We start from the raw sequence: 72,089 nt of genomic DNA, 5'->3' as shown, positions 1-72,089 counted from the left end.
AAAGCAGCATTCACAAAATTACAAATCTGATAAACATTTGTCAGAGACACTATTCCTCACACCAAGTGATCTTGTCAATTTGTCATTTCAACTTTCTTAGGTAAAAAGCTAACACAATTATTTTTACAAAATTTAGTCTTATAGTCTTCACAAAATTTTGTTGCAATTACTTAGATTTTGAATCCTATGTGATGGTGGGTAGGATCAAGAGGCTTAATGTTTCCTGATAAATAAAAACAGTATATTTTGGGGGGTTTTATCATGCTGGTAATACAAAAACTACATTTATTTGCAGGTACAAAACTCAATATAACATTGCATCTTAGGAACATAATTTCATAATGCTTTGATGCTTTTTCTTTTAAATCTAATTTTAATCTTACATAATTCTTAATTATTACATAGAGCTTTACATTCTCACTTTCCAGAGACTGTACTAACTTCCCATTTATTTCTGGAGGTAAACCTGCACAATTGTTTTCCTCTGTAGCTAATGTGGCTCAGGACCTGTCTTTCCCATGTCCACCTGTCTCGAGGCCATGTCTGCATCATGTCAGCAGGGGTTTCTAAACTTTCCTGTGGTAGCTGCAAAAAGTGAAAGCTTGGAGTCATAGCAAGATGGTGGGATTTCTAAGGCTGTGTTTATTTGGTTCAGCACAAGGCCGTGCAAACAAGGCTTTTTCAACTTTCGCAACAGAACTGTCTGTCTTCCCTGACCCTGTGGTTGTCATGATTTGGGAATCTCTGCCACCAGGAACTGTTCCCTAATGCAGACTTGGCAGTAGCCATTCCGATTAGGTAAGAAGATTCAATGACATTTGGATTTGTATGTAAATTCAGCTGATAACAATGGGCTCAAAAATGTGCAGATACTTAATATTTGATTAACTATTGTTTAATAATTAATAAATGTTTTCATAATTGATCAGGGGAGATGATCTGAGCAAAAAAAAAAAAAGATCTCTGAACAACAGCTGAACAACAGTGGCAACTGGGCAATGTCCCTTGACTGTAGTCAGTGTTAGGGCCTATGACAGTGCTTGAATGTGTGCTTATTCTCTTTATTTGTTTTCTTTTGTGTTTCTTAAAAGGCTTTCCATGAATATGAAATAAGCTTCCTTTGTATCAATCAGAAAACGTTTTTAAAAATGAGTTGACAGAGCTCAGAGCTCCTCAGAGACTGAACTATTTTGACTTCAGAGATACTAGTAATGAAGCTTGAAATTCAAATACTGCATTAAAATATTGTGGAGTCTCCCACCTTTCCTAGGTTTGCTTCATCTCTGTTTTACACAGCAGCTTTCTCTGCTATGAATCCAAGTTTCTTTTCAAGCAAGGCTTTGTTTCTGTAAGCTGCTATTATGGTCTGACAAGCCAAGGGAAGCTGTCAGATATTTTACTTTGATCCAGATCCAAACAGAGGAAGCCTTCAGTACAAACATATCATTATAATTTCCTTGCTGCCCTTTGTCAGTGGTGGGTACATATGCTAGTGGAACTAAACAAACAGAATCTCATCTAGTTTTCTCTGGTTTTTTTTTTGTTTGTGGGGTTTTTTGTATTGGTTTTTTTGTTGTGGTTTTTTTGTTTTGTGGGTTTTTTTTTTGGTTTTGGGGTTTTTGTTTATTTTTTAATTTTTTTTACAATAATAGGTGAGACTGAAGTATCTATTTACTGTTTTAGTCATAAAATTGCAATTGTTAGAATATTTTGCATGTTGGACCTGATGATGAGTCTTCTAAAAGTCAAATATTACTGTTTCAATTTTCTCAGACTTGCCCAAGTTTTTAGAATATATTTGCAGTTGTATATTCAACTGTGATTGATTTCTGGGCTAAAGACCAGGCACATTTCATTCCAATTCCTCCATGCTTTCTGTTTAGTTTTTATCTTGTGTCTCTACTGTCCAGTTGTATGCTGAATCCAGATTTTACAAGGAATTATATTCTGGGTCTTACGATAGTTTAATGTACACATAGTTCAATATATCTTTGTTATTTAACAGGTCCTGTTATATTGTAATTTTTTCCTCAAAGATCATAATAAAAATAAAATTAATAGAAGCAACAGTCAGCACTGATAACTTTGCAAATTATGGACAAATCAATTTTTGAAATCAAGCAATGTTATTTGGTATTTTTCATTCCACTACATTGTCTCTTAGGTGTTATAACCTGCTTTTTAAAATATATATCTACACTAGGTTAAGAAAAAAAATTTAGGAAAAACCAAGCAAAAAACCAGAAATGCACAAAAAGCTGGTTGAAAAAAACATTACTTTTGATTTTTAGTTAAACACAGAGACAAGAAATGCAGTTTCATATTTGCTTCTGCAGTCTCCATTAAGTCTGTATTTGCATCTCCTCTTAGGTACTCTAGTAATTCACATGTTCTAATAAAAAATATCCTACAAAATGTTGTCAATTGAAAGTTCCTAATGTGCTTGCAACCAAGGGGCTTTTTCAGCCAGTGTAAAGAATATAACATCCAGCATTTCAGAATTTCAAGTGCTTCCCATGCAGCCAGAGTTGGAGTGATCCAAGTGTTGCATCGTCAGCTGACATAAACCCACAGGAATCTTCCCCATCTGTCTTTTCCCTACAGAAAGGAAAATCTCTGTTAAGGAAGAAGTACTGTGCAAAGAGTCAAATGGCCTGTTCTACATCTGCTAATAAACCTCCCCAGAGAGACAGGTTACTACTGCTCCTATCACACAGGAAGGAATGGTGAAGGAATGTCTGCCCTAACAAAATCCCTCTGAGTCACTCAGAGCAGCCTTCTGCTGCTTCTGCCTCCTGGAAGGCAGAACCTAAGGGAGTTGTGGCACTTACAAAACACCTGGCTCTTCCTGAACCTGGGAAACAGTTCTGATGTAAATAATATCCTCTGGTATAAATTTAATTCAAGTTATTAGTTCTTAAGACAGAAAAATATGATCAGAAAAATCTCCATCATATCTTATGAGGATAATGCCTCAGGCTTATAGCACAGGCTTTTATCATACAAGATACATGACTGACTACATTAGTTGACATCCAGATACTGTTACAAAAGGAAAAGATGCTGCTTAAGCCACAGGCACAGAGCTGATTCTTTGACAGCATTGTTCCATACTTCATGGCTCTTCTTAGGATGACATGCTTCTGCAGCTATATTGGTTGGCAAGGTAGCTCTTTCTAAAGTGAGTATCCTTCTTTATTATTTTCATACTAGCCAGAATGTTTGCGATAAATGCAGGTTAGAGAAACGCTATAACACATTTTAACCATTCACATTGCAACAAAAAGCCAAGCAGAACATATTTAGTTGAAAAAAAATCTCATTTGTTTTTAGCTGAAATAGAGTTAATTTTCTGCTTAGTAACTGGTGCTTTGTTTTGGATTCATATGAGAGTAGTGCTGATAACACACTGATGTTTTGGTTGTTACTAAGCAGTGCTTACATTAAATCAAGTTTTTTTCAGTGCCACATGCTGTCAGTGAAGAATTGCACAAGAAGCTGTGATAGAGCATGGCCAGGACAGCTGATCCAAATTGGCCAAAGGAGTATTCCAGGCTACTGAATGTCACGCTCAGTGTATAAAATGGGGCAGATGATCAAGAGCCACTGATGGCTGCTCAGGGACAGGCCAGGCATCAGTCAGTGGGTGGTAAGCAATGGTGTTGTGCATCACTTGGTTTTGGCTTTGTATTTTTTTAACTTGAGTTTTATTTCTCTCCCTCTTTTTGTTATATCAATTTTAATTAGAACTATTTTTAGTAGTAGGAGTAGTACTTCAATTATTAAAATGTTCTTATCTCAAGCCCTGGATTTTGCATTTCTCAGATTCTGCTCACCATTCCACCAGTGAATGAGTGCATGTCCGTGTGGTACTTAATTGCCAATTGGAGTTGAATCATGGTGTAGGGAAACTCCTTACTGTATCAAATCAAATAGATACACTGAATTTCTCACAAGAAGTCTTTAGATTTAGACAGTGTTGTTGTGGGTTTCTTCCTAACCAAAGGATTTCTCCCTGACCAAAGGAGTTGTCTCTAGCTTCAATTAAGATCTAAGCACTATCACAACAGAATATCTTGTTTGCCCTTAAAGAACTGACTAGACAAATGTTTCCACTGTCATTATTTTAAAGATAGCAATGGAGAATAATTTATTTCCTGGTGGGAAAAAGTGGCATAAAAAATGTGTTTAGGTCCCATTTATGCTAGTTTTTTTAATACATCAGGGTAAATAAAAAATTAAGATTAAAAGTTTTTCACTAACAGTTCCAAATTATTGACAGCAAGGGAATGGAAAAGGTTTGCACTATTCTTTAGCCTATGGTTTACCATCAGTGAATATTTCTAAACTGTGATATGAGCCAAAGTCTCTCATTAGAGAGCTGAAGGCGCGTAGTTTTCCTTTGTGAAAGACATCAGCTGCTTTTCTGAGAAAGAAGAGCTCAGACTCTTAAGCTATAGTGCATAAGGGGAAAAGAAATGTGAAAAACATCCAGGAAAACAAAATCTGCCTTTTATATGTTTATCTAATATTTATGCATTTTCCAAAAAGTATTTACAGTAGGAAAAACTGTACTGCCATTTCCTGCAGGATACAATTAAACAAAATAGATAGAAAAGATTAAATATTCAAAATGGAAAGATATACCTAGCTGCAGACAGCTACAGCAGTAGAAATCATTTCAACTGGCAGTGGCTGATGCCAAAAAATGCAAGCTTGCAAGTTAACTTAAATGTCAACATGTTGTATCTTTCTGTGCCACTTCATTAAAAAAAAAGAAAAAGGTATTTTACCAGATGTAAAATTACAAGATTACACTTGTTTTTGCCTTATTATTGGGAAGATGGATATTGAGATTTGCAGTAGCTCCTTCTCTCAAATCACAAATTCCTTGGAGGGTGTAGAGACCCTACGAAATGCACAGAGCCCAGACAATGCTGTCAGCTAATTCTGGGAAGCAGCCAAATCTTTGACATCGGTTCTGCATTAATAGAACTCTGCACTGTGTTGAACATATGCTTCTCAACAGGCAGTATATTACTGTTTACAGCAAAGACATGGTGCAATTATTTGCAGAACTTTACTTTTGCCCAGAAGAAAACATACGATCATTCTGTTGTTATCCAAAAGAATTCTGACGTTCCAGTGCTTTAAAAACCAAGCTGTTTAACTGCCCTACTACAGGGCAGCATAGTACAGATTTAGAATCTTAATTTTAGGTACACATTAAAGCCTCCTGACTTCCTTTATTTATTCCATTTACTGAAGGTTTTCAAATGCTTTCTAGAAACTGGGATCCAAAGTTTCTGAAAGAACTTACCAATGTATTGTAAGGTCTAAGTAACTCTAAACCTGTTAGGCCATTTAGGTAGGCCCCTTAAGCCATTTAAAATATACTAAGTACACAGAAGCAAGATCTATGAGAAGCTTATGGTTCAATTTATAAAGTAGGTTTAATTCACCTTAACAATCAAAATACTAACAATTCTAACTGGCTTTGGTTATGAAATCCATATTCCCAAAGCAGACACCTGACTCCCTAGATTAGATAATATTAGTATGACTTTTCTCCTCAGCAATCTTGTCAAAGAGTTTTATTGTCATTGCAGGTTTGCTTTTGTTTGCTTTCTTGCTTGTAATTATTTCTTAATATTCCCATTACAACCTGTGATAGCTGTACCTGCCTTAGAAACAACTGCAGATATTAAAATACATCACAACACGTTGCCTGCTGTGCACAACCTCTGTGGGGAAGGATTTGGCTTAAATAAATACTTTCTTTTCTTGATGATAGAAGTGCCTCACTTTGTTATGTGTTTGAGGATGTGGTGTGTCACTGAGGATTTAGAAACCTCATTTGGATTCTGGAATCTTGACTTCTTTTAGAAAGAGGTAGAGAGTCCAGCTTTCTTTCAAAATGCTGGACTTTCTTTCAAAAGTGAGAGTTGTCTTTAGAGGATAAGAGCACTCATTCAGAATGTTGTAAACACTAACTGTAGTTGTTTCTTTGTCTAAACAGATATGGATCTGTAGTTGTACCCTCTAGGGAGAGTATCCAATCAGTAAAGAATGGGGCTCTCAAACCTTTTTGTTCAAGGTTTGGGGCAATTTTAAGAAAGAAGGTAAAAGGATGCCTAATTTAGTACTTGAGAAATTTACAGTTGAATAGAGAAACTTCTTTTATTTCCTACATTGATGACTGTTAATAGAGAGGAGCCTCGATACAAATATTTCACTCTTTTTTACAGATAGGAACCAGAGTCTTGCACCAGCTGCTCTTGATTTTCTGTCTCCTTCCAATGCCCAGTACTAGTGCAATTAGCTAAAATTCCTTCTTTACCTTTCCATTCCGAATCACCTCCCATACCTATGCTCCTGCCCACAAAATGAGTGAAAGCTTCTAGGCTTTTTATGATAGACAATGGAGAAGCAGAAACTGACTGTCAGAGGGTTTCAGGACCTCTTATGAATGCACACACTGAATACATGGATTTGTATTGAAGGGAAATGCGCATTACCAGGCTGTTTTTTTCTTAAGAGCAATCTAGGTCATGGCTTCATCTTATTGTAGTTACTGAAAGGTATCAGTAAGAGCATATCATCTTTTATATCTAGAGAAAAAGATGAGCACTGAACTTTAAATTGCCGAGAGTCTAATTTGACGTCTGGTCAAGGAAACCCTTTCTTATCCTGAAACATGAGAACACTACATCAGGAGAACACTTACTTTGATGGTACCATATCAAGTCCAAGAGGGTGGCCATCCCCATTCAAGCTGGGATATCCTGACCAAACCCCTGCTAAGTGGTTACAGAAAATTATTTCAATCAATCAATCGATCAATAAATGAACTCAACTGCAAGGTGATAAATACTCATAAAAAGGTTTCAGCAGCAGCAACCCAAATGCCATTATCACAATCTTGCTGTAGTGACCTATGGAAAGTGACCATGCAGCTTGTATAAAAAGAAACACCAAACATCTGAATTTTCCCAATTTCCCCTCTTTTTTTTTTGTTTTGTTTTCTTTTCTTTTCTTTTTTGCTGTTTTTGGGTTTTTTGGGATTTTTTTTTTGTTTTTTTTTAATTTTTATTGTAGCTACAAGTTAGGTGTCACTTTCTCCACTGGCTCTCCAGTGCTGGTGCGCATTCATTTCTGTACATCTGGACACACTGATTGTTACAATGCTGATTTCATGTTTTAGAAGTTTAAATGCTTGAAATTTTCCAGATATCTGCAAATTTCTCAAAGTCCCTTAAAATACAAAATGTGTTAAATTGTGAAAATATATTGTCTCCTCAGTCCTCTGTGTGCATATAGGAGATCAAGCAATATATAGTATAATAGCAATGTCTAGGTCATGAGGGCACTCAGGTATGGGATTAGATATTGAGTAACTCATCACATTCAAAAATTAGACAATTCTACATATTCAAGATTCCTGTTACTTCAGAAATCTCCATGCAGCAGTATAAACCTTGTTTTCCAGAAGAGTCAGGGTTAGGAGAGTGTTGAGCAAGGATTAACATAATAAAAATCTGGAGTCAAGGGGAATGAGACCTTCAGTCCTAGCATATGTTCTTTGAGGTCTGAGTTCTTTTATCTTCACACAGAGCAATGCCTAAATTTATTTTCAACTTTAGAAGGTGTAATGTTTTAATCTATTTAATCTATTTCTGATCTGTCTGTAGAAATTTCATTTAAAGCTTTTCTTCTCCTAGCCAGTATAGAATAATGATCAGAGTCATTAGAAGTGAAAAAATAATTGACTAGTTCATTTTATAATCTTTCCATTTAAACCTTTCTCTGTAGTATCTGTGTGGGAAATACACATTGATTCAATATGCTTTATTTCAGTCATCTCTGTTTTTAGTAAGATAAATTAGCAGTTGGGAACTCTAGAGAGTCTGACACCTTTATCAGTTTCTAAATAGTTTCAGCAGACTCTAGACCTTGAAGAACTGCTGGTTACTAGAATCATATTAGCTCTTATAAAGCTGTAGTAGTTGAGCTACTTGTCAATGTGTACTTCTAAAAATTAAAAAAAAAAAATTAGCTTCCAATTTCATTTCCAGGTTTCCAGGGCATTTATACCTCAGGTAGCCGGTCTGTGTGTAGACTCCTTTTCTTTGGAGTTCCAGTTCATGTAGGAATAGTTCTGGGAAAAGTTCTGTTTATGGAGAAATCCCGACAGATGCTTTGAACACAGTCCCACAACGTATGGCAGCCTACGTATGAAGTCATCCATCCTTCAGAATTTTAGCATATGTCGTGCTTTTCATGCCATGCACCTTCCTCCCTTATGTCAGGGAAGATATGTAAAACTCCTAAGCTTTAAGGGTTTACACCATTGCCCTTGATGGGGCCATGCACTGTTTCAAACTTTGTGAACTGGACCAAAAAAAATCAAAACCAAAACCAAAAACTCTCTCACTGGGGTAAGAGCACCCCCTGTGAGTCCAGACCACAAGCGATGCAATGAGACTGTGGCTGTCTTCCCCAGGCAGATACAGCTGTCAGCTGAGGAATGAGAACAAGAATTGCTGTGTACCTCTGGATACCGAAGACCTGAAGTCTCCCTCTGGGGTCATAGTTTAGCAGTACTAAAGTAGCTTGCTATTCCTAGGCATGTTCCAATTCCTAGCAGAATTGTGTTGATCCCTTTGTGTGGGATCATATCCCGCAAAATTATTTTCTTTAATTATTTTATTTTCATTAAACTAGATACTACCAAAAAAAAAAATATTGGCCACTTTCTGTTTTTTGTTTTGATTTTTACAGGTGAGGGATGAGGATTCGGCTGAAAATGAATTATAAGATAATAAAAGCATTTCAGTCAGCCTTCATTCTATTTCTTCAACATTGTGGTTTCACATAATTAGGACCATTTTTGCCTGACCTGAAGAGCAGTGGAAATGGCATATTAGGAATAAAGCAAAATACCTTATATTCATGCTGGATTGCATAAGGACAGAAGGTAAGCTTGTAAGAGTGAGTTATTACATATAATCAGGAGATATTTGTGTTTTAGGTCATCTTATATTTCTTAGCTTAAAAATATTTGAAAATACTCTTTTCTGACAAACACGCCTTTATTTTATCCAAACAAAAGCTGCAGAAGCAACAACAACAACAACAACAAAAAACAAACCTTCTTATTAATACACCAATATTGAGAGTTTAAAAGATCATAGCTTAGCTTCCTGTAAGTTAGCTTTCCTAATACTACATTTCATCATTTTGTTCCCTTGAGGTACTTTCCAGGATTCTATTAGAAAAAAATCATTTTTTCAATCAAATTGAATTTTTTTATCCAAATTTATTCTCTAAAGGCTCTTGCATTTTTTAATTTTTTTTTTTTTCCCTTTTGGTCTCAGAAGTCAATTTCTTCAGAAATTTTGGTCAGTAATGCGCAGTAGATGAGATTCATCATTCAGTTTTCCCTTTTCCCTAGGAAAAGAAGGATACCCATTCAGTGTATGGATCACCTCCTGTGGTGTTTTCAGCTTGCTTGCTAGGGCTCTCAACAATTTTATCTGTCAGGAAATGTATACATATGGCTGCAATGTATTTGCTGTATTATCAATGTCTCTCTAAGAAATCAGCTGTAATATCCCATTTGGCAGTTTCAGTCTACTTTGTTTTTGTATGTTCTTAAATTTGAATTGTGTATTAAAATCTAAAGGAGAAAAAATAAGTGTGGATTTTTTTTTAATGTGTATTCCATCGTCCCTCTTGGAGGATGAAACTCATGTACTGTGTGACTGAAAATAAGGCAAGTATAATTTTTTTTACCATCTATTCTTTTGTATTCTCTCTCTTTTACTATTGGGTTTGGGACAAAATTCTCAATATGATATGTGAATGCTTCTATTTTCTATCACTACATTAGTTTTTTCTCTTCTCCCTGCACCCTGAAGAACCTCTTTCATAGAAAGTTCTGATAATTCTTTCCAAGAAGAAAGAATTTTTCAAGGAAGTCACATATGCCCCTTTCTTATTTAATAGATAATTTTTCCTCTGGGCATTACTGTATTTACTTTTTCCATTCATCCAAACTGAGGCAAACAACTAAAAAAGCAAAATATAAACAAAGAAAAAAAAAGAAAACGAGGCAGAAATGCACTAGGTCACATGGAAGAACAATAGTTCTCAAGTGATGATTCATTGACATTTACTCTTGAAATGCAGGCTTACAATTTTAAAGGGGAAAAAGCCCTAAGTCAATCTATTCATTAGGAAAATGTTCTTTTCTTAAAATACTAAATGTATGCTCCAAACAACCAACTAAAAAAAAAAAAAAGAATTTTTTAGAAATCTATGTAATTCTTTAAAAATAAGCTGATTCCTTAGGCTTTATACTTTCAGTATTTTAAAACCTGTTTGCAAAATTCAGCCAACTGGCATTTGTTCTGAGCATGTTAATTGTCTATTGACATTTACATGGGAGACTAGGAGAGTAAAACTCTGCACTGCTCTTTGTACAGCATCTTTCATTTTTGACTAGTTGCCTGAGTATTATTGAGGAGGACAGTCTGTCACAGATTAGTACTGTTCAAGTAAGTAATGTATCTCAACTTCACATTTTTTTAATGAAATATAAATAATTCATTAAAAGAAATCTTTTCTTTTGTCTCTGTTTAGGCTTTTGATCCTTCCTGGAAGAAAGACAAATATTAAAGAACATTTCACTTGGCTGGGGTGACATTAAAATAAAAAAGACTAATACTAAAGAACATTTCACTTGGCTGTGGTGACATTAAAGAGTAAAATAAAAAAGAAAGAATACACAAGATGGTGAAGGGGGAAAAAGAAAAAGAAATAGAAAACAGGAAACTTGAAAAACAATACTCCTTGTAGCTTATTGAGCAGTCTTCAAAAGAACCAGCTGATCCTTCCATCTGCCAGATGAGTCGAACCAGCTAAATTTCAATTATCAGATGGGGTTCTTTGAGGAACCTTGTAACCGCAATAAACGTTTTTACTTGCTTCTACTTCTCATTTTCTCTGAGCATAAGCTGCACGCAAAATAAGTTTGAAAGCTGCTTCATTAGAATTGCAAGGTGGAGTGGAAACATATTTTCAGTATTTTAAGGTTATTCATGTTGAACAGATATATTTTAAAAAAATCACAAAATATGTATGATATTCACCTTTTTTTCCCCCTCCTCCTTCCTCCAAACTCACAAAAGCTTCATCAAACCTTTAGTGGTGCTTTGTAGCATTAAAGGCACTGCTCATGAGCCATCAATAAAGAACCATTACCTACCTGGAGCATTCTAGTCAAAGTTTATTTAATTATTTGTATCTAGAAAGTCCTAGTGACAAGAAGGTGGAAACAAAATCCAGAAGAAATAAATAGAACAATTGGTTGAGATTCATAAAGGATTAAGCATATTTTAAGAAGTTAAAATAGATCAGTAAAACAGAAAATCACCATATGTCAGCATTGATCTAATATTTCTTGGGAACCTTTTAACTGTGGAATATTCATAGGCTTTGCATTCTTTGAATCTTTTTCTCCTTACAGCATGTAAGTATGAACAGAAAGAAGCAGAAGTACTGAAAATCAGAGCCAGCTTCAGAATGGTGTTCAGGCCAAGGTTCTTTGAAGCAAAGAGTAAAGAGAAATGAGAGAAGAAAAGAAAATCTGTTCTATTTAGAAATCCAGGATAAGACTTCAGAGGCTGTGTGGGTTTGCACAGATTCTCTTAAATTTTAGCTTTATAGTGAGGAAGCGAGATGCATTTTGAAGTGTAGACTGAGAAAATTTTGGTGGATGTTGGAAGAGACTAAACAGGCCCAAATATCTGACAATATAGATATGACCTTTTAGGGACTAAGTAGACCGACGCATTCTGAATTAATTTCTGTAATCTGTAGTATATATCATAGATATATATGCAGTAAGTCTTATAACACAAGTTATACTGTAGGTTAAATAATTAAAGATCCATAAAAAGCACAAAAACAAAATGAGAAAGGAGGAGTCAGTATTAATATCACAACCTAAGATAGAGTGAAGAAACCTTGGGTTTTTTCTTACAAAATGTTCTTCTGCTACTGGAAATTTCTTTGTTGGGCATTTTTTAAATTGTGTGTGTGTGTGTGTGTGTGTGTGTGTGTGTGTGTGTGTGTGTTTGTATGAGTGTGTTTAAAGGAAACACAGAATTTCAATACTTTAATTCAAGATAAACCTGAGGAGTAAAGATGCTCAATTTTTGTTTCATACCTGCAGGTATTTTCATAGCAGCGTTTAAAACTGAGTATTTCTTTCTGGCTATTATTGGACTGCAGCAGATGAGAATACAAATATTTTTAAGAGCTGGAAAAATCAATCTGTAACAAAATCTTGAGGGTATTTTGGCAGAATATACTGAAATGAAAATATTAATGAAGAGTAGGAAAGCTAGGTTAAAGGAAAAACAGGATTAAAGATGTCTTTTTTGGTGTAAAATAGTCTAAATTTCATTATAACAATGTATCTATGGTGATATATACCAAACTCATACCTGAATATGAGTCTAAAAATGAATTAGCACAATTTCTTATGTTTTTTTTTTTTTTTTTTTTTTTATTGTGCTTTTCTTCTTCTTCCTCTTCCTAGACTCCAACTGACTAGGAGGTAGTTTTCAAAGAACCTACAGGATAAAACTTCCTGTTCCAGAAAATACACCCCTGGAACATCTTTATTCAGCATAGGAAAAGTCTCAAATTGCTCTGCAAAAGACAGTCATTTATGCTAAGAAATCTAAGCTTATATATGAATTTTCTTTTCCTCTCAAAAGGAATTATTTGGCAATGTGGTAATAACACACCCTTTAACAATATAAATTTAGACAAAGAATGAAAAATAATTAGCGTGATCAATATATGTATTATTCTCACACAAATTATTCTCAAAGTAGTAAGAGTTTGCCTTTACACAGCCTTTTATTAACTCAGAATAGAATAAACCAAAGCAGTTTCTGTTGAAATGCAAGTAGAAATAAAGTGGAAAATTTTCTAAGACAACACAAGAAAGTGCTCCAGCAGATCTGGAAAAAACATAGTAATATTTTATTTTTCTCATACTCAGAAAAAAGGTTGAACCAGAAAACTCTCTTCTGAGATGTGTCCAGTGGTGAAAAGGTCAGTGTTTTCTGTCAATTGAATCAGAAATGATTGCTTAAAACTTTTAGTAAAAAATATTTAATCTAGTTGGCATTTCCTGTAATTCTGTAAGTGCAAACTGTAAGGAAAAGTGTTTTCTTAACTAATGTAGAGCCATATGTAATTGTCTTTTTATGGAGTAGAACATCACACTTTCTGGAAGAAGTGTACAAAGCTACACAGAGGAATCACCACTAAGGTCCAATTAAGTCTTAGTAGAAAATGAGGTTTTTGACAGAAATCTTCTGCAAAAAGGGGCAGTTCTACTACTGTGTTAAATCCACATTTCTGAAACAGCAAGGAACAGAACAACAGCATCAACAAAAGAAGATTTGAGGGAAAAAAATAAATATTAATGTGCTGTTTCAAAAACACTTCACCCTCAGAATCTTGAAAGAATTCTTTTTCTTCAGTGACATTTCATAGTTTGCTGTCTTGTGGCTAATCATGCCATTCATTTAGCCTGAGAATACAAATCTTTTTCTGTAAAATGTACAGATTCCCATGAGAATTCTGAACCCTGGACACGCTTTGGTTTTATTTTGTTAAGCTGTAATTAAAGTGAAAAAAAGGATTTGTTCTCTTTTTATTAGTCCATATTTCTCCTCATCTCCATGCATTTATACTTTTTCTAATCAGGAAGTTATTCAGAAATACTCTCCTTAAGTCAATGATCATTATAGTCTCCATTTCATATGTTTATATGTTATAGTCTCCATTTCATATTTGTTTCTGTGCCATATATTTTTAAGTCAATTTACTATGCTTACAAGGGGCTAAATATTTTTATTAAATAGTACCCAGTTTGAGGCTAATAAGCAAAATGCTAACTGCCCCCTTTTTGTAATGAGTCATAAACAAGGTACACCAGGGACAAGTACACCTCAGGCCTCACAGGCAGTGCTTGCTTACAGTAATGACCACAGAGCAGACATTACTATCATTTTTCTAATTCTCATAACATATTTTTATGATAATATCACCTAGGACAGTGATTCAATACTGGCTATTACTTTCATCATTTCCAGAAGCAAAAAATCACAGTTTAGACAAGCAGGCTCTTCTTATATATCAGTTTAGGACATATGCATGCACATACAATGCACAACTTAGGAAGCAATACATTTTCACAACTTGAAGAAAACATCAAACTTCACAATAAATTTTCATGTGATCGGAAAGTTTCAAGCCTTTGTATTCCTAAACCACGATATCTTGGCTGTCCTAGTTATTAGCTCTGGGTACTGAGACAAAGAAATTATTATGCACCAGCACTGGAAAACCTATGGAGGATGTGGCCTCTAACTCAAAACTACAATTGAAAGGGACAAAAGTATGTAGGAAAGAAAATTGCACAGACAGTTCTTGTCTATTTTTTTCTTAAAACTAGTGTTATAGTTACAGATCTATCCTCTTGAATTTATGTTGGTGGGTCATCTGATCCAACCTGCCTACTCAAGCAGGGTCTTCCTAGACCACATGGTGCAGAATTGCATCCAGATGGTTCTTGGATCTCTCCAGTGAGGGAGACTCCACACCCTCTCTGGGCAACCTGTTGGGCACCCACACAGTGAAGAAGTTCTTCCTCGTGTTCAGGTGGAATTTTGTGGAATTTCCTGTGCCTCTGTTTCTTTCTGTTTCCTCTTGCCCTATTAGCTGGCACCACCAAGAAGAGCCTGGATCCTTCCTCTTGGTGAACCCTCCTTTGGATACTTACACACATACTCATACAGATAGGCGTACAGAGTTTGTATATTTGCACTTACATCGGTTCTGGATTCTCCCTCTCAGGGTTCTGGTAGAACACAAAGAAAGCAAGGTGTGGCTAGGGTTACTAGAAGAAAACCACAACACTTGCAATAGCACTGCCAAGGGGTAAATGGTATAAAAGCCAGACACTTCTTCTGGGGGCAAATGGCATGTAAGATGTGACAAGTCTCCAGCTTATGAGAGAGGTCTGGTCCCTCCCCCAGCAGCATCCCAGACCATTTGTCCTGGAAAGTCACTCCAAACATATATTATTGTTTATATTTCTTATAAAATAATACTATCAAGAAATTGGGTGAAGCTAATTCTTGTAAATAAAAACAAGAAGTGCTTCAGAAAAATCACAGCTACATACAGAGAAAAACAGATTTTGGTTTTAGAAAATTAGTATAATAGTATTTTAAAAGGCAATCAAGAAAAGTAATCCCTTTATGTGTTTGCAAAAAGATGGGTATAAAAAATAAAAATTTTATTTTTATTCTCTAACATCTACTGTATGAAAAAGCAGTGAGCAGACATAGGCAGTAAAGGATTTTTAAAATGAACAGCTAAAGCACTGTAACAGCCAACACAGGCAGTCTTTCCTTAGAAATCCTGACTATAACCAAAATCTTATTCTGAAAGTCCTGAGGCCTATTTCACAAAAAAAAAAAAAAATCATAATACTAGTAAATTAGAATACAAATAATTTTATATAATGCAATACTTGATGTCTGTCCTGTCATATATGCTATTAAAAATGACAGCCATTTAAATATATCGAAATAAATGACAGTAATAGTTTCTTTCCTATTAAAAAGTGTGACTCAAATTCTTTTGAAGACTGCGATTTGCAAAAAAGCTATTTTCTTCTTTGAATAGTAAGTATAGAAACTAAATTAAAAGTTATCTGTTACTGTTGATCTAAATTTCTTGGAAATTTACAGTGAGTTATATATTCAGTCAACTTCAAGAAATATTGAATGATTCTACTTTTGGAAACAGAGTATCTTTCATAACAGGATTTTTGTTTTCCAAAATACTTGGTTATCCAGCTCTAACATTAAAAAAAATGTTTCTGATTCAGTGAATATCTGAGTACAATACAGTGAAATCTGAACAGTGTCATAGCCAAGAAATTACAAGAAAAATGTCTGCAGAAAGTATGCTACTGAGTCTTGTGTGTTTGCACTTGAAATGAAAATAAATATACTATTAAAGTACTAGTGATGCATGTTACTATATGTTTGAACATACATTTGAAGTGTCATACACATATTTGAAATATATTATATATATTGGAAAAGTCAAAACAAAAATGAAATTAAAGATAGTCATGTTTTTCATAGTAGTTGCATTTAAAAATAATTAAGAGTGGCCACATAGCAGTAAGGCACAGACAGTAAGATGCTATAATAAGACACATTAAATATAGCAGTGGAAGAATTTGTTGAAAAAAATTAATTCAGTTTACTTTCCAACTGCATTTGCTTAACAGAGTTTAAGGATGTAATGACTGGTAAAGGTCACAGACACTGTCATGAATCTCTGATTTACAAATTATTTGTGGAAATTTCCATTTCAGGATAAAAATATGAGCACAAATATTTACTCAAGCCAGAAAAATGGGTAAGATTTATACTTAACAGGAAATTATTCTCAAGAGGAAAATTATTGTTATGGCTAAAGAACATTGGATATCAAATTCCTGTTTTCTGGTTCCAAAGTTACAGTCATCTGGGAACTGAATTTCCATTCCATGATTGTAAGAGAATGTTAAGCAACAATAACGTATGAGTATAAAACCAGTTCTCCTTCAGTTACTTTCAGAAACTTCATACATGGTTCTTAAGCAGGAAATTACTCCAAAGCAAAACACATAACTATAACCAATTTTTTTTCATAAACAAGTCTCATACTGTTTGGAAACACAGTGGTGTAGGATCACTGCTTTCAGCAATAAAAAGATTTCAGCCTCATTCCGTAGCTACCAGGGTTTCCAGAGTTGAGACAGACTGTCCACGCAACTGCCTTTGAGGTAAGATTTCAGGCTTAACTGGGCTTCTACTCAAACCAATTTATTTTCTTCAATGTTTTTGCCAATTTTCCTGTTTTTAGAAAGCCACTGTTGACATCATTCAAACACTTTATTTTTATTCATAAACAGAAGCAGGGAAGTTTGTGTACAGAATTTAATTTGACATAAGCAAATAAATTGTGGAAACAGTGACAGAGCCTGAAATATGTAACAGCTGCCCTGCTGCCTAAAATGATTGCAGCAAGCCACTTCTTTATTCAAAAGGAAAAAATAAATATGTGATTGTTCCAAATTTGGAATGTCTATGCTATTTTATGGATTTATTTTAGCTCAGTAAATAAATATATAAGTGAAATGGAATAATATGTAGCAATAATAGTATGATTCTAAAATAGTGAAGTAAAATTGACTAAATAATTTGTGCATTCAGAAAGAAGCATGCCCCAGAGAATTAATTATTGCAGTTGAAACAATCCTATGAGAACAAATTTATTAAATAGATAAAATATGTAACACTTAGACCAATCACCCAGAACATCCTATTTCATGTCAAATTAAAATCTAAAATATTTTATAAACCTAATGCATTTAATAAAACTTTCCATAAATAAAGCACACATATGGAAAACCTATATATATAAAGTTTTGTTTCCCTCTCTATGTATACTTAAAATAGAGATACCATTGTCATCAGATTTCACACCAAAAAAAATCAGGACCTTATAAGAGCTTACTCACCAAAGCATTTTTCACACATAAGAAAGGATATTATAAAATAATACAGGAAGATCATCACTGCCTACATGTGGACCTCCCACACCTGACCAATGCAAGCTACATCTCCAGTGAGGATGCCTAGAGACATAGTTTTGCTGCATATGGCTTTAGAAACATAAAAAACATAATTAACATAATTATACTAATCCCGACCAAAAAAAAAAAAAAAAAAACCCACAAAACTTTTTTGGTGTTTCTAAACAGAATTACCCTCAAATTTTGTACAACGAAGGTGACACATAGGACTGATGCCTGCAGGAAGGTCCGGTAGCTACCAGCAGAGAGATCTTCCTGCAGGAACTATCAAGTTATTTTCAAGGTGGTGTAGGTCTTCTCTGCATTTACCATGAGAAGAGGATATTGCAGATATTTAAACCTTTCATAACATCTAAGTAACATTGAAAGGAAAACAAGATTTTGGAAACATAAAAAAAATCTACTGGATAATAGAGATGATACAAGGTTGCTGTTAAAGCTAACTAATATAGTGATTTTATGCCTATGTCCTTTAATTTAAACTCTTGAAGCAGTTGAACTTTATAAAATCAGTTTAAGTTGTGAACTGTTTTGCTCTGAGGTTCTTTATTTGTTTTGTTGGGTTTTTTCACCCACATTAAGGCTAAGATGAACAAAGAAAGTTTTATATTTCTTTACCAATTCTTATTTTTCTTTTCAAAAGCAACTTATTCTTTTCTCCTAGTGTTTGGGTGAAGCTTTCTGAGGAGTGGAAGACTGACCTCTATACTCCCTTTTCCCTGTGGCCACTTGACATTTCGGATACCTGTTTTCTCAGAGCAATCCATTCCACACCAGCTTTAGTGAGCTTCTCATACTGGAGCTGCTGTAAACAGAGGTCTCCACACCACAGATGCAATAAAGATTCTTCTTTTTTTTTTTTTTTAATTATCTCTTGAAAAATAAAATATTTACCCTTGAAAGCATGTTATTTTGAAACATTTCTGAGAGAGAAAGTGGGTCTTGATATGTTCATACATATACTCCACAAATAACATCACAAAAAATATATATTTCACTACAAATTGCTTAATTCCATTTTGTTCCTCTCTGTAATTTAATCAGTCATATAGTACCTATAACTAATTTCTGGTCTTAATGATATTTATTTAATTATTATGTCTTTGCCTAGACTAATTCTGTTTTCTTCCCTTAGGAATCATTAAGCATCAGGAATACTATATAAAGTACAGAACATTTTTACAACAACTGTGAGTTCATTTGATATCTTTAAAGAATTTTATTCTGTATTCTGTGTGTTTTGAGGTTTTTCACCTTCTTAGAAGACAAAGGTAAGTTGCCATTCACAGAAGGATGGCATGCTGTTAGTAGAGTGTTCAGAACAGAACAACAACTTTGTATGGACTGTGGTACTCAGCAAATGGGCCAGACAGAGCCCCATCCATCCCATTTCAGTGCCTCCAACAGCAGTAGAAAAAAATGCTTAGGAAAATAGCAATATAAACAGACAACACAGAGGATAATTATTTTCTTAGTACAGGTTTCTATACTTCAGAAATAGCCAGTAATTTCCTGAGCTTGCAGCTGAATTCACACTGTTGCAATTGTTATTTATCCAAGTATGTAAAGTGCATGGATTTGCATAATACATTTTTAACCTCTGAAATCCTGTGCAGAGTCAGATATCTAAGTAAATAGAAGCACATGGGAAGACACAGATTTGATCTTTTTTTTCATCTTTATTTCTAGATGCTGTATGCTTGCTTGGAAGCATCACTAATGGATTTCTAGAAGAATTAACACAGGTTTAGATCATAAAATTTCAGAACTTATGCATTTAAATAATTTTTGAAACAAAGTTATATTTAGTGAAAAGTTCAAGTGAAGTATGTAGATTACCAGTATTGCATCTCAAATTAATCTCAAAGTCACATTAGTCTTAAAGCAACAAGGTATTTATGTAATAAACAGTTAACATTTTAGTAAGTGTCTATTTTCAAATGCCATGTTCTAAGGTTAAATTTAATGTTTCAGACCTGTAGGCTAAGATTGCTGCTTCAGGTTAGCAAGGATAGGTGATTACCTTGTAATTTCCATAATGGTCTTTGCTATTCCTGCAAGACAAGTTTATATCTGCATCCACTGAGGAGCATCACCCATGTCTCTCTTTTCAATTTCCCTATTATTGCTCTGGCTTTTTCCTATTGAAAAGAAAGCTTAAATGGGAGTTACAAGACAGACAAAGGCAATTGCTTGGGAGTTAGGCACACTCAGATAACTTAAGGCACTGATGGCAGATTTTGCGCTGCAATTCTTTCCCTCAACTGTACCATAGCTTGGAACGAGATCAATGCTAACTTTTTGTTGTTATTGTTTCCTTTATTCTTTAAGATTTCCTAGAGCTCATTCAATGCTTTTAGGTTTGGGAGATGTTTCTGTCAGTTCAAAGATAATCTCTTATGGAAATGTATTTTGCTTTTATGAGACATGCAACTACCATGCTCTTTGAAAACAGATTTTAGACTACTGCAAGAAGTATTTGAATGCATTGTGCCAGTGGCATTTAAGGTGTTCAGTTCACTGGATTTTATGCTCTTTTTATATGAAAAGGTTATTTTATCTCCAACTCAAAGTGGATTTTTTCTTTTTTATGGTTGTTTTTGTTACCTCTGAAATATTCTGTGATCTGTGGGTAGCAATATTCTATTCAGGACTGGCTAGGAATTTGTTGATACCTGCCATGTACCTGCCTATTTTTGAAGCATTTTAAAGTACATAAATATTAGAGTATTAAAAGCTTGAATTAAGGTATTTTAATCATCATAAAACAGTAACTTTACTTAAAAATTTAAAATAAATTTTAAATATAATATGTTTCAAATAATACTTTTTGTAAACTGGACTAAGCAAGAAAACAAAAACAAAAAAGCAAGCAAAAGCATTGAGTCAAAGCTGTATTGCATCACCATTGCAGAAAACATTATGCTTATGATGATAATGATGATGATGATGATGATGATTAGTTAATCATTATTTATTTTCCTCTTTCAGGAGAAGAATTCCTATACAGTAGTGGTTTTCAGTTCAGTTTTGATAGTTGAAGCTGTAAAATTTTGACACTTTTAGAAAATTGTTTACTTGTTTTTTCTTTCCCTCTTTTCCCTATCATCAAGCAGCAGAAATGACAGGAATTAGAACAAAAATCTTAAAATGGTAGTTTCAGTTTAAGTTAAATAGTTTCTGGTATTTTATAGCCATGGCAGGAGTCAGTTGTTTACCATGTCAGCCAAAATTAGTAAATTACTCTCCCAGCAGAAGTGTTTTGCATTTTATCTGACCTATGTTTCCCATCTTTTCCTAGTATTGGTTTTGTTTTGTTTTGTTTTTAACATGTCCAGCTTATACTAAAAATATATGAAATTTTGTTACTTTGGTATATAGATTTCCTCTTACACCGTCAGTGAATCCAAAGGTCTCCCCCTCCACTGGTCTTGAGAGTGTTAAATGCCTGGTGTGATGGGAATTACTGAATTTCCATGTATCACATTACAGCAACCATAGACAATGTGATAGCCTCAGAAATTAACTGTGTCTATGATATTATTTGCCATACTGGCCTAGAAGTTGCTGTTTGGGGAAAAAAAAATAGATGTTAAGTTACAATACTGAAAAAAAAAGAACCAGTGCAAATCCTTCCCAGGATTTTATGGAGGTCGTGCAACATGCATAGCAGAAGGTAAAGAGGTATTTTATATTACACATAAAAAGATGCATTGACTAGATATTGAACAGGAACTATGAAACTGCAACCATTTGCATATGAAGAGAGTTTTGGGTTGGCCTAAGCAGAGGAAGATAGAATGGAGCTAATTAAGTTCGAATCTGTCCTAGAGGTAGGTCACTGACTCTACCCATTTACTAGTTACTGGAAAGCAGTCATGAAGGAAAACTGAGTGAGTTGAAGAAGGAGTGAAAATATGATCTGTAGAAGACCCAAGCCTCTGACGTTTTGCCCTCAGAGACATACAAAGCAGGTACTTGCCTGCCTGTCTGTAGACATCTGATGTGAACAGAAAGAATTAATGCAACAGGCATGTCCACCAGAGTCAAAAAGAAAAATTTTATGGCCACAGCAAGGATGTCAACTCCTGTTTGGTTTGTTGTCTTTTCGTGGCATCAGCAGAGAGAATGTATTCTTGGGGCAATGTGCCGCTACATTTGTTGCAACCTAAGATGACATGAGCATTTCAGGCATAGACTTGTGTAGTAAACAAGCCTGGAACTAGCTGCCAAAGGAAAAAGTTATGACAAAACACTGAGGAACTAGAAACATAGCTGAAAGGCAAGTGCAGGACAAAGATTTGACCAAGGGTTGAAGAGAAGGAATAAACCTGAAGATATTTAGTCCTTTGTGTAGTCATTGTATACGGTACATTGTTCAGTACATTAAGCTATACATTAAGCAATGCATGTCTTTATGTAGCAAATATTTATACATAACATTGGATTCTGTCCTGTCAGCTTGGTATCAGGTGTTCGTGTCATTCATCCCAGGTCTATGGTCAGAGAAAAAAAAGTAAAAATACAGGTAAAAGTGCCTTTTAGGGAAGGAACTGATTCACCCACTGATAACTGATATAGCTATGAGGAGTTATCAGCAACCAAATTTTCACCATAATTATGTTTGGTTTGAGATAAACTAGTGCATACAGCGTAAGTATGATACACTGCTTCCTGTTATTTAACATTTATCCTACACTATTCCTTGTGGAACTTTTCTGCAGCCCAGGGGCACAGTGGAGTCACCACCCTTGAGGGTGCTTAAGGAAAGACTGGATGTGACACTTAATACCATGGCTCATGGCTGAACTCAATGGTCTCTGAGGTCTTTTTCCAACTTAATTGGTTCTGTGATTCTCTTTTGCTGAAGTTAATGAAGGTATTTCAAAATATCCAATCAAATCAATGTATAACAATTATTTTGAAGGAATCCAAAAATATTTTGAGCTTTAAAGTCTCAGCTGACTTGCATTTCACTGAGTTTAAATGTTTATATTGTGAAAGATTCAAAGTGGCATACAAATCATAAACAAAACTAAGGATTGAGAAAAAACAACTGAAGCATCTTGCATAAAATAAACAACCAGAAATAACAACATAAACTATAAAGAGATACATTAAAAAAATGACATAAAGAAAAAGTCAGAAATTTTTTATTTCTTTTATTCATTTTACTTCATGTCATGTGTCAATTATTGTCATTTTGTAATAGAGTGTTTAATGCTTGAAATGGAGTACACAAGAAGTAGATGTTTCTATTTTTAAATCCTATTTCTATTTGGTCTCAATCAAAAATCACTTCACAAATTGTAAACTTTTTGTCATAACTTTTGTGTCTGTACTAGTAGGTAGAAATATGACTGAAGTTTACGTCGGGCTCAGCCAGGCCAAGAAAAAATTTTCACTCTTAAATTCACAGCAGGATCAGTAGTCAAAGAAATACATAATAATATACTACACTGGCCTTTAACATAAAAACTTTCATTCGTTACAGAAGACACTTCATGGCAGATTTCCTCAATATGCATACTGGGACATTTCCATACTATTTAAACTATAACAGACAACAGGGACACTTTTACATTTAAATGTAAAGTACATTAGAGTTATTTATTGTCAAATTTGACTTATTCTCCTACAGAGAAAAAGTCCAAGGACCATTTAGCTTCCTATAGTATCAAAAAAGTTTCATCTATATTTTCCAGGGCTCCAGACACCCTTTACCTAACAATGAAAGTGTCTCAGCTGGTAAAGTTTTTTCCTAGAAGATGAGGATGAGATACTATGAGATGTTACTATAAGAAATGTTTTTGATAGAGCTTCCTTACAAAGAATCTACTGAGAAATTCATAGGCATAGTGTGAATAGGCTACATCAGTCTGCATCAATAGAACAAAGAAGGCCAAAACTATTCTGCTTGATTTGCTTTGGCATTCAGACATCGTTAATGATATTGACCACCAAAGTAAGTAGTGTCATAAATAAAATCTGAATTTTTTCTCGTTCTCCATTTCAATAAAAATATTGGCTTTAGAGAATGCCATCATTGTCTCTGTTACTAGGGGGAGGATTGATTAATGGTAATGCTGATGAACAGAACCATTAACAGTAGGTAGAATACAATAAAGAAAGACCTTCCTTTTCCATTAAAAAAACAAGTGGGAATTTATACCTACACCAAAATATTTGTGAAATTAAAGGTCTGAAATAATTCATCAGTGTAAAAACAACAAAAAAATACTTCGTGTATCAGCAAAATTAGGCTGGAAACAACTAACAACAAAGGCAAAATTTCAGCCATTATTGTTTATTTGAAAGTCATATCAGATTTAAATTTTAGCATAAAAGCCAAAATTAACTTGAGGGCTTATTAACTTGGTATCCTCATCCTTTCCATAACTATAAAAAAAAAGGAAAAATACAAGTATAGATTCCCAAGATTCACTTCTAAGTTGGGATAAAGTGGTGATCCTCTAGGAATGAGAGCAAAACCTACTACTGTGGCCTAATGATTGCAAGTAGCAGCTCACAGGTTTCCAGTAGGAAAAGACAATCAGTTAAACAAGCACAGTAATTACAGTCTTTTCATTCTCAGGACACATTTTTTTTTTTATAAAAGAGCGTTTTAGGTATAAAAAACCCCATCCTATTAGAAAGGTAGTATGGAACTATCAAAGGAAAACTGTCCAGGAATGAAGGCGGAGGAACATCCCTTGATTTGGACTACTCTTCTGAGATGACCACATTCTTTTCCTCGGCATGAACCCTACAAAAAAAAACCTAGCCAGGGCCAGGTAAAATACAAAAAATCCAAACCTGTTGGTCTATCAAATTTGCATTCATGCAGGCTTGGGAGAATACTGCCTTCAGAAACTGTTAGGCAGAATGTTCAAGGTTGGAAGAAGAACAGAGTATTTAACACATGCCTGATGGCTTAATTCATATAAAAATATGGAAATACATCATGAAAAGTTTATTTTAACATGACAGATATAGATACAAAATTTGTTTAAAGCCAGTCCCTCTCTAATAGAAAATGTCTTCAACAAAGCAATGCTGACCTTGGTAAAGCAGAAAACAATCAAATTAAAAGGAAATCAGTTTGGAATCTATAGGAGTTTATGAATATAAAACACTAATAAATTTCATCACTCATATTTTCTCAGTATAAATAAATAAAATCTATAAAAAATATAAATGCCATTTGAAAAATCAATTATTAGATTTCTCAGAACACATGTTTCTGTGGTGCAAAGAGATTTTTGCCTTGTAACTTTTCTAGTTTCTTCATTTTTATTTTGCTGTGCCTTTCTTCAAGGAAAATCTACCCAAGAACCTAAAGAATTCCTAGAACTGTAGTCACCTTAGTAGCTATATAAATGGAAAATGCAAAATAATTAAAGCTGATGGAAATAAAGTGAAAATTAGAAATCCTTTATGGAAGCTCAAGGAAGAAACCTACAGGAAGAACACAGGACAAACATACTTGATATTGCAATACAGAAGCTAATAATTCTTTCTTTTGTATGGGCAGAATGCTTGAAATTCTTCACACAGTTATTGTGAAGATGATGTTTTTTTCTGTTCCTTGTTTCAATACTTAAGAAATATTTTGAATTTTGAAAAAAAAATGGCAATGGATTTATGGTCTCCTCAACTAAGAGGACATTTTGCAAAATACAAGTGAAAAAATTAATACTCCATATTAACTGCAAAAAGGGACAATGTGACAGAACACAGTTACTTTTTGGTTTTGGTATTACAGAAATTAATTTTCAAAAACTAAAACCAAAATTTAAGGTTCATTTGCTTCTCTTTGGGTCTGAGAACCGACAATTAATGCATAGTTCAATAAAATCCTTCCTTGCCCCTACCCATAATTCCGTGCATCAATTTGACCGTCTGTACAATTAATAAAGATAAAAAATAATTTGAAAAACTTGTGGGGAGGTGAGAGAAGAGAAGAGAAAATGTTTTCCTCAGCCATTCAGTTATATTAAAGTTTTAGGAAGATAGATAGATAGATAGATAGATAGATAGATAGATAGATAGACAGATAGATAGATAGACAGATAGATAGATAGACAGATAGATAGATAGACTCTTAGATTTCTATGTTCTTATCAATGAAGCATTTCATTTGGATTCTTACAATATTTAAGAGTTTGCTACTTTCAAGTTTACCAAAGACTCGCTTAATCTTTCGGTAAACAGAAAATAAAACCCAATCAAAGTCCTGTGACTCTTTTTACACGGAACTATTATAGATCACTTGAAGACATATTGTCTTGAAATAACTGAATTAGGAAATTAGTGTCTCCCTAGAGAATTAAAGCTATCTAATCCTGTTAGAGTTTCTTCTGACTTCATCTTCCTCTGATTTCAAATGCAGAATTGATGAACTCATTCATCAATTCCTTTAAAAAAAATTGATCTTGCATGGTATATACTGTAGTTCTGTAGTTCTTCAGAAAGTTTTCATAAAGAAAATAAAGAATAACAACACTTTCGTCATTTAAAAATAAAAGAAAATAATGTTGAAATAAATGGAAGCTTGAAGCCAGTGTAACAAATGATGGAAAAACTAGACTGAAAATTATGGGGAAAAATCCTACAAAGAAATAATAAATTACCAACTCTCTGCAAAGTGGGAAGTTGATAATTAACTACCATAACCAATTTGATAAATATTTGTTACCATTATTATGATGTATTTTTATCATGAATTATAAACTTCATGAGAGATGTAGATTTTTGTAATTTAAAATAAAACTATGTGATAGACTGGCACTGATAGAAGAGTGTGTTACTTCAAAAAAAGCAACATTAAAAGTAAAATGCTTTAAAAACTGAGACTTTCTCAATAAGCTTTTACTCATGAGAAAATTACTTCATTTATTTTAAATATTCTTCTCTTCAATGATACAAAATGTGAATGTGTTCAAAAGCCGAAACTTTATATTAGACATCCTTATAAAATGTTGAATTGGAAGGAGATCAAAATAGCCCAATAGCAACTGATAATTGTTAGAATACTATGTGATCACGTGTTCAATGTAAAGAATAAAGAAACAAAAAAGGTAAAGAAAAAGCCAGAAGAAAATAACAATGCTATGACCAGGTTTCAGACTAATAAGCGAACATTGGTAAAGTTGATTGAGAAAAGGAATCAAAGCAATTCTCCAGCACTATCAGTCTTCCTTGAGTGTAGCAAAATCCTATTTGGTCTAGGAATATGATTGAATAATTAAACAGAAGACTTTTCAAACAAGGTTCTTAATGTGATTTTAAAAAGCCAGAGCTTTCAAAATTGAGTTTAGGGAGACATTCATCACACTTTCCTTTGTGTCTTTCACAGATCTTTTTTTCTTTGCATCTTACACATAAAAAAATGAAGGAAAAAGTTGTCTATGGGAGGACACCCAGAAATTACCATAAGTGCATTGTTAAAAGACAGGTAAACTTCCTGGCTGTTCTCTGAGAAGTAGCACAGTACAATTTGTCCTAAATCCATGACATGCTGATGAAAGGAGTTGATTGAACTATTATGAGACTATGTTGTTTTAATTTATGAGCTCTCTTATGGAGATGAGTTTCTGAATTTCCTGTTTACTGGTTTGCTGGCACTGCTAAAGAGATTTCTCATTTCTTTAGATTGTTGCTGAATTTAATAGAAGAGAGAAGTCAGTGGGAATAAATTACTATGAAAATAAAAGTGGTTATATTGGAAGGAAGGAAGTGTCGGAAGGAAGTGTCGGAAGGAAGTGTCGGAAGGAAGGAAGGAAGTGTCGGAAGGAAGTGGCGGAAGGAAGGAAGTGGCGGAAGGAAGGAAGTGGCGGAAGGAAGGAAGGAAGTGGCGGAAGGAAGGAAGGAAGTGGCGGAAGGAAGTGGCGGAAGGAAGTGGCGGAAGGAAGTGGCGGAAGGAAGTGGCGGAAGGAAGTGTCGGAAGGAAGTGTCGGAAGGAAGTGTCGGAAGGAAGTGTCGGAAGGAAGTGTCGGAAGGAAGGAAGGAAGGAAGGAAGGAAGGAAGGAAGGAAGGAAGTGGCAGAAGGAAGGAAGTGGCGGAAGGAAGTGGCGGAAGGAAGTGGCGGAAGGAAGTGGCGGAAGGAAGGAAGGAAGGAAGTGTCGGAAGGAAGTGTCGGAAGGAAGTGTCGGAAGGAAGTGTCGGAAGGAAGGAAGTGTTGGAAGGAAGGAAGGAAGGAAGGAAGGAAGGAAGGAAGGAAGGAAGGAAGGAAGGAAGGAAGGAAGGAAGGAAGGAAGGAAGGAAGGAAGGAAGGAAGGAAGGAAGGAAGGAAGGAAGGAAGGAAGGAAGGAAGGAAGTGTCGGAAGGAAGGAAGTGTCGGAAGGAAGTGTCGGAAGGAAGTGTCGGAAGGAAGTGTCGGAAGGAAGTGTCGGAAGGAAGGAAGGAAGGAAGGAAGGAAGGAAGGAAGGAAGGAAGGAAGGAAGGAAGGAAGGAAGGAAGGAAGGAAGGAAGGAAGGAAGGAAGGAAGGAAGTGTCGGAAGGAAGGAAGTGTCGGAAGGAAGTGTCGGAAGGAAGGAAGGAAGGAAGTGTCGGAAGGAAGGAAGTGTCGGAAGGAAGGAAGGAAGGAAGTGTCGGAAGGAAGGAAGGAAGGAAGTGTCGGAAGGAAGGAAGTGTCGGAAGGAAGGAAGGAAGTGTCGGAAGGAAGGAAGGAAGGAAGGAAGGAAGGAAGGAAGGAAGGAAGGAAGGAAGGAAGGAAGGAAGGAAGGAAGGAAGGAAGGAAGGAAGGAAGGAAGGAAGGAAGGAAGGAAGGAAGGAAGGAAGGAAGGATACTTAGAGCAGATTGCTATTTTTGAAGCCTGAAGCATCTTTGCATCTCTTGCAAAAACCTTAGAATTCTCTTTCCCTTTGTATTTGTGTGCATGAACAGCAAGGATTTAATCAGCTTTCAAAGAACAATGTGGTATTTGATTTATTACTTTACTCCAAGACATTCAATTTAGGTCAAAACTTGACTGCTGCTTTTTGAATTTTGGGTTTTGCCAAATTTTTTTGTTGGTCTTCCTGTTCCTCAATAGTAGCTTTATTCTACAAATACAAGAGTCTCAGGCATGCTGTTTCAATGCTGCTGAACAAGTAGAATTCAAACATGAAGCCAAATTAGGTTTTCTGCATTGGAGAACCCTTTTATTCATTCCATGCAAGAGAACTGAGAAGCAGCATATAGACACTGCAGTAATTAGGGAGTTTGGGCTTAGTCATGAATTTGGATTTGAATCTCGATCCCAGACCTTCACTTATTTCATCTCATATCTTTATTGTTTTTTGCCATAAATCTTAGAAAAATAATAAAAAAAAAAAGCCACAATGAGAAAACAGGAACTTCATACAGAAAATGTCAGAATTGTAGTACAATATCTGCTGTAGAATAAAACTAAATAACAGTATGGCAGTGTAGTGCCCTGTAACTGGTAGACTGTGGTTTGCCACACAATTTCATTTAGAATGTAAAAGAAAATATGCAGAACCTAAAAATGTTCGTCAAAATTTTCAGGGTCAGAAATGGCAGGAAGACAGTAATGATCAATGGAAAAAAAGTTTTTTTTTTCACTATAGAAAAAAACCCCTAAAATCGTAGTACAAAATCAAATTAATTGTGTAGGGCCAAAAATCAGGCTCTTTCCCTTTCTCTAGGTCTCTATTAGTTCAAAGTCCCTTGATATTTTTTTTTTTTTCAGAATTTTGTGCCACACTTTCCCCCTCCCCCACCGCCCGATAAGTCATTGTGTTGAAAAAAATGTAACAATGGGAAATACTCATTTCTTCCTCCTAGGTCAAAGGTTTCCAACCACAGTGACATGAAAAAGAATTAACTTCTGTGTGGCTGCTTATGTCTTACTTGTAAGTCCATCTAACCATCAAACACACCAACTACCAGTCTGCAAAACCATCCTCAGTGCACTCTAGTTAGACTGCGCTGCAAACTTTGTAGTAATTAGTGGCATCTTGTGCACAATTATTTTCTTCACTGAGTAAAAAACAAAGAAATGCTCAGAGAAAATATAGAAAACAGAAAGAGAGGTTTCCTGTCTACAACCTTCTGTCTTTCCATGTACAATGATTAAATAAAATATATAAAAAATGCATGTGCTGTAAAAATAAAGGCAGCATTAATTTGTTATTTATTAATGTTTGATATAAATCATTGCTCTAAAAGAGAGTCATTTGACATTTTTTTCTCATAGCTCATTAGCAACCATATTCAAATGTCATATTTATATAAATATATTCAGCTTATGTAAAACTGAAAGTAAGTTTTGCTTTCTTTCTAATAGCTTTATCAGACCCATTCTTCTTCCTTTTTTTATTTTCTGAATTCATTCTTTAAGTATGGATTGTGTCATAATCAAAAGCAAACTTTTACTCAAATGCAGGTCTGGATGCTCATGCAAAATATGAAAAAATCATGGACTTTAATGCACTTTTATTAACTAGTTCATTCTCTTACTGTCTTTCAACCACTGTGACGCAAATAAAATTTTTATTTGAATGGTTTCTGAGTCTCATTTCTCTAACCTCTGGCAATCATTTTGCTTATGATACCACAGCCTTATTTACGCAACTTAGACTGTTCTCACTAGATATTCATATCAGAATCTTAATCCTTTGGATTGTATTGCCATACATTCAACTGATACAATTTAAAAAAATGTTTGGCCATCTAATAGTAAATTAAAAATTACAGACAGAAAAAAGAAATTGTTGCAATATTGGTTCGAAAGTATTGTTATTATTTTAAAACACTTCTACATAGCTGGATATACTGAAAGCTTAGATATAACTAAGAACTGATCTTTCTTCATAGGAAATGCATCTGTAATTTTATCTAGACCACCTAACTGATGAAAGACACAGTCCTAGTCAAGCAATTAATTCAGGTAAACATGACTGTAGTATTCCTAAACTCTTCAAGATAGAAATAACATTTTAAATATGTTAAGTGTCAAAATTAGTTGTTATTAGTGTATGGGGACTAAAAGAAAGCAGAATGACAATTTTAGGCACAGAATCTAATAGTTGCCAAGAAAAAGAGTGGTTGAGGGTTATTAGTTGTTTTGAATATTTTTGTACATTCACATACCTGTTTATCAAAGAGAAAGAAACTAACAATTAACAAATAGTTAACAAAATGGGAATTTTATATCCATTAAAGTTTCCAAACACCATTCATTTGAACTTGAACAAATTGAAAAGATGTTAGGTGAGATATTATGAAAGTTTCCTTTTTGTATTTTTCCCACAGGAATTCACAATACTAGACAACTTTTTCTGAATCTATATCAGACTTAATAAGGGGAAAAAAATATATATCACATACATATAAATACATTTAATAAACATTTCCTTCTTCTTTCCTGGTAGGAAGAAGATGACAGATGAAAGTGAATAAAAGATGAAAGAAACAGAATAATTTTCATTATAATGCAGAAAGATTACTGTATTTGAAAGACTCAGTGTCTTTCCTGAGAGTATTCCAAATCCTTGCATATCTATTTTCTTACAACCCAATTTTCTCCCCTAATATTGGTTCTGAGTACAGGGGCTGATACAGCAAACGCTGGTAAGACACGCTGCTACTCAGGTTGGTTTACTTCTGGAATTTTTGTTTTCCAAAATCTTGGATGATAATTTAAAACATGGGACAGTTAATAAGAGGAAGAATAATTATTCAGAGGCGAATGGCTAGGAGGATCAGATTTTTCCTGAACTTTGTTGTCATTGAACAGGCATATTTTTTCCCCTTTCTCAATGCAAGTGCAAGTCTTTCAGCCCCAGATTATTGAATTAGACAGTTCTGTGTGTGTGTTAATGCACAGAGCTTTCTAGGATAAGTGGGATATCTAGGAGGGAAGGCACAATGATACACTTCCCCACCACAACCAAAGCAGTGCCCTCTGTCAGATCCATACCAAACATGTCCAGGATATTCCAGCTCTTTACGCCCACATGATTTTTCACTAGGGAGGGCGTTGTCACCTACTGCAGAAAGAGTCCTTTACAGGATCATAAAGGCACTTCATTCACTATCAGGAAAGCATGAATGCCTTTTTTTGCATCTTTAAGCAAACATAAATTCCAAACGTATATTTTCCCTGAGTGACTGAAAACAAGAATTCAGTTAGGATAACCTAATGGCTTTTAGCTGTTTGTAATATGCATTATCCAGACAAATGTTCTCAGTCTCTGACAGTGTTTTTGTGGCTCATATTACTGATTCCTTTTAGAAGATGATTTATGTCAAGATAATGTTATGCTTTAGCATAGAGTATTTTATTCTGAGAAAAAAATTTTTAGACTGTATTTTAACTCTGTTTATACATTTGTATATGACCCAGGCACACATATGCTGTAAAATAAAGGGCTTGTTTCCATAGTTTCCATAGTTGTAAAATGTATAGGTACATGGGCATCACGCAGAAGTGCAGATGGAGAGATCAGAGAAGTTTTTTTATATCTTCATTGTTCTTCCAGTTCCTCTTCCTATCAGCCATACAGCTATTCACTTATCAATCCTGCCACACTCAACTACCACGTTCTTGAAGTTTTCAAGTGATCTCCTATCTTCTCTGGCACCTATTGCAAATGGAAAGATCAGTGCTTTACTATGTTTTATAAATGTTTTTCCATCTAACTAATCTCTCCTAACAAGAGTTTGACAGTAAGTGTCAACAAAATAGTTAATGCTTGTTCTTGAAACCTTCTGAAGTTTTCAAGAAAGTAAATATGAGTAGAAGAAGAGTCCTCAGTATGTAGCACTTTTCAATAGGAAAATTATATCCTTAAGCCTGACTTTAAGAGCAGTTTCAGACTGTTCTTCAAGCATTTCTCTTGAATAAGCTGTTTCTTTTTGGACACTTGCAATTCAGTAACAACAATAGAAGGAGTAATGCAAACCTCTTACACTTCAGTTTTCTCAATGTTTTATTCAATCATCATCTCCAATTATGATTCATATATGTTTTCAAAAGTGTTAGTTAATTTTTCTTGGTTTTGCAGGAAGCAGAAGTTGGGAAATTTTGCTTCTTCATAATAATTCAATTTTTTTTAAATAGAGTAATATTCTTTTTACTCTGGGACTCATTCTCTTCTTTGCACCCCAAGAACTCTATTTTTATTTCAGTGACTTTCTTCTCCAGTCATTCAACTAGAGTTTAAATAGCTCAATCTAAAAATATTGAAGTCTGCAAAAGTCGTGGACGATTACAGAAGAGGGTATTGTATAGCTGGATCATTGTAACTATGTGTCTATTCTCAATGAAAGAAACTTTTAAGCAAAAAACAGTGCATACGGCACAGTATATAGATGCTTTGATCTCTTTTCCATAAAAAGATATTGCATATGAAATTCAGGTAGGTCAGCATTTGATCATACTGTGGATCATCACTTTGTAGCCTGTAACATCATCCCATATTAGCCAGTGTTAAAATGTAGTAAATGGAGTAAAAATGTCCATTCATATTCTCCTTCTATTCACCTTTAGTCTTTTTCTCTGTTACATTACCTAACACAAAATATGAGCTCCAGCTTTTAAAGTTTGTTGTTCAACCCTAGTTGTTTCTTTGCTAACAGAAAAAGTTGACTTTGAACAGTGGCTCACAGTAAGATAAATGTTGATGTTTGGCATTGTTGTTTGCATATCCTAGTATTATTTAAATTAGACTAATTTCCTATATTTTCTGTAATGAAATGTAATGATTTGCTCTGCTGTTGCCTCCCACAAATCAATAAAAAGATGATCCAGAATTAATGCACTCTATAGTCTAGTTGAACACTTAAAGCAAGAAATAGGCCTTGAGCACTTTGGGACATAATCCAAATGGTTGGACTTTAAATATGAAATAATTACACTGTGAAAGGCATTTTTCCCATAATTGAGATAAGCCCATAACTACACTTCAGTCTTATTAGGAAACTATTCTCAAGAGGGAAAAAATGGATGTGGTTAAATAACATTGTGTAATATCGATTAAAAAAAAAAAAAGAAAATTGTGAATTTTCATTCCACACAGGAAATTGAATAAGCATTAAGTAAATGCCTCAATTTCAAATTAAGTGATTACTTGTAAGAGTCTCTGAGAATTCATGAATGAATCCTCATTAATAGGAAGCAGGTGGAAATGAAATTCATTAGCAAGCAGTCTCCCTCATAGTTCTTCATGGTATAGATGTAGGTCACAGCCTAACTGCACAGTGCGAGAAGAAACTGAAACACCCTTTTGAAGACTTCAGAAATGGATTGTAAGCAAACAAGGTGGAAGAAAACTGATTGACCATGCATGAATTTAGAAAAAACAAAGCTGGGAAAAAGGCACAGAAACTTTTTTATCAACATATGCTCCTTGAGGGTAAAAACATGGGAATATTATTTGTAGAATAAGTGAAGGGGGAATATCATCATTTACATTGAATCTTATTGTGCCTTCTATGTATTTGTGTAGATGTTGAATCTCAGTGCACTTAAGGATTTCTCTTCCCGAATATACACTATTATTTTATGTCTGATTTTTCCTGTGATCACAACATAATCATATATGAGGAGGAATAACTTCAAAGGTGATATCAAAGAATATCCTGCTAACAGTCCTTTCAGAACTATTAAAATGTCCTTATATAATATTTGGGGAAGGTAGAAGTAAAGGAAAACACAATAGTCTGACAAACCACAATGGTTTTTGCAAATAACTTACAACTCAAGACTTTAAATATTTTTAGGGTTGCACTCAAACTTTGGGAATACTTATAGTAATGGTTGTATGAGTCATATGCTCTTTTTTATGCTTTGGGTTTCAATAGCAACTATTTCAAACCTGAAAATAATACCTGCCTAATGATGTAAAATGCTGCACAGATTATTAACTTTCAAGTAAACATTTAGAAAAAAAAAAAAGCAACTCAATAAAGTCATTATGTAAAAAATAGCACAGCTACATTTTTAGCAGGACCTATTTATTCAGAATCAGACCATTTGCTCTTTCATTTGTCAGTTCTGTAAAATAATATTTCAATATCTTTGCTCTATGTAGCATCCAAATTTTATTTTAAAAAGTCCTGGACAGCATAGAATCATAGATTTAATCAATTTAGAAGGGACCTTGAAGGTTTAAACACCTTGGAAAATCAGAGCCAAATAGATGAAGTTGCTCAGGAGCTTTTCAGATTATTTTATTTATCTCTGAAGATGTTGTCTTCACCACCTTTCTGAGTCCCTGCTTCACTCTCAGATTGAACCAACCTCATGAATAAAACCAAGTTGCCTCTGCCTCTCCTAGTGTAATATGTGTTCCAGTCCCAGCTGTCACTGTGGTGCTCCGCCAGACTCACTGTGGTCTGAAAGCATCTTTTCTTGTAATTGGGATCTCGAAAGTAAAAAAGAACAGCACTCTGGATGTTGCTGACATTCAGTTTGCTTTTTACCATGACTATCAAGCCCTGCAAAGGTCTTTCTGAGCCTTGTAGAGTTACCCTGTCTCCAGCCAGGGCCCAGCCTACATGTGGTTATTTCAAACCAGAAGCAGAAGTTTCCATCAGTGTTTGCTGAACTTCAGGGTGTAGTTTCTATCAGCCTGTTTCACCAGGGTCAAGGTTGCTCTGCAGCAGTCCTGCCCTACAGAAAGTCAATCACTTTTTTCTCCCACATCCACAATCCACATACAGTTTGGTGTCAGCCTTAAAAATTCTTCAGGGTGCACTATCTCTCTCCAGCTGTGTCATTATTAGAGACACTGAACAGCATTGACCCCTGAGGAACACAGCTTATAACTTGCCACAGGTTTGACTTTTTACCACTCATTGACTTCAAGAAGCACTGGAGCCAAATAATTCAGCACATTTTTACTGCATTTACCAGCCACCCTTCCCAAACTGTATTTGACTGGCTCTGAAGATAGGATGGGATATCAAGTCAGGACAAACAACATCTGCTACTCTCCCTTCATGCACAGGAGCTGTCATGTCATTGTAGATGTTAGGTTGACACAAACTTCTGGTTGCTCCTCATCACTTTCTCTTCCACTGGGTACCAATAAACAGCTTTTAGGAGGATGCATTCCATTATTTTTTGGCTCAGATTGATCATGTCACCTTTAGTTCTCTGGATCTCGTTTCATGCCCTTTTGAAGATGATATTAAGGCTTTCTCGAATATATACTTTAGAGAAAATTTATTTATAGTACAAACAAAAGCAGTATTAAATAAATAAATTATATATTTATACTGCAACAAGCCAAATATACTTAAAATGTGGGATAATAATACTCTCTTGGTATTTTGAGCATTTACTTGCTAATGTGTGGTGCTGGAGTAGTGCCTAAATATTCTGACAGAATCCATTCTGAAAACAAGAAACAATTTATACACAAAAAAACATTAGTCAAACCTACTTAGTGTCTACAACTGGCAAAGTTTCCTCTTAATGCTAAGTATAACAGCTCATGCAACATAATTAGTCATTTTAAAGTACCTTGACACCAGAAAGCAAATGGAAAAAACAAAGCTCAATAATTAAGCCTTGCAGTGTACTCTTTCTATTAGATAAGGGAAAAAAAATTATGGCTATAAGTTCATTATTATTTTTTTTTATTATTACACACAGGTTTGTCTCAGATTATTCAAAAACATTTCTTTATCTTTTATAGCTCAAACAGCTATATTTTATATTTTATAGCTCAAACTGCAATATTTTATATTGCAAATAAAAATTGGTAAATTTTTAATATAACATACAAACATTTGTGTAACATAAAAACATCACAATATCTTCATTCAAAGAAAAAAATATGGAGGTTAACCCTCCGTATAAAGTGCCTAAGTGTCCTATTCAAAGTTCTGGCTTCTACATCAGTATAAAATCTTCTCAGAGAGTTACTACAGCTTATAACAACTGAGAGTCTGCCTGTTGGTAATTAAATTCCTGCTTGGTGGCATAGTATCTTTAATTGTGAGGGGAAATTTTTCAATTTCTAGCTACACAAAGTTTTAAATGTATTCATTCTTACTGGAGGAGAGTGAACCCATAGAAACCAACCTTATATTTTTAAAATCTTTTATGTCCCATTTCTCTCTACACACTGTTTTACTTTGTTCTCTTAAACAGGTGTCATTAAGTGCATATCCAAATGGTGTTGTTAATCTGAAACTGTTTTCACTTATATTGGCTTTTTATATTGTGGAAATTATTCAGAATATAGCATGAACCGAATATTGCACCAAGATGGATCAAAGTGCTTTTTAGCCTCATTCTGATTGGAGGAATATTCCAGGAGCTGGGAACTGACAGAATGAAGTTATGAACTCCAATTATTTTTGAAACACTTTTTCTTGAGAAGTGAAGTAATATATATCCTGAATTATATATGCCAAGTAAAGTGTGATGCTGAATTGTTTGCTTGTTTTCTGCCCTATAATTTTTTCTTTGTTATTAGTAAATGTGAAAAAGAACAGTATGTTACAGTTAGTTTAAAATGTAGGAATTGTTCCTGTAGCACGTAATGCACAAGATGTTCTGCCAGCACAGGAGAGTGATATGAGAACCCTAGGGGGGATTAAAGTGTTTTCTACTTAATTTTTGTTCTTTTTTGATGTCTCAATCCTTGTTTGAAGTATACTGAAATATATTGCAAGTAATTTTCAAGCTGTTTGTGAGTCATACTTAATAATATTTTGGAACAGAATTCAGAATGTAATATCCCAAACTCCAACTGATACAATAGTAATCATCTGAGAAGTTCTGCAAATCACTAATTCTGTCATTAGAACCAGCTGTGGACACCCAAATGTCAGAAAATTAGATTCAGTCCCTGCAGCTTATAATGAAGTATCAAACTATTGCTATAGCTAAGTTAGTAGTATAAGTTTATCAGCTCTTTTGAAAGACTCTTATAACCCAAAGGTGTTTTTCCATATATAGGACAGTTTTCAATTCAGTTGTATTTTTGGATATTCTTATTGCTATTCAAAGAAATAAATATAAATTACACTATGATAAACAAAGGAATGGTAGACTGCTGTAGGGCAAGGAACCCAAATCTTCCCTATACTGAGCAGCAAAAAGAGACACACAAGATTTGTCCCCATATACAAATGGGAAATGTTTAAACCTGACGAGTTTTACCTTTATTTTAGACACAACAAAAAGGTGTTTTATGATGAAACTCTTCTAAGCAGACAATTTATCAAATTTTCCTCTTGGGTCTGTTCCTGCTTAGTTTTTCTGATATCACCCATGCCCTTCAGAGGCAGTATGTTTGCTTTTTCTTTACTTATTGACAGCTGTGAATTGTCTTCCTCCGGTCAATGAGGAGCTTAAGGGGCACATTGGCTCTGTACTGATCCTATGCAAAACCTGGAAGCTTGTACATATTCTTCTGAGCACCAGCAGCTTGTGGCCTCACAGCAAGGCAAGCTAGACTGAATGATGTAGCTCAACATTTCCATGCATTAATGATGCTGTGCTATCTTTCACTTTAATGATGAATTTGCAAGCCTTAAGTTGGTAATGTAATGTTTTGAGTAATATTGCAACATTTTCCAATATTTCTAGACTTGAACTTTTGGCATGTACTCCAGTGTTTAATTCTTGGTTAATGGTATTTCCAAGATTTGCAATTTTGTGTACCACAGTGTATTGTAATATGGAAGTACTTCACCTTCTCCAAATGAAGTTCAGTTCCAAAATTAGGTTTCAAGTGCACATTAAGAAGAATAGAAATTAGAACATGAAATTAATGTTCATTACAAGATCTTCACACAAATCAGTGCCACTGAAAAGTTTTGAGCAGAGTGAGAATGACAGGACTTTTGAAAGTCAGGCAATTTAATTAACTGGAAGAGATATATGAAGGAATTTACGCAGCCCTTTCCAGTCCATTTGAAACCTATAAGTTCTATCTCTACCATAAAAAGCACAGTTCACTTAGTTTATTTCAAAATCATGTATTTATTTTACACAAAACTAAAGTGCAGAATAGTTCATTTAAATATGCAATTTATTTGTTGACATGATCGGCCTTGTAATAGGTTACTAATATTAAAAAAAACTTATAAAAGTTATAAATAAAGTGACCATAATTTTAGCAGCCTATATAAAATATATCACAACGATTTTTCTCTCTACAAACAACCACAAAAGATACTTGGGTGATTACTTATGTAGTGGAAATAGCAAAATTGGATTAGTAATACAAAAGATTGAAAATCTAAAGCAAGTATTCCTGAAACAACCTGGAGATTTATTATTACTTTCTGCTGACTAGAACTGCCACATTAGAATTTCACTACTGAAATTTTTGTGTCTATATCTGTTGCAATATATTTATTGCAAAATAAGAAATCTTCTATGTTGTATGCCTTTAGGTTTGCAAAGAACTGTTGCTGTTACTAGGGCTTTACCTACAGCTCTTCCTCTAAAAGGGCTTCTTTTTCATACATTAAAAATAATTCCTCACACAGAGCACGTTGGCATACTGTAGTGGCATATACATTAGGAAAGGTATGTTTCTGGAATCTTCTTTCCTGGGGCTGCTGATGGTACCCAGAACACGCACTAAGCCTTGTCCATTTAGCTGTTCTCATGCCTTGTTGGCTGCCTACTGATAATGACTGGACTGTTTGTCCATACTTTACTGATCACATCACTCTCTGGAGAATAAATTTATTGATTCATTGATGACCCTTTTAATAATGCAATTACATTTCATGCTGCTTAACTGATTCACTGCTTCCGTTGATTGTCCATTTATTGATTCCATTTGCTCAGCTAATTTTTAATCCTTTAACTTTGCCTGTTTAATTTCCCTCCATTACCTGTGTATTTTACTTATAATGAGTTTTACAACCTAATTGACTCTGTACCTACATGATTTTCCCACTTAATTAATTGTGTGTTTATACAATTAATTGCATGGATTATAAACCCCTAATTAATTGATTACTGCTTAATCACAAAATTTCCTGGTGCAGAGCTGCAAAGAATTTGGTGCCCATAGTCATTCTGCCAATATTTGCCCACATTTAACCGTCTCCTTTGTCCTCCCTACTTTTCGTCATCACCATCCACTCTACCTTTTTAATGACTCCATTGTTTCACTTTTACTTTAAAATTTTAGTTAAATACTCATTAGTCTCTAACAGTGCCAGAACTTCTCTTTATTAATTCCATCATAAGCTTTAATTAAATTTTTATTTCAATTTTTCTGCATTTAATTAGAAGCTGGAGTATGCTTCTGCAAGGAATCTGGATTTAATCACATATTATCATACATTATTCTAAATAAATCCTGGCAAATTAATTTAAATCATACAAGAAAAACAAAACAAAATAAAACTGGAATAGATCATAGGCATAGTCAAGAATCCAAGTATATTTCCATACAGAACTATCCAGAGGGCGAAAAAAGACTGCTATCTATTTACTCCTGTGAATCTTAAAGGGAGTTAACATTACAGAAGTGTTTCACCAAAAGCAATTTATACCACAGCTCCTCAAAAATTTTCTGAGAAAAATAGATATGGCTTTGAGTGTCTTGAGGAGAAGACAGGAGCCAAACTTTTAAATGTCCTCTAAGTGCCTCTTCTTTTTTCTCCCCTTTTTTTTTTCTTTTCTCTCTACTTAAGGGATCACAACATCAATACTTCCTTCCCAGTTTCAGAGCTTTTCACAGTTATGTATCTCACTTCTGGACTGAGCCTAGTCTTTGAAGCCGAAAGAGATGGAAACTCCTTTATGTGCAGAAAGAGCTCTACTTTATGTGCAGACTGCTGCAAATAGAAAATGCCTTGATAATATGGATGGACTCTGTGGATGTCCCTTTGAAGGTTTGTAGTGTATGGACGCAATATTTCATGCTTTCTGAATCACTTTGGTGCAACCAGGAAGAGGTAAAGAAGGAGCTAAGTAGACTTCCCGAGTGTCTCTGAGCAGAAAGATTTTACTGGGTTTCACTGAAGGGAAATTGAAAAGGATTTGATGACTGAAGAATAAAATTAGTCCTCCAGAGAGAATATTCTGATGCTACTGTGCTTCAAACATCTTTAAACTTCCCTCACCTGCTCTAGTGGGCTAATTGAAAGAATAAAACTTTTAAATAGAAATATTAGCTGGTGGCATGTCTTCCAAGTTACAGATTCTGCTATCAAATTAAAACTTTTGTTTCTAATTTACTTTAAAAGTATTGTAAACAAATATATCTGTATCAGCTGGAAACACATTTTTCCCCCACATATAACATGGATAAAATTGACATTTATAACATTGTGCCAGTAGGGATGCACACACAAATCTTGTATTATTTACTGAAAAAGGCTGAAAATTGGCATTTCATTTTGTTTGTTTATTGGCAAAAATTATGGTGCAGTGGGCAGATACAATGAATTTGTTAATTTAACATAGAGGGAATTAGGCTAGGCTAAAGCAAAAGGTTAGAAACTATACAAATACAATTTTTAGTGTCTGGCAGGTTCTGTGAAATTTAATTTAGAATACTTAGGGAGATGAAGTGGCTGAGCTTAAGCTTAAAGTCATGTACTGTTATCTTTGAGAAAATTATGAGGAGAGCTGAAGAACCAAGCTTTTGGAAAAGCAGAGATACAGTGTTTCACCTTAAAAAGTGCAAAGCTGTAAATGTATAATCCTAAAGATAGTTTTCACCATGGTGAAATAAATAATTTAGATACATCTAGAAGGCAATAAGGAGAAGTGTGAAGGACAAAACATTCCAAAGAATCTCTTCTGTTTTTTGTAAGAGGATAAACGACTGTGGATAGAACAGTACAATGATATCATGCATATTGACTTAGCTATTAATATATAGCTCCACAGTAGCACTTCTGAAAATGTATCTCACATGATTGCATAAGTATATTAGAAGCACATGGATTATTTGAAGTCACTACTGACCAGTGTATTTTAAAAATATATTCAAAATAATTTTGTATTTTTTTTCCTGACAAACTGTGCAGATATAGAATAATTTAGAATATCTCCTATTCTAAATCTGATACCATCAAAATGTCATGAATGTTTTTAAAGACTTAGTGGTGTTTATATTAAATCTGCAAATGACAGTGAATCCTTGTAGGCTTAGTGGCAGACAGGAATAGTCTTCAGAGAGGTATCCATACATTGGAGCAATAACATAAAAATATAACTACAATAAGATTCAGTATCCTATGTGTAATAAAACTATTTTAATGGATAGATTGAAGATGACTGACACCAGGTTGTCAAAAATTAACTTCAGGTCATATTATAGTTAAATTTGAGTATGAAACAGTATTACCACAATGTTATGAAAAAGACAAATAAGATATTAGGTTATACAGAAAAACTCATTATTTGTAAAATTGGCAATAACCTTAAAATGTTTTGGGGTTTTATTTTGTTTTGTTTTTTTTTAAATAAAAATGTAATGAGAGTTCTGTGACCAACTTGAGGTATGAACTTTCCAAGAAGGCCTAGAATACAGTGAGAAAAATTATCATTCATCTATAGAACACAACTTAGGAAATCTTGTGAGGCTAAATTTTTAAGTCTAGACAGAGTGAATCAAGGCTCTTAGTTCTACATCATAAGCTACTCTTCATGTGCTTGACTGAGAGTCCAAGAAATTATGGTTTTATATTATAACTAAGGAAATTTAGATTAGATTCAGACAAAATTTCTAAATTGAAAGTCTTGTTAACCCCTGATTTCTTTGGCACAGTGGAAAATTCAAGTGACAGCCAGATGTGGTAATATGTTGAACAGACAATGGAATATTATCACAAGATTCCACCTTGAGCAGGTTGCCATGGAAAATACCTGTATTTTCTGTCTTGCCATATTACTTTTCAATCCTGTGTGAGTTTATTTTTACCATCTATGTTCCAGGTTTATAGGTTAGAAATACAGAGAAAGACATATTTTTTCCAATTAATGCTGGAATATTAAAAAAAATTCTATTATCTAGGATTCAGTTTAGTGCAAGACATACTTTTTGGTCTCACTAACTCACTAAGAAAATTGTTGCCATTTTTAGATGAGAAATGGTCATTATAATGGAATTATAATGGAAAAAATTGGAAGTGTTTTGTCAAAGAAATACTAGTCACTCAATGTATTCTTCATTCTTCACTCAAGTGTAATAATAAAAAACTACTTTTCACTTTTAATTTAATGGGGATTATAAATTTTTTGTTTGAGAATATCTAGAGCAGACAGCCTGTGTAAAACATTTTCCTCCAGGCCAAAATTTGAAGTGCTTACTTTTTTCAGCTGACAAGCAAATCACCATGATCTTTTGAAGAAGCAGTCTTACAGAAAATGCCTGGGTACTAAACAAATGTTTTTTAAATTTCCAAGATCAAACAGAGATGGGCAATATACTCTGAATGCTTCAGAGACCTGTCCATGTATTTTCTAAGCCTGTCTTTCCCAGCTCCACTTCTAGCAAAATCAGCAAAGCTTCGTATTCTACACAGCTGACTGGAGAAATGAAATAACAAATCAAGGTTCTAAGAAAAGAGTGTTTAGGCAAGAGAGGGGCTGGGGTTTTGCTTTCCTGCAGTCTCACAGAGTCAGTAAATTGAAATGCAAGCTTAGAAAGTATAAGGACAGCTTCAAAGACAGAACGTATTTAGGGAAAGTAGAAAATGACCTTGCATTTTCTCATGTAACAACATTCCTCCCAGTACCTGCATGGAAATAAACATGTTAAATACACTTTTTTCGAGTTAATCCATAAAAGCTTGGAACTTGCCTTTGAACACTGCTGAAATCTTTGCTCAAAAAATATAAAGCCTTCAGGATCCCTTTATAACTACTTAAAAAGTCCAGAGTAGTTTGGATTCAGAGTGCAAATCCATGAAAGCTCATGTGGAGTTTTGGTTCTTTGTAGATAGCAGAAAATATTGTCAGATTATGAGATGGAAACAGCCAGCAGAGTTTTCAGTACACAGAGGCCTGAGATAAAAACAAAACACAGTATTGTAATTTTGTAACAGCTTTAATCACGCATAACAGTTTGTTCTTATGAATATGTATAAGACACTGATGAACATGAATGATTGATATTTATGATTTGCAAAGTGAAGAAGCTTATCTATATGCAGATTAAGTACCTCCAAGAAAACTATTCTTCCTTTTCTCCCTCCTGTTTTGGCAAAATTCCTGCACCACTGAATGTTCAAAACTTGTATCTTGTGTCCAAAACCAGCTAAAAGCTCATAAGAAAAACAATCTCATCTATTCTTTTCAAATCTTTTACTCCAAGATTTCTCAAAATAATTTGGAAGAATATATAAAAATTGCTATGAAGAACATTATTTTAAGGTATTAGGGAAATACAGCAAGCAAGGGACAAATGAATCATGACTGGTTTATCTTTATATTAATTTTAATATATTTAACAGAGCTAATATTGCAAATAGAAATATTATGAAAAAGCATTGTGAATTAATTTTACTAGTTATGATAATGAATACACATATATTGGCTTAAAAGTACTGGTTAAAGATACCTAGCCTTGAAGAAACTGAGCCTTTCCCTGAAATTTCCCTTACACCACATTAATCCATAAAAAGCATAAAATTTGGCCTCTGAAACCCCCTGAATTTTGCATATTTTATATGACAAATTTGTGAGATTTGTTCATATTTTCCATGTGATGTGGATCTTAAGTTGCCTCTCACACAAGTGCTGCAATTAACATACAGTGCCAAGCTCTGTCTATTATTGCATGTTGCAATAGAAAATGAGAAGTATATTGAAATATTAAAGTCGTAGAGATTTGTATTGCATTTACTACATAATAAACAACAGAAAAATATTGGAGGCAAGAGTAAAACATAAAACATATTCAATGATACCATACTTTCTTTTGGAAATGAAAACAAAATTACACCTTTTCTGTACAAACAAGAAAATACTTTTTAAGTGGAAAATTATGTATAATGGTAAACCTTTTTAAATGACATCATAATAGCAGCTCATTACCTCTTAGCATCTTTTGAATGCCAACTCCCTCATGGTTTCAGCATTTCAAGGCACACTCAGCTTCAGGAAGCTGGATTAATAATGTAATGACACAATTAAGATGAAAAGAAAGGGACCTGCTGTTCAGGTGATAGGGACTATGCGTGAGATTCTGCTGTGCCAATATGTACCTCAAGATTCACAGGTATTTCTAACAAAAGTTGCTATGTCCTCAAAGTGTATTTTGCCTTACACATGCCCCATGAATTCATCTGGATATCTGAATTAGTTTCCAATGGCACTTATCTTAACAATTAGGCATTTCATTTAGATCCATGTTCTGATCCAAGTCTATGAATGAAATTTATAAAAATGAAATAATGTGTGAATGTCCAGAAAGTGGCCATTTATAGCTGTGAGTGTTGATGAAAAACTTTACAGGCTTCTTGAAATATGATTAACAGATATTTCTTCTAAATGTAGTGGATATTAATGCAGATCTCTTTTACTGAGTGAACAGCTTTTGGTTATCTTTTAAAACCTTTTAGTTTTCAGGTGCAGATTTAATGTTTTTACTATAGGCTAAATAATTTCATCTCAAAAATCCCACAAAAGTCCCTTCTGAAAAGCACTTTTAAGCTCCTTTGGTTTACCTTGATAATGGTCTAAATCTTGTACTTGTTGTCAGTAACAAGCATTGAAGTTTGAAGAAGTGCAAGGAAGGCTATTAGAAGTGCAAAAAGAAAAAAGGAGTGAACAAAACAAAACAAACAAGAGCAGTCAAAACCCGATTATCATTAGAGCAAAGAAAGCAGGATGGAGAGCTGAAAAAGAGGGAAGGAATTCTATTTGCTCTTGGTAATGACCTACTAAAAATTTCCAAATTTCCATACACTGTATTCAGTACAACAGTTGCAATATTCCAGTCTATTACACTGAAATGGTACTTTCCTTAATTAAAAACAAAACCAAAAACAACACTTTTTTTTTTCAGATTAATACCCCTGATATACCATAATGAAACAACATTATTGTCATCTTCTAAAGCTGATTGTGATTAAATAAATATACATTACATTTAAAGTAATTTAGCACTCAAGACCTCTGTTGTAGAAGTGATCTTCCACATGAATGGTCGTTTGCTTAAAAAAATTTAAATATTAATATTGAGTGAATGTTAAAAAATATATGTTCCCAATCTAATTGATGGGAAAATATCAATGGATGGCTTCTTTCTTTTACTCTATTTTAAGGTTTTCAATTATTTTCTGGAGTAAATTATATGGTAGAATTGTAATTTCTACTATTACAGGGGAGAACTATGAGTTCAAGAAGCATTTGGACAACACTCTCAGGCACATAATGTGAATCTTAGGGTGTCTGGCACATGTACAGGAATGGGATTAAAGAATCCTGATGGGTTCCTTCCAACTCAGCTTTGTCTATGATTTTATCATTCTATCATTCATACAATTAATTAGCAAAGCAAAAATATCGAGCTTTTGACACAGAAATATGCTGTACACTTTCAATCAGAAATGTCAAATAGTGATTCATATAGCATGTTCAATAAAAAATGGAGGACTATTTTTGATTACTTTTGATTAGATAAAAAATGGTGTTATGTTAGAGATACTATGAAAACTGTGTATCAGAAGAACACCACTAGGAAGAATAATTATTCAACAAAATAGTTCTTGGCTTTGTTGATTTTATATTTCTTATCATGTTTAAAAATTTTATAAACATTCTAGTAGCTAACTGGGATAATATTTTTGAACAGGCTTTTAAGCTTGTGTGTTGCAGTTAGTTATTGCATAAAGTATTTCATGTCTTCATTCGATTATTCTCTAAAATTTATGTATGTATGTATGTATATATATATATATATATATATATATATATATATATATATATATATATATATATATATACACCACTGTAGTTCAGTCTTTCATGAAAGTTTTCATAGGGCCAGATGGAGCAAAAACACAAGAACAAATTTTCTTTTAGTGAGGTGGGCAAAGATTTAGTGTATAATGAAATAAGAGTTAAAAAGCAATTAGAGAAAGACATATTAAGTTTTTTTGATGTTTTCATTTCTCCTTTTGTATGTATATATATATATATATATATATATGAATATAAACGAAATCTCAACACTGTGTTCTTTTTACTGAGACAAAATTGTGCTTGATTTAAGTTTAGAATTCTTCAAGTAAATTGGTCTACTGTAAATACATTTAAACATTACAATAATCCACATCTTGAAGAGGAGGACAATCTGAGTTAATATTTTCAGACGTCACTAATATATTGGTATTTAAGCTGCAATTCCCTGTTAGCCCGTTTTAAAAACAATCAGTTCCAGAAAAGCATTCCCCAGATTTGGCATTTTGATGGCAAACTCTGTGTTTAAATGTACTCGTATTCAAATGGATATAAAAGTTCTTGATAACATAAAGAAAAAGGGATTGATCATTGGAGCCATTTGTATTACTTCTGTTTTTAGATGCCATTAGCTTTGAATCCACTAATTTTTGTAGATGGACAAAGGATAAGGAATTGGACTCTCAATGATTTTTTAAAATTCCTATGAAAATTGAAGAGTTGTTAATAGGTTTATATAAAACACAGGAATTATCTATTTCTTATGTACATTTGTTATATCAGAGTGCTTTTTATCTGTGAAATGATTAGGGTACCCAAAACCACTGTAGGAGAAACAATACAGAATCTATTTTTCATTTGAAGTAATGCCGGTTATACTCCTTAGGAAGAAATTACCACTAGTGTATAGATTAGAATGAAAGATTAAGTTACTTAATTTAAATTTAATTCTGTAATATCCTCCTGAACTTTTGATTCAAGTGAATAGATTCAAGTAGAATGATAATGGGAAACCTAAGACCCAGACCCATAGATGTTCCAGCTTTTAAAAAAATGTAATTTTCACACAAATATGAAGTTAAAAAAGAATCCCGTCAAGTCACAAAATTATTAAGTATATTCTCATTTTACAAAATATTTACACGACTTATTAGCTGGAACAGTATCTATATTATGAAATTATCAGGGTGCGTCAACAATATTTTTCAGTTTTGCAGACAATAATGTATTCAAGATTTTTTGCTCTTAGTGTTCCTTATTCAGCAGGAGAGTATATATAGTGGAAGACTTGCAGATATTGGTCATTTTCATGTATTTCCATGTGATTAAGGTTCTCCACCCTTAGCACATTATAAGACATCCTTAGCTTGTAGGCAGCACTGTATAAATTAGAGGATTCACCAAGTGTGAACAATAGGTCTTAAAAACTTAAATGACCTTGTCTTCACTTCAAACTTGCTTGCAGTGTACATTTAAAGCTTGGAAAAAGAATGAATACATATAATAAGGCTAACATCTTCAATGAAGACATGGAAAAAAAAAGGAGAAAATAAATGTTTCTCCTTTTTCCCTTCTCAATGTGGAATGTGAAACCAGCAAAAAAATAACTTCCTCAACATATCATCCGAATAACAATAACCCTATATTAAATTTTCCTTAGACAGTTAGTTTGAAAATTAATGGTATGAGTATTGAAACATCAGGAAGATATTGTCACCAATTTTACTAAATAGTATAACTTTCAGCTAGATGTCCTTGATATGCTTCAGCAAACATATTTCATTTTAATATCAACTTTTAAATCAACCTCCAAGTACATCTCAAGATAACAAAGGTTATAAATTAATTTGCATAATAAAACAATAATCCTGGTGCACATTCAGAATTGCAGTGCATATTTTAATACCATTATACATGTTGATTTAAAACTTATCATTTCTTATTCTTTCTAAACAAATTAGTTACCTAAATTAATATGAAATTTTAAAAAGAAAGTACTCTTTTGACAGTATTCTGATGATTTAGTACATTTTATGGAGAAGTCAATGGTGACTTCATGTAGAATATGGTATTATGACTCATATATACAGTGATGTGACTCAGAGAAATATTTTCACATGAATTATACATTCATGAGAAACTATTTGATGAACAGTGCCTATATTATGCCTTTATAACTGAAGCTATTCAATAGAATTAAAACTCAGTTTCTAATTATTTTTCTTCCATACTTCTTAATCTTACTAAAAATTCACAAGACTCCCTGTTTTAAAAACAAAAACATAATCCATAAAGCTCCCATACATTGTGGCACCTCTTATGTCTAATATTTACCACGACAAGACTCACTCATTCTACAATAAATTACTTCAGATATAAATTTGGCTCCAACCTTGCCTTTAACAACCCTAAAAAACCTCAGAAGAAAATATTGTGAGTTATTCAAAGTAATTATTTTCTTAATTGATTGGAAATAATTCTAGATAGGTTTCCAGATGTTTTTAATTAATTTATACCCTCTGTATCTCAAAATTCAAAGCAAGAGCTTAATATATCATACTCTTTAGGAGATTATTCATGCTTCACCCAAGCAAATAAGCTATTGAAACAATTTATTTATTTGGTCAGCTAATAAATCTCTTTCATAATTTCTAATTATTCCTGGAGTTATCATAGCCCATGAGACTCTAGGAAAACCAGTATTTTTCTCCTGTGTACTTTTCCTACTCATAGCTGCTTCATTTGTCAGCTTTGCCTATTTTTACCCAAGTGTTAATTGGTAATTTTATTTCCTATTTGTATTTTTACACAATCAGCAGACTTGCTAATCTCAGTCTCAGTGACAGTGAACAAAACAGTTTTCTTTATTGTTTAAATGTTTTAAATTATTCTTGCTAACACTTTTTATAGTAAAACAAGTACAGATCATTAAACTGAAATAAGCAGGTATTAAATAATTTAAATGTGTCTGAAATTATGGTTTTAAAAATAGTGCATATGTCACAGACATCTGTTCATAAAAATCCTTTCTTTAGGATTTTTCCTTCCGGGAAGCTGAGGCCCCAGAAGAAGAATGTAAACAGTGGCTATCTGCTGCTGTGGAATGCAACAGGTGCACCTGTGATTGGCCCAGGTTGGATGTGTACAATTAAGGGCCAATCAAGGACCGAGCTCTCTCGGGCAGAATCAGAGAGAGCTCCTTTGTTATTCATTCCTTTTCTATTCTTAGGTTAGCAAGCTTCTGAGAACTTTTCTCTCTATTCTTTGTAGTATAGTCATAATGTAATATATGTATATCATAAAATAATAAATCAAGCCTTCTGAACATGAGGTCAACATTTCTCGCCTCTCTCTTCACCCTGAAAAACTCTTGCAAGCCCTGTAACATGCATAGACAAAATATAGCATACCATTTCCTGGTTACACTGAAAAATTTGGAGGAAATCAGATGCTCATCTACATCTCAAATAGAAATGCACCCCTGATGTTGAGAATTACGCTAAATTTAAGTAGATTAGGCTAATTAGACTAATTTGAAAAATGAGAGGGCTGGTATCTATGGGGGAGGAGGATGATGTGGAAGCAGAGGAAGAGGTGATATGATTGTTAAATGTCATGGGAGAGAGACAAGTAGAAAACTATCAGTCCTGGAACATTGAGCTATTAGGTGAAAGTAGGGAAATACTACAGAATATCTCTGCTTGACACCATGAAACCATGATGTTCATGGATTTTCTCAGGTTCATCTTTTAAAGTGGCCTAAGTGTTTAGAGATGGAAAAGCTCTTTGTCAAAAACATTCTAGCATTAACTGCATGTTTCCATTACCTTCTTTATCTTAGGCATGAAATCTTTCTAACATGAAGATCTTCAGTTCCTACTATATAATTACTAGGCAAGATCAGTTTTATCCTGATAAATGTCTGTATGACAACCAGCAATTCAAATTCTTTCTGTTGCTTGATGAGGGGTAAAAAGGAGATTACTGAGATATTTTCAGGGCATATAAGCCCTTTCCCAAGAACTTGCCAACACAAAACATGTGCAAAATCAAAAATCTGTATCACCTGATATCATAAAGGATATCCCCCCTTCCTGCAATGTTTGTCTTTCTTACAATGTTGTGCTAGTGTAGCTATAAGAGCAATGGAACTACCTACCTTTAAGACACACCTACCTTTAAGACATTATTCTAAATAGAATAAAAAAATTTTACTCCATCCTTCTCTTTTTTAAAATTCAAACTATTTTGACAGCTGTTTTAGAAGAAAGAGTGCAAACCACTGAAGCACTGATGTAACAAAACACCACATTATCTTCCTGCACAGATAGAAATATAATCGCTATACCTTCTTATATCCCTGGGGCTATACTGTCCATATTGATCTTTAAATAAATGGAAACCAATTTGTCTCTATAAGACAGCATTTTTCTATTCCCTTAAGGGAAATAGCTGACTTTTATTTGTTCAGTGTGTAACAAACTGCTCCTAGATGGGACAGAGACTCTGGCTGTCTCACTTTAGAAACAAATGTCTGAATGGGAAGAGGAGAGTGGCATCTGTGGTCTGAAATACCTTGCTTGACTTTATATCCAAAGGGAGGAGAAAGTTTCACGGAGCTGATCTAAGTGAGAAGCAACTTTCACAGCATGTCCCTCAATAATTGAGCAAAGCTACCAGAGATCAGGTATAACAGAAACACACATGAGGATATACCTTGCAGTTAAGAATCAACCTTGTAGCACTGATGAGGCTGTAAGCTCTTTCTGGGTGCCTGAATGCATGACTGGAGATTAAAAGATAGCATGTGGAAATGATTCTACATGAGCTTCCTACATCACTGTGCTGAAATGGGACCTGGAATCTAATGAAATATTGACACCTTTCTGCCATGTCCTACATCCTAAAATCATAGCATGCTTTTGTTTTGAAGAGACCTTAAGGATCACTTAGTCTCACCATTCTTACAGTCAAGAATTTCTTCCTAAGAGCTAACCTAGTGTGACCCTCTTTCAATTTGAACCCATTCCTCCTTTTCCTGTCATTCCATATCCTTGTAAAGGGTCCCTCTCCAGCTTTGTTGTAGGTGGCCTTCAGGTACTGAAAGGCTGCTATAAGGTCTCCCTGTAGCCTTTTCTTCTCCAGGCTGAACAACCCTTATCTCAACCTGTCTTCATCGGAGGTTCTCTAGCCCTCTGAGCATTGTTGTCACTCCTCTGGCCTGGTTCCAGCAGGTCCACATCCTTCTTATATTGTAAGACTTAGAGCCAGACAGAATACTCCAGGTGGGGTCTCAGCAGAGCAGAGTAGAGGGGTGGAATCAGCTCCCCTGCTCTGCTGTCCCCTCTTCTTTTCACATTGGCTTTTTGGGCTGCAAGCACACATTGCAATCTCGTGCCAAGTTTCTCATCCATCAGCCTCAAGCCCTTCTCCTCAGGGCAGCTCTCAACCCATTCTTCATCCAGACTATATCAGTGCTTGTGAACGCCCTGACACAGATGTGGGACCTTAGACTAGGCTTTGTTGAACTTTGTGAGCTCTCAAATAGTTGTGGTTCAGCAGATTTTTATGCAAATGGAGACCAGTGAGGAGCATTGCTCCTCAAGGGTTGGTGTTGGAATTGTCACTGTTGAACACCTTTGTTGACGACATGGACAGGAAAACTGAGTGCACCCCCAGGAATTCTGGAGGTGGCACCAAGCTGAGTTGTGCAGTTGACTCCCTGAAGGGATGTGAGGCCATCCAAATGGACCTTAACAGTCTTGAGACATAGGCTTATGAAAATCTCATTAAGTACTACAAGGTCAAATGTCTTACATCCTTGATATTTTCCAATAATATGTGTTTGAAGTAAAAAATCATTGTGCGATATAAAATAGGTTGGAGACTAAGGAAACAAGCAGCAAATTAGAGCACACAGATGAAGCCCAAAATTAAAAAAATTCCAAATCTTAGTTCACAAGAGAGGAAATGAGAAAGACAGCCAATTACTCACAATCCTTCATACTACTGTAGGTTCCAGGTTGCATTTACAGTGATTTATTTTAGAAGATGTATAAACTCTCATAACATCTAGTTGGGAGAAGATGAATTTCAGTAGTTAAAGGGAGACAGAACATCCTATGTTTAGTAAATAGCAATCTGTGAGATATTATTACTGGAAGAAATTATTAACAAGGCCTATTTCCTTTTCAGCAAACTGAATATTTCTTCAAAATTATTTTTAATTCACATTTGAATGACACAATGCTTTATGTTTAAAAAATGTGCCTTCTAGGAAATTATTTTGCGATGTAGACGTACATTGTTCCGATATTTCAAAGTGAAGCTATTTAGGGAAACCTTGACTTTCTTGTTTCCAGCTTCCTTTGCCTTCCTCTTACAGTTTTTATTTTTTTCTTTCACACACAGAGCTTCATACCTGTGGGGGGTGTGTGTCTGTGTGTGTGAGAGTGAATGACAAATGGAAAAAAATTCATGGGAATAGGTTAATATTAATTTATTAATCACTCTGTTCTTAAAACAAATATATGTGAGTTGAATATTTAGCAGGATTGACACATATTTTTCACTGCTTGATACATGAATAATTACTTATCTCTCACAATTTTCTTGGTGGAAATAATATTATGACAGTTTAAGTCCAGAACTTGCTCAAATGCAGCATTTTCAAAATTCTGTAGCTAGTCTGACTATGTGGATTGTCTTCTGACAAACCATTCTTTGACATGTAAATGTAAGCTTCAGCATTACTATTTGTACATTTTATACTTAGTCTTTGCATAATTAGTATATTTTAAAAAAACCAAAAAGCCAAAAAAACAAAAAAAAAAAAAAACCCAGATAATCAGTGCAGTAATCAATTAACATGATCTTTACTATCTGAAATCACTTTTTTACTGCATCATGGTCTTAGGAGTAAATGCTATTAAACACTGATTATTATTTTCCCATTAACTTCTTTCCCTTTGCAATGTGTTAATATAAACAGAAAGACTGTGCAGCCATAGATCTAGTCAGTACATCTTACTATACACTTTTTATATTTTTCTGTTAGATATTATTCAACTTACTAAAATCCTAGGTTCTATACTTAAACTTACAAGCTTGCAACAACTTACAAAAGTAAAAATTTTTTTTCTGTAGAAACAAACAAATTATTTTTAATCTGTATTCCAGGACCTCTAACTGGATTATATTATTCATAAAATTATTTGTGGTCAATAGACCTTGGCTGGCTGGCAGGAGCGCACCAAGCTGCTCTGTCACTCCATTCATCAACAGGACAGTGGGAGAAAATAAAATGAAACTCTTTTGGGTCAATGTAAGGACAGGAAGATTACTTACTAATTAACAACATGGACAAAACAGCATTTCTTCCTTGATTTGAGGCAGAATAACTTGATTTGTTGTCAATTTCTTGTAATGGAATAGGATACTTTGACACACTTAGAAACATGAAAAAAACTAAACCCAAATTCACCCATCCTTCCCCTCCTCTCAGATTTGATTTTCTTTCTCTTCTACCTTCTTGACCCCTGCTATCCCTTTTATGTCATCTGGAGCAGGAAAGGTAGTTGTGCTTAGTTCATAATTCTCAATCTATTCCACTCTTTCCTCCTCATGCTCTTCCCCTGTTTCAGCATGGGATTCCTCCATGGGAGACAGCCCTTCATGAAATGCTTGTTTGGGTCCCATTCAAGGAAGTACAGACCTTCAGGAGGATATTACTCCCACATGAGGCTACAGCTGCTTTCAGAAAACTTCTTCCTCCGTGGGTTCCTCTCCACAAGTCACAGTTGCTGCCAGGTGCTTGCTTCAGCTTGCAGTCCTCCATGGACTGCAGTGTGGATATCTGCTTTGCCGTGGTCCTCCGCGGGCTGCACGGGCACAGCCAGCATCACCATGGTCTGCACCATGGACTGCAGGGGAATCTCTGCTCCCTGTCTGGAGTATCTCCTCATGATCCTTCTTCTCTGGCCTTGATGTCTCCAGGGCTGTTTCTCTCGCATTTTCTCACTCCTCTCTCACAGCTGTTGTACAGCATCTTTTTCTGTTATGCTTTCTTTCATATGTTATCACAAAAGCACTACCAGCCTTATTGATAGGCTCCTCTTTGGGCACTGGTGGGTACTTCGTGGAGACGGCTGAAACTGGATTTTTCTGACCTGGGGAAAACTTATGTGGTCTTCCTGGAGAAGCCGCCCTGAAGCACCCTACCAAAACCTTGCCAATTAAACCCAATACGTTACAGTCAAGAATTTTAATTGCGTACACTCCTTCCAAAAGAATAAAAGTTCATGGAAATTGGAACAGAAAACAGATTTTACACAGAAAATTTTCAGGACATAAAAACTCCAAATCAGAACAGGAATCCCAGCATTATTCTGAATTCAGTACTTTCCTTCCTTTGTTGCTGGAGTATAGGCCTTGTTTCCTTTAGTTTTATAGGCCTTGTTTCCTTTAAATTGTTCAAAAGTCAAGGTGTGGAAAAAAATCAAGCTTGAACTGTGTGTAGAAATGCTTTCTTGCATTTCAAATCCATCTCTTCTGTAATAAGCTTGCTTGCCTTCACTCCTAACTATGAAAGTTTTTTTATGCCTAGCTTCTATCATGAAATTGAGGCATTATCAGAGAGATAGACTCACATGTGTTTTCACACAATTCCCAGGTGCTATGATATACTCTTGTATATTGAAAAAAAATATAAGACAAGATAATTTTAAAAAATCTGTTAATTCAGCATGTTTAGAAATAAAACATGCTGTTTAGTATAGTAATAATTCCTGTTGGCCTTTTCAATTTTCTGAAAACACCAGTAAAATATTTCCAACTGAATTACTGAGACAGTTTCACTGATCTATCTTAGTTACACTGTTTCGGGTTTAAAGTGAGTCTTCTAGCTTTATATGTCCAAAGAAAGAATATTTCTACTTTACAGATTTATTTTAATAATTTGAAAAAGATACCAATATAATCTTTTTAACAGTTGTGACCCAGAAAAATTTCATTTAAATTCATTAAAAAAATATTTCCTTGCTGTTTGGACAATAAAAGGCTCAGAAATTTTCACTGTTTATTACAGGAGCAGTTATGAAGAAAGGTTAACTTAATGCACAAGGCCACAGTATGGACAGGTAACAAGCACAGGGGAGGCCATCACTCCTAAACACTGAGGTAGCAGGAGCATTTATTTAGCCTTGGTATGTGAGAGAGGATTAGGTCTTAAATCAACTGATAAAATCCTCTCTCTCGTTTCTATTCCAATGACCTTTTCTTCTCAGCCTGTTTCTCTTTATGTTATTGTCAAGACTCTACAGGCTCCTGCCTTCTGCTCATCTATGCTTTGGACAAGCTGAGCCTGCAACAAAATTATCCACTGCAGTTCCTCAGGATTCCACCTTTTCTGGCTCCCTCCTGCATTCACAGAACATTCCTAAATAAAAAAGATAAGGCATGAGTCCATTTTAGATCAGCAAAAGGACAATTAAGAAAACACCTCTTCTGAAAACTTTTAAATATGGGAGAGATGATAAAATACATTTAGGCAAGTGAGGTGTAATAGGCATTTTACTGAGTGTGCTAAGTCCATATCACTTTTTAACATTAATTATAATTAATACAAATGAGAAGTCAGGAATGCTGATGAATCAATCTCTGAATATTTGATATTTGTTGATAGAAAAAAATGCAAAATTACAGTCACATAACTGAAGACAACATCACATTCCAGAGTGGCAATGCTCACACTTCACACTAATATGGTGCCCCATATTAAATATATATATCACTTTCTTATTTGTCAGGCTACTAGAGAAGAGAGAGAGAGAGAGAAATATCTAGATTTAATATATCTGCAAAATACAGATAAATCTGCTTGTACATGTATTATGTATCAGAATGAGGAAGGTAACAAGACACAACAAGTTTTAGCATTGCTGTGTAGAATGCAGCTGCCTGTATTTCTGCACCTAACACATTTCATTATCGCCCATTTAAGGTGATTATGCTTCATTTAATATGAATGCAAAGTGTATAATCCTGAATAGGTTTAAAACATTCGTATCATTTTGATCCCACAAAGTAATTTATTGCAACACAGATTTAAGAATCTTTTCACTTTCAGAGTGAGTTTAACAGCTGACTGAGAAACTGGAGAAATACAGAGTTTTAACTTTAATTAACTGTTTTGAGTGACATCAAATCTGATGCTGGCTGCTATGTCATAGAAATTATTTTATGAGTGCAAGACTTCAGCTGAGTCATTGTTTCTAAATTGAACAAGGAAAAAAAAAGATACTTCATGGAAATCAACAACAATTATTAAGAAAAGCTATAATAGTAAATGTACAATAGTACAGTTATACTGTGCCATAGACCTGTCCTTTTTGTCACAAAGGTATCATAACACAGAAGCTAGAAAAACAGTATTTTCTTGGTTATGCTCAAATTGTTAAAGAAAATGTACTCATCTTCCCCTACAGTTCTTAATTTCTTTGCATTGTTATATCTACATCTGCCCTTTCTCCAGCTGTGCAGCTCCATGTATAGTTCATAAAGTTAGTGTAGCCCAAAGATAATGTGTTCAACAGGCTCTCTCCCAGTGGGAACAATTATTTTTAAAAAAAGCAGTGGGAAACAGGAAGGATAGAAATTCCCTGGATGTACACAAGAACTTTGTTGCCACAGCTAATAGGGCATTTCAACAACTGACAAGTGGGACACATTTTCTGTAGAACAGAGCCCTAAATTAAATTCAATTCTTGTCTCCCAAAAAATTTTAACTCTTGGAATACTTTTCTTTTTCATGTAATACGTAGGAGTGCAGAACAGTCTGATTCTTTGTTAGTTCAAATTTTCATCAGGAAGAAATCTGTACCATAGCATAAATCAGCTTTTACTTCAAAAACTGACCTTGGTTTCCTCAGAATAAATGGAATAGATCAGTTTTCCTGCTCTCTCACTATTGAATATCTCACACTGATTACAGATCAGGCAATGACAAAACCCTTTGGCTTGTGGACTGAGAAGGTCTAGATATATTTTAACCATCTGTGGTTTTTTTTTTGTAACTTGTAGTTAGCTACAGAAATAGTTGTAGATGCAGAAATACTTCTTCCCTAGCATCAGACTTCAATGATATTTCCTTCCATACAACTGAAAACCATTTCCTTTCCATTATTAGCCATTGGGAAAAAAAATCCAAAACCAAGAAGGAACACCAAGAAGAAAGGATTTCAAGACTTCCAAAGTGATTTTATCTTATTTAAAATGTACTGCCTTCAAAGATTCTAGGAGCAAGTGTATTTTCTCTCGTCTTTCACTTAATCCATTTATGACCCCATAGTAACAACGAGGAAAAGTTAAAGTCAGACAGTGGGACAAACCTCTTCATGCATCATTCGAGCCCCACCAACCCTTACAACATCTGTTAAAGCATACATTTTTCAATGTTTCCAATTTACTTATTATTTTATTAGAAAATTTGTCTTCATACATTTTTTTCTATTGGATGGTTAAAGCATCCCTCCTCTTAGAGAGTGATTGTATTGCAGACTATTGCATTGTGCAAAAACATATCTTTACTAGTCATTCACCTTGTCAGCTGGTACTCTAGTAATCAATACAGAACCTTCATAATGACACAAATGGTCTCAAAGAGTATTTTTACATGCTTTACTCCAGAAAAAACAAACAAAGAAAACAAAAACCACTAAAAAACCCAACCAGACACGGAACATATTAAAGGTAAACCCAGGTGAATTATTTCAAATTGCAAATAGTTTTAATGCTATTTTCCTCAGTTATCAAAGATGTTACTTTTTCATTACTACTTAGTTTGAAATAAGAAGGGAGGCCTTATTTGCTTGAAAGCAGTAAAAACAAGCAGATTTAAAATCTAATTTCTGTTCTTTATGTGTGCAAAGGAGACTGGGTTCTCAAAATAGGTCTGATAGTTAATTTGTCTCCTAACCTCTAACACTAAAATACTCAAGGCAGTTTTCATTTGAGTATATAAATTTACAAGCCTTACCCTTCTGTACCATCTGTAATTTTGGGACACTGGATGCAAAAAGTCACACTTATGTAACTTTTGGACTGGGAATGTGTATGATGCAAGAATTCTGTCTTGGTACTTGAATTGTTGTGTGTACTTACTAAGGAAACCTTTTACATAGAGAGTTTCTCCTTTGGAGAGGAACACACAACCAACTTCCAGGCAATCTGAAAAAACACATTAATATAGGATAAAGACCTTTACTCAAGAAAAGCCCAAGATTAGTTATTTTTATATCCTAGCTAAAATAAATATAACATCTCGTTCCCAAGTGTAGGCACTTGTGCATATAAGTAACTGAGGATTAATCATCATTACCCCAGAGACTTCGATTAGCTGCGATTTAGATAAACAGAAAATCTGTGAAATATGTGAAAGTCTGACTTTGTTCTCAAGGTTGGGAGAATTCCAGTTACCAAAACTGTAAAATCAAAAATATAGAATTTTAACTGGCATGGAAATTAAATAAAGCAGATAATCAAAGTAAATACAGTAAACCCCCAAACATTTACTGCCTAGCAGGTCTTATCAACAGTTTACAATGTTGGAATGCTATATACCATGCAAAATTATTTGATTATGCATTAAATGTTAACTGAGGAGTTTACAGTAACTGAAGTAGATTGAGAATTACTGTGTCTTTGAGATTTATGTAGAAGATTAATCTCCAGATACCAAAAACATTGTGAAGACAGAAATCTTGGGGATTCTTTTGTCTTGAGCTTTGGCAAAGGACTTGAAGAACATCACAAAAATACCTTTGGTATGCCCTCATAGACACATTAGTTTTGAAACTACTCTTCTATTTTTTCTCTAATTTTTAGTTTTGAAAAACACTTTTCTAGAAGAACGAATGAGTTTTTTTGTTGGTTTATAGAATTCTATAATCTTCACCTGATTGTTCCAAACCTGGAGATGTAACTTGAAAGTCACTACGACAACACAGTACTCCCAAATTCTTTTCATCTTGTTCAGAGGACGCTTATTATTTAAGAGTAGCATATTTCGCTGATTCAGGGATAGAAACAACACAGAGCAGAACTCAAAATCTGCACTATAGATATAATTGACTGACAGTTTTATATGTGTGATGTACTGCTTTTACACTGACAATACTTCTAGTCAGTATATTATCTTTTCTAAACAGTTCAAACACGATTGTATTAAAAATTTACTCTTTTTATGATGAAAAAATTGCATGAAAAACTTCTGGATTCTGTGGGAGTAACAGAAGAGTATATGCGCAAGCATTCACCAGCAGAATAATTAAAGAACTGATGTCGTCCATCGGCATGTCTTCAAATTTGGGACTCCTTGTGTATATAGGCAATGACCATTGATGTACCTATTTGAAACACACTATTATTTGTCAGTTCCATAAGCTGAATGAAAAAGTAGAAGTAATTACCCTGTTCCCAAACCACTGGATCTTTTGGGTGGACATGTCCAGTCCACGCTCTTAAAATGCAGGAAGTAAATAGAAGACAGCTGTGTGGATATTCTTTGTTTAGATGGATATTATCATCAACTGTAACTTGTAACAACCTGAAGAGCAGGAAAGTTTTGTCCAGAGCTGTAGTGGAAAGAGATATTTCAGTTGTTGCACAAATGCCTTTTCTTGATATCTCTGGCTTCTAAAAAAAAATCAAGAGATGGACAAGGATAATAAAAAAGAAAAGCAATACAAAATGGTTACCTGAAGTGACAAAATGGTCTATTTCTGTATGCTGGTCATTTCCATAAGACATAAACATCCCTCATGAGGTTTCCATGTGCTCACTTTTTTGAGATTTTCCAGGTCCCTCTGGATGGCATCCCTTTCTTCTGATGTCTCAGCTGCACCACTCATCATGGTGTCATCTGCTAACTTGTCGAGGGTGCACTTGATGCCCTAGTCTATGTACTGATGAAAACACTAAACAACAAGTGGTCCCAGTATGGATCCCTGAGGGAAACCACTTGTCACCCTTATCCCAGCGTGCCCATTGGGACATTGAACAATTCACCACTACTCTCTGGGTATGACTGTCTAACCAATTCATTGTCCACTGAACTGTCCACCCATCAAATCCTTCTCTCTAATTTAGAGTGAAGGATGTTATGGGGAACTGTGACAAAGGTCTTACAGAAATCCGTACCGATGATATCCATAGCCCTTCCCTTGTCCACAATGCAGTCATTCTGTCACAGAAGGCCAGTAGACTGGTCAGACAGGACCACATTTTGTTTTGTCGGGAATGTTGCTGCAAGGTCAACTGTCACAAAAATCTTAAGAGTGTCTAACTGGCTCAGCAAATTTGTCAGCAACTGGGTTTCATCTCTTTGGAGATCAGCTCAGTAATGAATACTCATAAAGAGGAATGGGAACCTGTGGCCAGTAGTAGTTCTACAAGAGTAGTGAAACCACTCACCTCTTCATTACTGTCACTTATTTTCCAGTCCCTTTTCCATGTTGTTTTAGGGATTGAGTCTGAAAGTATTTCCAATATAGGATTTGAATAGACAGATAGGAAAAGTTGAGTTTCAATCAAATGGATATACTGCTGAGAAGACAATAGAGATTTGATTCAGAAAATATCAGGCTTTCATTTGAACCTCATTTCTCTCAGTTCTCTTGTTTAATTTCAGAAAAAGCTAGAAACTATTGTCATGATGTAATGAACATGTTACATTTAATCACATCACTAACACTGCCTGGCACAAGTTAATGAGCATTCATTTGAGATTTTGGACTCCTTTTTATTTTAGTCATTAAAGAAAATAAACATTGCTATCAGCAAATTGTCTCACTCGAAATAGAGAAATTTTGTGTACTTGAGCAGATCTAGCATTTCATATACAATTTGTGATCTCAGTATTGCTTCAGACTTATACAAATATTACACCTATCTGAAACTAAGGAATTTGTTCTCTAGTTCACCTGCGTAATATCCTGAACTTCATAATCACAGATTTTAACTTCATTTGCATTTGATTCTATGATTTTTCGGTTTTTATTTGCTCGGTTTTTATTTTTATTTACAAGCAACAACATTGTCCTGGTTTTGGCTGGAGTAGCTGGTACAGTGCTGTGTGCTGAATTCAGCATGACAATGATGTAGGTACACACTGATGTTTTGGTTGTTGCTAGGTTGCATTTACCTGAAACCAAGGACTTCTTTTGTGTCCCATTCTCTGACAGTGAGAAGGTACACAAAAAAGGCTTGGAGAGAGCATAGCTGGGACAGGTGACACAAAGTGACCAAAGTGACATTCTAGACCACGTAATAATATGCCCAGTATATAAACTGGGAGAATTACTTGGAAAGAGGAATGATCAAGGTTCAGGGATGAGGTTTGACATTGGTCAGCATGTGGTGTGCATAATTTGTTTTTCCTTTGTTTTATTTTTCCCATAATAATAACAATTCTAATAATTTATTATTTATTCTTTAGTTTTGTTTCCATTATTAGACTCTTCATTCTTATCTCAACTTTTGATTCTCTTCCTCATTTCACTGGGGTTGGGATTGGATGAGCAGTTGGTGCTGCATTGCTGGGAGGGCTTAAATCACAACAAATGTGAAATTCAAGTAACTGAAAATTAAATTTTTGTCTAATTTCTATGTATTTGCTTTTATAGATCATTATATCAAACTACTCTGTACATATGAAATTTATTTAAAGGAAATTTTCTGGTTTTCTATTCAGTGAGCTGCAACACAGCTTGCCCTAAGCTCTCAAATATGACAGACTGAGATTCTAGTTTAAGATGTGTTTTAAAGGAATTTCAAGTGTCATTGACATGTAAGGTCTTCTTTATTCTTTTAAAAAAGACCACTAGCAGAAACATTATGGTCCTAGTATATACAAGAGCATCAAGTTTGAGCAAAATTTTTATGTTAGGGAAGATTTACAGTTTACACCATGCCTTTTTTTTGCTCAATATCATTGGTTTAATTAAATTAAGCAAATCTGTGAGACACCACACAATAGTCATATAGGTGGTGTGGTATAATAATAGTTATAGTATTCCCGCAAAAGAAAATAATTTCTTCTCACGAAAAACATAACTTTAGTTAATAATGATGATTTATAAATCATATTTTATATCTTATGTTATAATTTTCCTTATCAGGACACAGAAAAAACATGAAAGGAAATTTTAAATAAAAAGTCAGTCTGTCTGGGACAAATGCAAAATTCCTTAAATCTTAGGAAAAATCAAGTAACAGACTTCTCTTTAGGTTTCAAAAAGGAGAAGGAAAAGCCAAAAAATTATCATAAAGGAATGTTTTGTTTTAAGAAAAAAATCCAGAAAGCAAGTAGCATTCAAGCAGATTTTTGCTCCACCTTTATATCATTGCACTTACAAACAGTCCTTTAGTATATGGAATATTTTTACTTATTTGTTTCTCTACTTATTGAGCTTGGATTATAATTACCTAGGTGTAAACATGCCACTACATTTTGAATATATGGAAAGGTTATTCTCCAAAGTGAATTCCTCCCAACATGCAGTTAGAAATAATCTATAAAGGTGGACTTCAGTGCTGGGTCCTAATTAAAATAATTTCAATAGTAGAGTGAATGTAAGGTCCATGTATTTCTTTCACACATTGTTTATTAGTTAAGCACTGGAGTGGAGAGCTCTCACTAATAATCAGTAAATCATTGCTGATGCCCAAAAAGAGTCCCATCCTTTCCTCTTGCCTTCCTCAATTCTCTCTTGTTATCTTCACTTAGGATGAACAAATTATCAAGGGACATCTCAGGCTGCAAACTCATTATCTCTTCTCTAATTATAGACACACACACACACACACACACACACACCCCCACCCAACTACCAGACATTTGCTCCCACTTATGTGATTTATCTGTGTAAGTTCCTGAAAAGGGTGACCTAGCATACTTGGAGCAGACCTGACAGACTCAATTCCTATGAGAAGAAAAAACAGGATACCTGTCTAGCAAGATTCAGAAGACTGGATTTTCTTTTAAGTGTCAGAGATAGCTTAAGTAAGAAGGATTATACAAAGGCAAAGATCTGAGACCACCCTCCAACCCCTTCCAAAGGCAAAACAAACAAAACAAAGAAAAAAAAGACATCTGCTATTCAGCAAAATATTCCAAAGGAGTGTACATCTGAAATTTTCCAAACTAAAAATTGTAATACAGAATTCATGCACAACTATTCCTAAAAGTTTTGCTGCTGGAAAAATTAAAAGTGGTATGAGTGTTAACAGCCATCAGAAATGGATTCAGGAAGAATTCAAGCAGCCAGTAACTTGAGGTTAAGAGTTCAGTATTAAGACAATTAGAAGAAAATACATTTAAAAAGAAAAAAACCCAAGAATAAATAAATAGTCATACGAATCTATTATCTAGTCAGGAACTGTCTATATAGGTGTTTTAAATAATAATTCCCACCAATAAAACAGCAGTCTTACGTGAGCAGTCACTTAGCAAGGTAGATTCAAGATTATTTACTTTTTAAAATTCTTCTCAAGCTTTTAAATTAAGGATGCTTAAAGCCTAGGAAGGTTATTTTGTGGAATAAATCAAGAAGTAAGAAAAGAATAATATATATTTATGTGTACTGTGAAAATTGTCAACATATGTTACCAACAGAGTTCCAAAATGTTCTATGCTGAGACCTGAGGCATTCAGCACAAATCTATTTTAAAAACCCACAAAAAATAATGAGGCTTTCCCTGATACAAATGCTGAATTTAGGATGAGGAAAACAAATCCTTGCTATAAAGAGTACACAGATGTATGCAGTAGGGGGAGTAAAGTAGAAGAATTAAAAATTGATACAAAATCTCATTGCAATTACAGAGAAATGGTGTGACAGCTCACATGACTGGAATGTTGTCATGGATGGCTCCGACCTTCTTAGGTAAGAGAGGTAAGGTGATGGATTTGCTCTCTATGTGAGGGAGCATCTGGAATGTCTCAAGCACTGTCCAGGGGCAAACAAATGAATTGAGAGACCATGGGTGAGAAATAAGGGAGTAGATAATATGGGTGATAATATGACTGGATAATATAAGTGGGCAGCTGCTATAGGGTGCCTGACCAGGAGGAGGAAGTTCATGAGGCTTTCTATGGAAAAGACTGCCCAAGGAGGTCCTGGAACCTCCCTCTCTGGAGACATTCAAAACTCACTTGGACACATTCCGGTTTAACCCTTTCTAGGTGGTATTCCAGAGGTCCCTTCCAACCCTAACGATTCTGTCATTTTGTGATCTGTGACACCAAGGTTCCACAGGCAGAATAAACTATCTAAGCTAAAAGCCAAAGTCACAGGATACACTTGCAACAGGGAAACACATCTGGGACACAGGTGATTGGCTGTCAAGTACCTTTTGAATATTCAGTCAGAAAAATATCTGCAATTTAAATATCTTGTTAGATTTAATAACAGTTGTCAAAAAAGCACATTAACATGCCTAGGGGATTAATTCCCAACTTACTCAACTGCATCCATGTGACTAAAACAAGATTCAACATGTGCTGTATAGTCCCAGATGAATATATTTCCATGTTTTCTGCAATGATAATTCAAACTAGCTGAAATATTTTAAAAATATTGTCCAATTAAAAGACATACTTCAAATATAGAGAAATGGAAATTTTGTACGTCATGTTCATTCACACAACAGTCTTGAAATGTACCAAATCATAACCTTGTTTAATCAACCCCAGCCAACAAACTTCCTTTTGACTGAAGTTTCCCCTAAATTTCCCCTAAGATCTTCATAGAGAGGTTGATGAACTGTGAGCTGAATGAGAAAGCAATTTGGTGGGTTAAAACTGTCTTAATGATTGGGCTCAGAGGGTGGTGATAAGAGATATAAAGTCTAGTTGGAAGCCAGTAGCTAGCAGTGTACCCCAGAAATCAATATTGAGTCCACATCACCAAAAAGATTGGAGTGCAGAGTTCATCCTCAGTTTGCAGGTGGCACAAAACTGACAGAAGTGACAGAGAACATTGCTGCTGTCCAGAGGGTCCTTGAAGAAATGATCTGAGAGGAATGTCCTCCAGATCAGCAAGGGGAAGTGTGAACTCCTGCAACTGGACACCAAGCTGGACATGAACCAGCAATGTACCCTTGAGCCAAAAAAAAAAAAGGTTAATGCTCTCCCAGCATGTATTAGACAAAGCGTTTTCAGCAGGTCAAGAGAGATGCTCCTTCCCCTCTATTTAGCACTGGTAAAATCACATCTGCATTGTTGTGTGCAGTTCTTGCTTCTCCAGAACAAAACACACGTGGATGTACCAGAGAGAATCTAACAAAGTGCCATGAGGATGAGGATGGGACAGGAGCATCTCTGTCCTAAGGAATGGCTGAGAGAGTGGGAAAGGCTGTTCTGCATGGAGAAGAGAAGGTTTGGGAGAGATCTAATTGCTGTTCATAAGTTCCTGAAGGGAGGAAGTGCAGAAGATGGAGCCAGGCTCTTTTAATTGGTGCCCAGTGTGAGGACAACAGGCAGTAAGCAGACACTGAAACACAGGAGGCTTCTTCTAAACATTCAGAAGAAGTTTTTCAATATGAGGGCAACTGAACACTGTTGCCTCATAAGTTGCCCACAACTGTTGTGTATTTTCCACCCTTGAAGATATTCAAGTCCACCTGGACATGGTCCTGGGCAATCATCTGTAGGCCTCCCTACTTGAGCAAGGAGATTGGACAAGGGGACTCCTAAAGCTCCTTTTGAATCTCAACCACTTTGTGATTCTGTGACTGAAGTTCTATTGTCTCCCTAATTTTTAAAAAACACATACAAGATGTAGTGTGTGTGACTAATGAAGTTATCTCTCTATCATAATTTGATTTTTTAAAATTTTATTTAAGAATTGATTTTTAATTTTTTAAATTTTTCTAAATTTTTGGAGAACAGGTGAAAGAACAGTAGATTTGACTTTTTTCACCGTAGCTTGAAAGAATAACATGGTTTTAGGACAAATAATAAGATATCTATGTTGGTCCAGGTTGTAAGCCATGAGAACTGATATAGCCTTACTGAAGTGGAAGCATCTGACCTTTTAATGCAGTTAATATTTTTAAGGCTAGGTAAATAAATTAAGAAAATAACTCAGAATTAAAGTTTATGCTTGTTCTTTTATTCAAGTACATAACTGCACAGCCTGTGACAGGCATCAATCACTTCATGAAGAAAACATAATTGGATCATAAGTACATGCAAAGCAATGTTCAGCAGAACAGAAGTTAAACAGAAGCCTGTTCTTCAAAAGATAAACATCAGCAAGAAAGGCAAATTTTGTAGTTTACAGAACTACAATTATATACATTTTCATGAAAAAAAAAAGATTTAAAGTTTTGTACTGGGATTTTGGGTTGTATTTTTTAAAATGAAATTATCATTAAAAACACATAAAGAGGAAAAGTAAAAGACCACAGTTTCAAGCATTGATAGTAAGAGTGTTATTTTAAGTGGTTGGATAGATAACACTGTTTTCTAGACTAGTTTAACAAATAAAGTTTAAAAGAAGTACCTAAAAGGCATAGAAATTGGTTTGGAAACAAACTATTGACTCAAAGATGAAGATTTAGTTTAAAATAAATAAAACCACAACAAGGATGGAAACTGAAAAGAATCTGGTGTCTTCACAGGTACTGCAAATCTAACTTTTGGTGAGGTGATCATGAAAGTTTTACTTTTGCCATAGAGTTGTAGAATGATTTGTGTTGGGAGAGATCTTAGAGATCACCTATTTCTAAACTGTGTGCAATGGACAGGGACCCTTTCCACTACACCAGATTAGTTGTGTATCTCTTAATATTTGCCTTTAATAACTGCAAGTTGCTTCATATGTACATTTTCTTATGATGATATTATCTACTAGTTTGAATAGTTCTTCTTTCTTCCTGGAATTTAGCTTTCATATGCATTTATAGAGAGAAATCACAGCTATTTTCTACTTTTGTTCTGTCATACAGAAGAAGCCAAATTTTTCTCATCTGTTGCTTTTTAATGATGAGTCTTTTCTTAGTCTAAGCATCTAAATAGCACTTCTTGGCCTTATTTTAATTTACCATCTTGAAAAGACACAGGTGAGAGTACACATAATCCTGCAATTTAATTTTTTTCTGTGACTATTATAGATCATGAGTATTTTCCAGTCTCAGTGGAAATAGCTTTTCTTGCTTATCTAAGAATAATCAATTATAATGTCAAAGAAGTATAGCATATTATTTAAGTAAAATTATTTTGCAATAAGCCATATTAGATTTTATTTCAGCTTCCATTAACTTCATCATTGTAATTATTCCTCTGCTCATTTTTTCCCCTTAATATGTCTGTATCTGTCTTACTCTCTGGGTATTTTTTTTTAATTTCTGATATTATTACTCCTGATTCCTCAATTTGCAAAAACTTTAACCTAGTTTTTCACATCAATTAATGCAAAATTATAGAATAAATATTTTAAACTCTACACTTTTCAAGGTAATTTTCAAAGCATTCAAAAAAATGCCTTTCAATTACTTCAGTTAGATTTTTCAGAACCTTTCTCCTATCAGCCAAACTAAATAACCCTCAGTTATTAGTTTCTTTAATAGAAACTCTATTAGTTTCTTAGTTTCTCTATTCCTACAGGTTACTTTTTGCTCTATTTATTGCAGCTTTACTGTTTAGTCTACTCTTACAGCGCAGCAGCTGTATCCTAAATTGAACTTTACCCAGTTCAAGAACCTTCTTCCGTCTCCTTCAGTGTCTGCTAGATATAAAGTCAGCATGTCTTTCAGTAAGTCTGGTTTTATCCCAAATCCATCTGTTAATTGCAAATGGATTTTTAAACTAGAAATATGTTTAAGGATAGAATTTGAACCATTATTCATCTTTTTCATATGTCTAAAGTCTAGATAGAAATCTGAAATGCCTCACTTTATTATTTGGAATGCTTGTAATGGATCCATAGTAATCCATACAACATTCTGTTTGTAAGATGGATCTAGGAGCTTAGACTACATGCAGTAAATTCCACAAGACTAGAATTATATAAGGTTTCCATTCAGCTGAGTAAATTAAAATGTATTTCTGCAGCCTGAAACTAATGCCAAGGATTTATTTTAGAATTTATATAAGGCTCAGTTTTTACTGCCATTAATTAAAAAGGAAGATATTTTTGTTTATCGGAGAGACTTTAAAGGAAGGCAAGCAAATCAAGCCAGAACAAATAGATTTATATGTGAGCACAAACACTCAATTATGGAATTGCTCCAGACTTCATTTCATTTGGTCAAGGTTCTTTTTCCCCTTGAGCAGCAAAGTAGTCTGCTGGCAGCTAATGAGGTGAAAACAGACATAATTAGAGATTGTGTAATTAACATATTTATCACTATAAATACTGATTTGGCGGAAATTACAATTTTGACAAATTTCCAAATTTTAAAGGGGAAAAGAAGAAGAATATTTAAAGGAAAATATATCTCATTCTATAGAGTATAGCTTAATCTTTATTTTTAATTTGTTACTTCTGAAATGTAGCATTTTATGTAATATGTTAATATCTCACCAAGAAATCGATCAATGCACTCTGTTTTACCCAGTGTCATTACATATTAATTTTAAATAATTCAGTAATTACCATTATGCTTTTCAGCATATTTTGTTCTTCCGTTCATTGGGAAAATATAATCAAAACAGTCAAACTATACTATAAACATACCATACAGTCCCTCCAACTCTCATGGGACAGTACATTTACCCCCACACTGGAAAATAAACATGACTCACAGTGGCTCCTCAATTTTATCTTGAAAAATATTCAAAGGTTGAATTTAACAAGTTAAGGTTTACTTTACATCACTGGAGACCTACAGAGTTCTGAGACCTGAATCGTCTGTTGGAGATGCTCCTCATTTTATCTCAGTTTATGATGTATGGAGAGTCTGGGATGTGTAAGATATTAATTTACCTTCCTTCAGGTCACTGAATGGTTCTTGGGCCAAAGGTAAATAGCATGTGGGATATATTATTAACTCTACACAAGACATCCAGGTTTGAAACTTCTTCACATTTTACAATCAAAGTCTTGGCATTTTTTTCTCTACAAGAATACCCCTGAGAGTTCAGGTGGAAAATTTTAATTAACTCAGTAGGTAACTGCATTTTTTACTCAGATCTTCATTAAAGGCCTCTTGATTATTCTGCTCTCATTGTCCATCTTCAGGACCCCCATTGACAGAGACATGAATATTGCACAGGGGAATAGTGTATGAAGTGATTCTGTGGGGGGGAATGAGGAAATGTCCTGCAGACGTAGCAGACTCAGTTCTCATTCTGCAAAGGCTGATACAGATCTGGAGGAAAGAAGAAGCATGCTGTATAAAAAAAAAATAAACTGGGTGTATTAAAAAAATAAATTGAAAGTATTTCTTCCATACTTCTGACTTTTAGTAATGTTACCACAATGATTTCTATAAGGTCCTAATGACAGAGAAAGTAAAAACTGGAGTCATTGCTACTTTGTAGGGAGGGATCATGAGAGAGAGGGCATATATAAACCCAGCCAATGCCTTTTTAAAATCAAAGTGGATTTGGGCATAGTATGTTCATAAGTTCTGACAGAATAGCAATAAATGCCAAAATCAGGTTGGACAAAACATATTTTTGGCTTAATTTTTTTTTTGTTTTTATCAGTTAATTTTAGGAATTCCTAAAAGGAGACTGTGTCCACCTTGCAGGAGTGGGGTATTATGTGCTTGTGAAAGAGGCATCAGGGATAATCCCCAGTCACAGAAAACTACTGGTGTACAGGCCTTTGACTCTGGTACATCTCTGTGACATTCACAGCCTTACTTTATGCTACGCCTGCATCCAAACAAATAGTAATTACCTTCTCTTTTCCTGTACTCCCTCCTTGACCCCTGCCCCAAGATTTATTTACATTGCCATCACTACAGTCAAACAAAAACTACGAAAATCTCTTTGTCAAAGAATACACTAAAGACCAAGTAAGAGCAGTCTAAGCCATTTCATTTGAAAGGGACAGGTGTTATTTCAGAAGCTAGATTTGCAAACCCAACTGTAATTCAACACTGATGAAAAACAGAGGAATTGGAGATTGAACAGCAATAATCTGGAAATAGGCCCAGCAGAGAAACATCGTAATACATCAGTAAGGGACATACATTTTAATGAGAAAATCCAGAGGCCCAGAGATTAACCTGCAAAGAAATTCAGTAGCTTTCAGATAAGATTTTAAGTCAGACCTGATATTCAGACCAGACATCTAAATACATCCACATTAATTTGATTTCTTTAAAAAGATATGAATGAAGTCAGAAGCATTGTGTTTACTTCATACATCCCTATGAAGAAACCCATCTTATATTGCACAGAGCCCACCACCATTTATTAAAACTTAGATAATAATCTGAGCAAGAAATTTCTACTAAACCAAGTATATCAATCAGTCTCCTTGGAAAACGTTGCCAGCTCAGAGAACCAAAAAAGACCCTGAATAGTATCTGATTTATTTTAGGAGGACATTTAGTTACAGAAGTTCTTAACTCAACATTAGGATCACAAATAATACATGTAAATAATAGTGATGTTATAGTTGGTGTTTGTATAGGCCACCTAACCAGAAAGACCAACGAAATGAGGCCCCAGAGACCAGGGGAAGAGGCTGAAAGAAAGACATAACCTAATGGAAAAGATTCAGTTCAGGAAATACATAGGCAAATGGGACACACATATAATCTATGGGGCCTGATGCAATTCACCCAGAAGTCCTATAGGTGCTGGCTGATGTCATGGCAAGGCCACTCTTGATAAACTTCGGCTGACCGTGACAGATGAGAGAGAGGTTCTCAAAGACTGAAGGTTTCCTTAATATATTTCCCACTTTCATCTATTCTGAGCTGTTCAGTGAGGAATATACAAATCTTAATTTATTTATTGCAATAGACATGATGAAAGAAAACATATTTAGAATTATTTAATGTGTCTTGATTCAAGTACTTCTATTCATCTTTATGTTTAAAAAGATTCTACAAAGGCTCTCACAGTTAAAGGCAGTGGGAAGATCTTAACAGTTATCAGTTCTTAGAGGAAAATATATTGCTAAATGAAAGCAAGAACTGTACCTTAGACTATTAATTTCTCAAACGGAACAATCATCTGTGGAACAAATATACTCCTTTGACGGCTTTTTAATGGCAATGGGTCATACAGAAGAAGATTCAATTTTATATTGTTATTAACAGTTGCAACCATTCCACTTCCAGACAATGCACTTTAATCTGGGACTTGCTACTCATTTACATCTCATCTTGGCATAGGCATACATGGAGCACTGAAGGAACAATTTAAAATTTATGATGGTTGAGATAAAAGGTGCTCAGACCTTAAAACAAAGTTCTGGTCTTCCAGCTGTAAAATCCACCAAATGAATGTGCTTATTACT

Source organism: Ammospiza nelsoni, chromosome 1 (genome assembly GCF_027579445.1).
Source record: "Ammospiza nelsoni isolate bAmmNel1 chromosome 1, bAmmNel1.pri, whole genome shotgun sequence".
Lineage (NCBI taxonomy): Eukaryota > Metazoa > Chordata > Aves > Passeriformes > Passerellidae > Ammospiza > Ammospiza nelsoni.
This window is presented reverse-complemented; position numbering follows the sequence as displayed.